Here is a 71,082-nt window from a genome sequence, read left to right on the forward strand (position 1 = left end):
CCATAAATTACGCCCCTGGCTCCATACATATTGTAGTAATATTGTTCAATTTGTACAACTGTTTGTAAGTCATAAATGTATTTCAATAGACACTAATGCTTATACAAAAAAAAATTTTTTTATTATAGTTATATCAATTCAGCCAGACAAACAATGTTTTACTTTTTACACACATGCACAAATATTGTAGTAACCGGTTTGCATCATTTGTCTGGTTGAATTGATTTGAACCTGCGTGATGACGTCACGCGGCGTCGCGCTCTCCCATAATGCAGCGGGCCTGAGGTTTTGATCCAGTGGAGTTCATGAGATCGTCGAGAGAGCTCGACGCAATGAGGCGGAGAGACACGACAGCCGTCGAACCTTCATCTCCTAACTGAACACACACATACACCATTTCTCAAGCCAACAATCACATCAGAAACATGTGGTTCCGCAACTTCTCAATCCTCCCGAGAGGTCTGTGAGTTCCTGCAATCCATTAAGCCCTTGAATCCGGAGGATTTTTCCCCCGTCGGCCGATTCGCACCGAGCAGGCAATGACAACGGCCTCCGCAACCCCGCAGCAGATGAGAGACCGGCTGCTGCAGGCCATCGATAGCCACAGCAATGTGAGTAACTCGCTCACTCTCCTGCCGACCAGAGCTCACTTTCCCCGACACGATACAGTTAGAGCCTTATCTGAAGCCGCCAAACGCCGTACCGAGCGCCTGAATGTGTGGCAGCGCAGATGTGGAGCTCCCAGCATTAGCTGTCCGCTAACTGACGGGAGGCACATTTACCCCGCGCGCTGCGCGAACAGAACAGTCGGACAGGCACCAATTTGCCCTGATTTCAAACATAAGCATGCAGTGAGAGATTTTTAAAAAAGCTGCCATCTCGATTTAAGGTGTATGATTCGATCAGTCACAGATGACATGTTGTGTGAAGCCTGTTAGCGGTATCATGCCAAGCTATCTGCTCTTGAGCTCTGGAGCAGATTTAAAGAATTCTCTGCTCGCTTAACGTTACCGTATCTCTAAACAATATCTCTAATGACCCCAGTGTACATCGTCTGTTGTTTCCTGCTTATAAATGGTACATCTTGGCTGAAATGAGCTAGGTGTACGTGGCTAGCTGACACAGTGGCATTAGCAAAGAGCTAGCAGGTGAATTCATGCTGAGAGCAGTGAGTTAGCTTGATTGATTCTGTATCACCAAGAGAGATTAAAGCTATTTTGGTGCCTTCAAACGGTCCTGGATGTTTCTCTCTCTCTCTGTGTGTGTATGTGTGTGTAGACTAACCTGAGCACACAGCTGGTTGGTGTTACGGCAACGTTGCGGTGCTATCTGGGCACTCAGACCATCTAGAGCTAACCTGCTGGCTGACTGGAAAATGTGACAGCCACATTGAATGTTTTGCTAAGCTAACACCTCGCCGTAAAATGATTAATGAAGAGCAGTATAGAAATAATCAGTGTAGAGGTTTAAGGAAATAAACAGTGTAATTGCCGTCGCAATAAATAATCCCTACTTTAAGGTTTCAGTGAGTCTGTCTTCACTGGAGCTTTCATGGTAAGTAAACACTGTTAAGATTTGATTAACCCCTAAAAGATGTTTAAATCCAAGTTCATTTCATACACACTTTGACTATTTATGTACACCTTTGGGTTTTGTTTGGCTATACATGTCCATACATCGTTTAGTGCATTGTTACTGGTCTCCTGGGGTTAAATTGGTAGGTTTGGGTCAGGAGGGTCAGTATGCTGCCCTGGAGTAAATGAAGGTTAAACCAGTTGTCTATTGATTGAAGAACAGGCTGAGCTTCTACTACCACAGATTAAAAGACTTTTCCACCCTCACTTTGAATGCGAGATGAGATGTCTCAGACATCATATAGTAAACTATAGGGCATCACTCTTGTTTAATAATATTTTACATGTGAAAGGTACAAGAGGGTGTAGAAACGATGTAATGTTTTTAGTTTTGTGTGCCAAGTTATGTCAATGTGTCTTGTAATTGGTTTCTTTATATTACACTTTGAGCAACTCCATGCTCTATTATTTATAGCTAAAGACTGGGATACGCTATGTCACTTGCAGACTTTGTAAATCGTTACTGAAGAATATTGGGCATCATACACTAAATGACTGAGGATCACACACTGTCAGACTTACAAGTCGTTCCAAACGCAACAAACTCATGCAGAAACATGGACCTCAATTCTAGAAGACGCATGGCGTATTAAAACGTGTTTTAAAATTGGCTCAAAATATCAAACATGTTTGATATTCTCCGACTGGACAGATTCATACTCTGAAGTTAAAAATCAAAGTCTGTGCCCATCATGCACTATGCTATTTTCTGTGAAATTTGTCTTCTCTAACTGGCCAAAACCTGGAGACTGACTCTGACTTTCAGCAACAAGTGTTGACTCCTAGACTACAAATCAGGGTCACAAAAGTTGTGTAGTGTATTCTAGTATTCATTTTGAACATTACCTATCTTTAGAACATGATTCCAAATTTCTTCTCTACCCGTTATTTGAGATATTTCATACTGTCATTGAGGTTTCATGTTAAATTGTCCCTCTTCCTGGACAGATCTGTAACATGGTTGCAGTTCTTGATGTTATCACCAATTTGGAGAAATACCCTATCACCAAAGAAGCACTTGAGGTTGGTACTTAATTATTCTCATCATCAATAATATATTTTTTGTTATAAATCTGCATAAGACAAGTCATGGCATATCGAATACTGTTTCTGGGTCCAAGTCTCTACTCAGATTCCAGTGAGAATACTATCTTAAAACCCATTTATGAGCACTGTGCGTTTATATAGCACACCTTTAAGCTAAGTTTTTAAAAACTCAGTGTAAACTACCATTTCTAGACTCACCGTGACCCAGACAGCAATATTTGAATGATTTAGAAAAGATAAATCACTGTCTGGAAGATAAAAGTTGAGGGTCGGGATTTAATTAAATTTTTTTGTTAGTAATACAGCACCATGAGTGTATTTTAGCACTGTTTGTTGTTTGCTTTTGATCTGATAGAGCATTTGTACCAGGAAACAGTGATGCGTGACGTCTGACTTAACACCCGACTAATATCTTATTTATCATTACTCTTCGTTATGTTTTCATGCAGTTTGAAATAAATAGTCATTGTTTATTTTATGTTCAACAGAAAAATACATTTGTGAAAGCTGTGTGATATGTAATATGCAATTTTGAGACTTTAATCTGTTTCATTTTCAATGCAGGAAACCCGCTTGGGAAAGCTGATTAATGATGTGAGAAAGAAAACAAAAGATGAGGACCTTGCCAAACGTGCCAAGAAACTCCTGCGGAACTGGCAGAAGCTGATCGAGCCTGGCCAAAGTGACACTCCGGCGAGAGGAGTGCCAAACGTCCCGGGCTCTGCCAACGGAGGTGCTCACCCCTGCCGGACAGACACACCTCCAGTGGTCCCCCCTCCAAGCAAGGTTGCTCCTGAGCTTAAAACCAGGAATGACATCCATAACACGTACTCCCCAAAGGCGGAGAAATCCAGCAGCCGAAAGCGGCGGGGGGAGCCAAGGGATAGTCCGCATCTGCCGGCCAAAATGACAAAAACGTCCCTTTACGAGCCAGTGTATTCCTCTTCCCCACCATCAAATGGAATTAGGGGAAGTCCCGAGCCACTTCCGGAGAAAGAGGATGATGCGGCGTCTGACAGGATCCGCCCGGAACACCTAGAGAATGACAGGCACAACAAAATCCCTGTCAATGCTGTGAAGCCTCATCCAAGCTCTCCGGGGCTTACCAAACTACCTAGCACTTCCTCCCTACTCAAAACATCAGTGTTACAGCAGCATGCGAGAATGGACGGAGGCGGGCAGAATCAACCCAAAAGCCCTCGGTACTCCTCGAGTCCACGCAGCATAACACACGAGGCGATGGCAAAGAGGTCTTCAACATATGCACCAAAAGGGACTCTCTCGAGCCCGTCTCAGAATTCTGCCCAAGTGCCCTCTCCTTTGCCCACACTGCAGCCTTTAACGTCACCGGCCCAGGTGTGCATCGGGGACGGTCCATCATCTGTGGGGCTGGAAGGCTCCATGCACTTGCACAGATTGTCGGATAGAGTCTCGCAGCCTCCGCACAGCACTGCAAAACTGGAGCCGCTCTCCAGCTCCCCACTCACCGCACACATCTTAGAGGGCGCTGAGACCAAGGGTGAGCGGGAGGGGGCGACCTCCAACTTGGAGGGCAAAAAGAGGAAGAAATACAGACCCAGAGACTACACAGTAAATCTTCAGGGGCAGTCCTCGGAGGACAGGACCAAACCTGTGCGGTTAAAAGAGCGCAGGTTGACGTTCGACCCCGTGACCGGACAGATTAAGCCCCTCACTCCGAAGGAATCCCACCATGAGGAAGAGTGCCAAGGACCGCCGATTGCAACGCCCTCGGTGAGGACTGAGGTGCCGCAGCAAAAGACCCCTACGTCGGTTCCCAACCCCTTTCAGCAGACGAACTGGAAAGAGCTGTCCAGAAATGAAATCATTCAATCGTACCTTAATCTTCAGAGCAATGTTCTTACATCCTCTGGAGCACAGACCCACGGGGCGCACTTTTTCATGACTGAATATTTGAAAAGAGAGGAACCCGATGTCAAAGAGCCCCGAAAAATGCACGTTTTAGCACAGAGCAGCTCCCCGAAAGAACTACCTGGGGTGACTCGGGACGTAACAAATGAGGACCTTCTCAGAATACACAAAGAACACTGGCCTGGGGTGAACGGTTGCTATGACACCGAGGGAGCCTGGTTCGATTGGACAGAGTGCATATCATTGGATCCTCATGGCGATGAGAGCAAATTGAACATCTTGCCATATGTTTGCCTAGACTGAGAGAACAGGGTTTGGAAAAGCTTTCAATGTTCCCACTGTGAGTCAAAGGGGATCGAACCGACTCTCCTTGTCGCTCTGTACAAGGTTCATCTTACAGGTGTAACGAACAAAACAACAGCAGTTGTTCCGAGTTCGGTTTTCCATAAGAAGGAGAGATGAAAAGATGTCCTGTTTGTAATGTGCTGCTACCAACAAGAATTTGCAAACAAGGGTTGTATATAATGGCTCGCAGGGATTTAACTGGGCCAATTCTTGCACAGTGTGTGAATAAGAGGGTCCGAGCAAGCATTGAGCAGTACAGATATGTTTGAAAGCAAGTCGAGAACATTTTTTGGCAGTTACAAAAAGCTTTATGTGACAAAGAATAAATTATAAAAGTTTCTTATGTATGCATCTATTTATTTGACCATGGTTTCCTTTCTTTTTTTTTTTCTAGAAGGTTATCCACTAAGATGTGCAGATATGTCTGAGGCTTTTCTGTTCGCATCACACACTTGTCCCCTTGTTTGTGATGTACACGAGGCATATATAAATACATTTTCCCCCACAGCGGCTCTCACGTACATGTACTGATCGCAGTAGATACCGACATTCCATTCTGAACTGAACATTTCTCGCTTCACATTTCTTTCTCGATTAATCTAAAATATGTGATTTTCATATGAGAGAAAAGCAATCTATTTTTTAGATGTGTTAAATAAAACATTATTTTAAACGAATCTGTTTGCCTAGATAATTGTAAAAAAGAAAAAAATATGGATAAATATGTCGAAAAAGAGAGAAGTATTCATGTGCTAGAAGAAAACGCAGTGAATGGCCACCGAGGGTGCTACTTTTCATCTTCATACTGTGAGGACAGAAAAGCAGGAAAATGTTAATATGCTGGAAATACACTTGTTACCATTCCTTTAGATATTGTTTGCCTTACTGAAACCATTCAACAATGACTTTATTTCAAGAGCCTTAGTGAATGTATGGCATTTAGACTTTTGTTTAGGTGGTACAGAAGGAAACACCTCTAGGCATCTGCCATATGGTCTTTTTTTTCTCAAATGGACGCATTGTGCTATAAATGTGTCAATAAATATGCGCGTTATCCTGCTTGTCTGTACATAGTTCTTGCTATCCATGTAAAACCTTTCTAAGTCTTCTCTTTTTTTTAGTGTGAATGTAATTATTTTGGGAGGAAATGAAGCATTTGGAATGAAAGACCCAATCGTTTGTGTTACTGTTCACAGGAATCTATAGACCTAGATGAATAGGTTGTGGTCCTATTATTCATTCAGTGTTTTCAGTTTGACATAATATTGATCGTGTTTTTTTTTTTTATTCTTTTTTTTTTTTTTTAATGCCTTGCCATTGTTTTGAAAAAAAAAAAGTCTTGTGAAGGGGGTGAAACCTATTTACTGCCGACTTGCAAACACTGTGTGCTCTGCTACCTTCGTCCTACCAATGTGCCTTTGATGTAAAAAGTTTGGAAAGGCTTCCGCTATCTTCACTTGGTTTCAAAAAGTACAGCATATGTTTTCTTCAAACCATGTCAGATATTCCAGGGATATACATCGTTTCTGAAGCAAAGGCCATCTAAGAGCTCAATACTTGGTTAGGGTATTGCAAATATAATTTGCAATTTAAAACTAGAGGAGAGACTTCTTTGATCATTTTTGATCAGTATATTTGTTCAGTGTTTAACATCACTCGTTTGTTCGAAAAAATAAAATAATCTAAACTCTTTGCATCATGGTACCCTTTCTTCCATCAAGGTTATCTGTCCCAAATCGACATGATTGACATGTTCATGAGAGCAAATCTATCATTTAATGTTTTCTGTACCTTTTCAGGAAACTATTTAGCTCTTAATGAATCAAATTGCTGTAGTCTGTTTGCTTGCTTGGTGTGTCATGGAAACCCCCTTTAACTGAAGTTGTCAAGGCTAACCAAAAGTGGTTGCAGTATATACACATAATCAACCTTGTCTTAAAGGGATAGTTCACCTTTTATTAACACCCACATGCTGTTCCAAACCTGTATGATTTTCTTTCTTCTGTTGGACCCAACAGAAAAACCACCCAACTTTAAAGAGATTGAGCATTTAAAGCAGCATACGTTATCAGCCCTTGGTGTGGACACCAAAATAATTATCGGTATAGTTACCGTTTTAGTTGTAATTCTTAGTGTAAACAGGCCTTTAGTCACCCGAGAACAGGAACAACATTAAGTAAATGATGGAATTTTCATTTTTGGCTGAGCCATCCTTTTAATAAGCTGTCTTACACTGTAAAGTCACATTTATCATGGTCTCTTTATAGTCTTAGAAAATTGTGCCTGCATATTTCATTATTTTTACTCAGCGGAAATTAGTACATTTATGGCCGGCGGTTTCACAGACAAGGCTTAATATAGTCCCAGACTAAAATGCATGTTTGAGCTGTTTTAAATGAAAGCAACTTGCATATCTTAAAATATGTCACTGCCATTATTTTGTCTCAAGATGCACACCATAATATTTTTTCTAAGGGATGTTTAAAAAAGCTATTGAAATGTCCTTTTTTTAACTAAGGCCTAATCCTGGCTTAATCTAAGCCTTGTCTGTGAAACCAGGCTTTAATGTTTTCCACTGGATTACTTTAAAGTGTCAGTGTGCGTCAGTACCTGTTCAAAATCATGTGACTGATTACATGTATCATGTATGACTTATCAGCATGACATCCTATCTTGCCTTGCTTCCTCAGCATTTCAGAGATATTTCATGAATGTTAGTGACATCATTCAGTAGCCTGCCGTATTCCCAGAGGTGATTCAATCCTCTTCTACCGCGAGTCTGGAATACCAGGATGGACACAGGGATACTCCCATTATAAAGGAATTTTGTACTTTAGTGCCATATATGGAGTTTTTGATATCAATCACGGCCAAGAAAGGGGGAAAGGGGCGTGACCCGCATTGAGCGTGTGTTCTGATTGGTCGCGAGGTAAACAAGGGGAAGTTCTGGATTTACATAGGCTAACATAGGAAAAGAAGACAAAACTGCCAAACTTTACCGAACTCTTTCTTTCAGTTCTCGACAATCTGTTTTGAAACTTATTCTGCTCTTGTTGCTGACAATGTCTTCGCAGTTCAACAGAGGCCCAGCATACGGGTTTTCAGCGGAAGTGAAGAGCAAGGTACGTGGAATAATTTATAAACTATTTCAAAAACTTCGTTAAAACGCACACATATTTTGTTTGGCATATTATATCTTATATGTAACGGAAATCTTTCTGTCTCATTCTGATGAATCCAAGTGTATCAACAAATGTTTCACAAACTTCTTGTTGTGTTAACATGTAACACGTGTAACACGTGTAACGAATCCGATACAAGGTCATATCAATTGTGCTTCATGTAATGCATATTTAATTATACTATTTAATGTTACTGGCAACCAGCTGTAAAGTGAAAGTAAGTAAAACGCAAAAGAAGTCACGGAAACGGTAAAGAAAGTTCTCAAGAAGCTCTTGGGGCGTTGCCTCCAGTCCTCAAATATGTCATTGTGATCTGGCCTGAAAGAAAACGCACAGCTTGCTAAAAAAAAAAAAAAAAAAAACTGCCGCTAGTTATTCACATTCCTCCTCAAAGGTGTTGTGTTTGTAGCACACTTAGTATCGGTTAGCAGCCCTGACATTACCCTGACAGCCAGATTTATGGTGATAAAGGTCTTTAACTTCCTATATTTAGGTAGCCTATTATATTGTCTTTAAACGGACAGCTGAAATATAAACGCAGCTGAGGGTTAGTTTAGGATATAGGATTTAGGATTTTAATATATATATTAAGACGATTAATGCGATTAACTGACTCGCCTACATATTGTTTATTTATGTAATGTAGGGCATTGGGTGATCATGTAGATCTTATTGAAATAATGAGCATATAGCCTGATTGTAGAATGATTATTGGCTGATGTCACATTAATCTTTCCTCTAGATTGCACAGAAGTATGACCCCCAAAAAGAAGAAGAATTACGAGTTTGGATTGAGGGGATCACTGGGCGGTCAATTGGAGATGACTTCCAGAAAGGGTTGAAAAATGGTGTAATACTCTGCGAGTAAGTTTTTATGTATGTTTATGTAACTCCCAATTAAGTCTTTTCAAAGGCTATTTTACAATATAACTTTGCATAACCGTGCGGTCTTGATCTTTCCTTAAAGGCTTGTAAACAAACTTCAGCCAGGGTCTGTGAAGAAGATTAACCAATCGTCCCAAAACTGGCATCAGGTGAGCTGACGTTTTACGCTCCTCTAAAATGTTTATTCCCAAATGTTTTAGGAAAGCTGGAGATAAAATGTTCTGACATTGAACTTTTTTTTTCTTTTCTTTCTGAGAACATTGTCTAATGTGTTCTCTTAAATTCCGGATAAGATTATCTTTTGTAGTAGAAATGAACGTCCAGCATGAAGGTTATGTTTCGTCTGTTCACATTCAGCTATTTTATTTTGTTGCAGCTAGAGAACCTGACCAACTTCATTAAAGCGATCACCACCTATGGACTCAAACCTCACGATAGTTTTGAGGCTAATGATCTGTTTGAGAATGGAAATATGACACAGGTTCAGACCACACTTCTGGCTCTTGCTGGCTTGGTAGGCCCCATTGAATGATATAATTTCACAGGACAACAGCCTAACTGATTTTATTTCAGTCTGTAATTATAGATTCTCACTGTTTACAGGCTAAAACCAAGGGCATCCACTTAAGTGTAGACATTGGAGTGAAATATGCAGAGAGACAGGAGAGGGCTTTTGATGAAGAGAAAATGAAAGCTGGGCAATGTGTCATTGGACTACAGGTATGGCTGAACTTTGTACAAGTTTCTGTCATTCTCTTCAACTATCTGAATATAATTTATTCACAATCTGTAATCCAAAACTAATATGGCTTGATCTGGAAAGTGCCATGAAAATAGCTCATGTATATAGCTTGTGTGTGTGTCTCTTTATAGATGGGAACAAATAAATGTGCAAGTCAAGCTGGAATGAATGCCTACGGTACCAGAAGACACCTGTATGATCCCAAGTCACATATTCTACCACCAATGGACCATTCAACCATCAGTCTTCAGATGGGCACTAACAAGGGTGCTAGCCAAGTGAGTACCACCTCCCATGATATTGCTCATTTTCTCTTATTACCATCTCATTCTGGGGGCTGTTCCATAAACCAAGATTAGAGTATAAGCCAGGTTTATTTCGGTTAGTCAGGCTTATTTTTGGTAGATTCGGTTTCATAAATCAAACTTAAAAAAGTTCAAACTTAGTTACCCTGCCAACTTATGCTGGGAAACTAGCCTGGTCCAGGGCAGGCTAACTGTCAGGCTAAGCCTCAGTTGTTACACAGATCCTCAACACTGACCGACAAGAACACAATGATATTACCACTGACAGTCTCTAATACCATTATTGGACATTATAAATACACAGTATACAGAAAATCAACTTAAATAAGGCTACAATATAGACACATATATAAGGCGCTTAAAGTTGTCCGTTTAGGACATGTCATTTTTGTAATAAAGACATTTTAATTAAGGAATGCCTCGGTTATCAGAGAATTCTTTCTCTACACTGACTCTTATTTATATATATATATATATATATATATATATATATATATATATATATATATATATATATATATATATATATATATATATATATATATATATATATATATATATATATTATTATGTCTTTCAATTCAAACACATTTAACACAATTATACAAATGGACAGTTCCTTTAAAGACATCATATTTTCCCCCAATAAATATTCCTTATTTTTCCTTCTACTTTTTTTTTCTTTTGCGATAATACCAACACATACATATAAATAAAACAATAAATAAATATTAATAAAAATATAACATTCACAAACTCTTATAATGAATGACACATAATTCCTAATAGTTATTCAAGTAATATTATTTAAATATCAAATATTCAATATTAAATAAGTAAATAAATAAAATAACAAATAACTAGAAATAAAAGGGATGGTTACATAAAAATGTAGTTAATGTAGGCCAATATATATTCCTTTATTTTATGGAATATTCTTTGATTTTAGAGTTGCACATATCTTTTCAAAATGTATACATTTGTTCTTAATTTAATGTTATCCTCTCCATAATGTACTTTAGAAACTAAATCTAACCACTCATTTAAAACTGGGGATTCTTGCTTTCTCAAAAAAAATGATTGCATTAAAAGCTGTAATTCTCAGCATTCTAAATAAGTATATATCATCTTTATAAAGTAGCATAGGTCCTATACCCAAAACTATATTTTGTATCTTTATATATTTAGTTTCTTTAAAAAAATCTTCCCTGAATTAGGCTACTTCTGTTCAATTTCTTTTTTTTATTAGAAGTATAAAATATATGAGTGTAATGAGCTAGAAGTTCACTGCAACTTATCCAACATCCTAAAGAGAAATTATTATAATTAGAAGATATTTCTAGTGTTTTATAAAACGGTTAGTTCCAATCCTTGATTCTGATTGGTCAATAGCTGTGCTTTATTCACGATAAAACACGGCTATGACCGCTTCACCCAACGGTTCTATGTATCACTACACAACACCCCTAGCAACCACTCTTAGCAACTTAAACAGATGTTTCATCTCATTGATATTGTTCATTTAAAGCTAGAGCAGAGCATTGTGAGAGATCGAGTAAGCGAGTGTACCTGCATTTACAGTAGACGTAGCATTTTCCTTCAGGTCAGTCCTATATTCATAATAAAAAAATGCGTTTGAATGTCCGCTGCATATTTTGTCCTTTTAACAGTCATGGGGTTTTCCGTGCATAACGTTAGTCATCTGTCAGTTGCGTCTGTCTTCTCCGTGATCACAAGTTCGAGTCCTTTCAAAAGCCTTCTCTACAGACTCACTCACTCACTCACTCATAAAGACAGTCTTTGCCGCCATCTATTGGCGAAATAATATATGTAACTTCTGTTGCTGTTCACGTTCCGGTGTTCCGGAAAATTCTGTTCCCCTGTTTCCCCGTCAGCGCGCATGCGCAACAGCAAGACGAAAATCATGATCTCACGTCATTATTCCGCGCAAGCTCCTAGCCATATATTGTGCAATGATTGTGCATCGCGGTGTTTTTACTTATTCTCCATCACAGTAATGTACATTTTACTCTGTTTGTTAGATAATCTGCAATTGCATACAGGTTTTAAAGCATAGAATGTATATTTTCAGATGTTTATGGCTCAATCGGATGTAGATTACGTTACACTTGCTAATTCTAGTTATACGTTCTTTTTATTATTATTTTTATTACTGCGTGTGTGTCGGTTTGCTGTAGACATAAATAAACTATATTGCACTGCACAAATAAGTAATCTGTGTTGTTATTCTCATTTACGTTATTTTATGATATTCGTCTACTTGAAGGCCCAGAAAAAGTGGTTCTGTATAGTACATTTTCAGTATTTATAACACACTGCAGTGATGCTGGTGATGTATTTAAGTGGCATCTTCATGTGTAAACACTGTCATCCATCGATCAGTCTCTTACACTGAACACACAGGGGGAACCGTTTTACCTGCTGGCCCAGAAAAAGTGGTTCCCCCACTGCAATATTACATTTTTAAGGAATTCATAACACACTGCAGTGATGCTGGTGATGTATTTAAGTGGCATCTTCATGTGTAAACACTGTCATCCATCGATCAGTCTCTTACACTGAACACACAGGGGGAACCGTTTTACCTGCTGGCCCAGAAAAAGTGGTTCCCCCACTGCAATATTACATTTTTAAGGAATTCATAACACACTGTAGTGATGCTGGTGATGTATTTAAGTGGCATCTTCATGTGTAAACACTGTCATCCATCGATCAGTCTCTTACACTGAACACACAGGGGGAACCGTTTTACCTGCTGGCCCAGAAAAAGTGGTTCACCCACTGCAATATTACATTTTGAGGATTCATAACACACTGCAGTGATCCTGGTGATCTATTTAAGTGTATAATAGGGGATGTATAACACTTCACTCAATCTGTTAAACTATAAACGTTTTTTATTAAACAAAAACACAAAACCTACACACTTTACATACTTTCAACAACATACACACTTTCGAAAACTCACAATTCAGCTTTGTCGCAATGTGGAGAAAGGACCAAAAAGCGAAAGCTGGTTACTGAGATTTACTGTTCAGTGACATAAGGCAGTCTGGCAGTCTGCTATTCAACGGCCATCTTGGCAGACGCAGAACTAGAGAAGGAAACTCAAAAATGGCCTGGCAGCAAACAAGCGGAGTGTAAGAGATATGCTTGTAGACAGGAGACACTTAGGGACATATGAGCGCAGACTCAGTAGCACAGAGAAGCAGTCTTGCAGGCAGCTTCACTGAGCAGAGCTCACGCTGGACACACAAGACAGGAAAGGACAGGACTAGGCTAGACTGGACAAGGTGGGAAAATCACAAAGTAGAGAGTCTATAAATAGCATGCACACCACAGTCAAACAATAAACTGACAAAGAGGTGGAAAAACAGAGAGTTAAATAGCGGAGAGATCATAGCAAAGGATCAACGGGTGTAATTTTCATGAGCGCAAATGCAGTGGATGAACACTGCGATAAATGATAGTTTACAGTTGTGTCAGAGAGCATGTGCAGGATAGAGAGCCTAAACAAGCTAAGGAAAAATCTTGGTCTATAATTTACCTTGGTCTATGTAGTGCAAGCTGGGCAATAATAATCTGCCTCTGCTGGTGGGTTGCCAACACATGACTGGTGGTACTGGTGGTACCACCTGTCACATCCATCACAGGCAATCTGAATGATCATAAAATATAATGTCACAAAATAATTTTATTTCAACATTAGATTAGATTAATCTGTTACAACTATTTAAAAAAAATAATAAACTAACAACTAATTTAAAAAAAGTCCCATTACCCAAGCAGGTGGCAAGACTGGGTCACTTAGATTTTCTTCTCCACAGAACCTACAGAGATCACTCAAATCTTCTACAAAAGTGTACAGAGTGTCAATAACATTTAGACACTGGATTAATCATAAAGCAATCAGCCATAGAATTAAAACCACTGGCAGGTGAAGTGAATAACATTATCTTGCTACAGTGGCACATGTCTATGGAGGACCAGCTCTACCATATTTGATGACATGACTGATGCAGTAAAATGCTAACCAACCAATGGGCAGAAGTTGACCCCTTAAGACACAGCCCCTCCTCATTTGCATAATGAGGCAGAAATGCATACAGAAATGTAAAAACGACAGGCATAAATAAATAGCATTGAAGAAATAAATAGGGTAAAAAAATACAAAGGAAGAATAAAACAGACAAAAATATTATAACATGCATATAAATAAATAAGGTAATTATTACAAATGTGAATAAATAAAGAAGCTAATTAAGAGATATATACATTTATGTCTCACTGTATAATTTAATTTCTACCTACATTTATTTGTTTATTGTGTTTTTGGGGCAATTAATTGTATGCTTATTTATTTATTGAGCATTTATTTATTTCTGTATTTATTTTTAAATATGGTAGAGCTGGTCCTCCATACATGTCAGTATATATAAGTTAGCAGGTGAACAGTCAGTTCTCAATGTTGACGTGTTGGAAGCAGAAAAGAATGAGCAAATTTAAGTATCACAATGCTAACATTATATTCAAAAATATACTTACTCATTATAATAGCATTAACTGTTTATGTCCAGTTTTGTCTGTGTTCCTTGGTTTTTAATTGAATGGCATACCTGTTACTGTTCTAGTTGATTTACTCTATCTGTGTATTTAAGCCCTTTGTTTCTTTGTGCAGTTGCTCTGTTGATTTGTCACCTGCATATTTCTCCTATTCTTACTAAAAAGACTTTTGGAATTTATTCTGATTTGTGCATGTTTTACTATACCGAAACACTAGAATTGCATAGGTTTCTGCATTAGTTGACCATTTCTTCTTTAATTAAATCATAATATTAAAAACACAATGTGGTTAAACATAAAGAACAAGAATATTTGTACTTGTCGATATGTAATGCACTGTTTAAATACTCATTGGAAACTGAACTTTTTTGCATTTTGTTAAAGTAATACCCCTTTACCAGCATTTACCTGATTCCTGCATAAGCTTCACTGCCAAGTTTTTTCTTAAAAGGTTTACTGCCTTTTCTGTGTTTGCGAAGACTATTGACTGGCCTGTCAGGATTTTTTCTGCAAACTAAAAAGTAGTATTTCAAATAAACATAACTAAACACACTTATTACAATCTAACAATCTATTTTATGCTTACCTTACATACAAAAACACCACAAGATGTGACGTCACGTTGCACAGGGTGATGAACTGTGTCACACGTCCACCTTGACACTTTGCAGCCTTTACTCCTCATAAAGGCTCTACAAAGAAAATTGATCAATTCATGTAACAATTCCATTGTACCTATAAGAAAGATACTAAATATTCTTTGCATTTGTTACTTAGTGGTTTCCAGGCACTTATGCAGTTTGTGTGATGATTCTCCCATAGGATCCAAAAAAATTGTTCTTTTTTGGGATGGATAAATGGCCTGAAAATTAAACAAATCACAACCTGTATATTAGTTGCTACATATTGAAAATAATTTTCAAAACTGTTGCTTTTATAGAAAGGATAGATTATCTGTTTTGCTTTATTGACTAAAATGTTTTGTTGTTTAGTACCTTGTTTGCCTTCATCATCATTGGACATTAAATGTTACACATATTTGCAAGACTTACATTTGATACAAGTTTAATCAGATTTGATTGCAACTTTCTATGGACTTCATTGTGAGGTGTATTCATGGATACTCACAGCAATAGTCCAGTGATCATGCTCATTTATCACACCCAGAAGAACTTTATACTGGCGTGGATCACACTAAAATAACAATAATAATAAAAACAGATTACTAAATCAAATTAATAAAGCAATACAGAAAATAACCAATAAAGAAAATGAATCATCATCATTAGAAAAGATTGTTAAATCAGATAAGGACATTGTTTTGTAAAATATTTATTACATAGTCTCAGTCCGATAAAGTTACCCTGCTTAAGGTGTGATATGACCCTTCCCATATTTTAGTCATTGCGTAGGAGTCTATCATGTATGCCTGGTCCTCGTTATCCTGGTTATGCTTCCTCACCAACATATAAATGTGTGCAATAAATGTATATAAATCATATGTTTGTTATTTGTGATAAGCAATAATGAGAATCAATAAAAGTGCGCGTTTGTGTTATAAAGTCAAATGTGCATAGGTGGGGGATGGGTAAAAAGAAATCTGGCGGGAATATAATATGGTGGGATCCACTCAGTGTAAGAGACTGATCGATGGATGACAGTGTTTACACATGATGACAATTAAAGACATCACCAGCATAACTGCAGTGTGTTATAAATACTAAAGGGGGGAACGAAAGGGGGTGGGAGACGGGAGGGGGGAACCACTTTTTCTGGGCCAGCAGGTAAAACGGTTCCCCCTGTGTGTTCAGTGTAAGAGACTGATCGATGGATGACAGTGTTTACACATGAAGATGCCACTTAAATACATCACCAGCATCACTGCAGTGTGTTATGAATCCTCAAAATGTAATATTGCAGTGGGGGAACCACTTTTTCTGGGCCAGCAGGTAAAACGGTTCCCCCTGTGTGTTCAGTGTAAGAGACTGATCGATGGATGACAGTGTTTACACATGAAGATGCCACTTAAATACATCACCAGCATCACTGCAGTGTGTTATGAATCCTCAAAATGTAATATTGCAGTGGGGGAACCACTTTTTCTGGGCCAGCAGGTAAAACGGTTCCCCCTGTGTGTTCAGTGTAAGAGACTGATCGATGGATGACAGTGTTTACACATGAAGATGCCACTTAAATACATCACCAGCATCACTACAGTGTGTTATAAATACTGAAAATGTACTATACAGAACCACTTTTTCTGGGCCTTCAAGTAGACGAATATCATAAAATAACGTAAATGAGAATAACAACACAGATTACTTATTTGTGCAGTGCAATATAGTTTATTTATGTCTACAGCAAACCGACACACACGCAGTAATAAAAATAATAATAAAAAGAACGTATAACTAGAATTAGCAAGTGTAACGTAATCTACATCCGATTGAGCCATAAACATCTGAAAATATACATTCTATGCTTTAAAACCTGTATGCAATTGCAGATTATCTAACAAACAGAGTAAAATGTACATTACTGTGATGGAGAATAAGTAAAAACACCGCGATGCACAATCATTGCACAATATATGGCTAGGAGCTTGCGCGGAATAATGACGTGAGATCATGATTTTCGTCTTGCTGTTGCGCATGCGCGCTGAAGGGGAAACAGGGGAACAGAATTTTCCGGAACACCGGGACTATTTTTTCCAGCGGAAGGCAGGCTTTTAGTGATTTTACTTCATGAAAGTTGCATAGATACATATTTTTCGGCTTTAATATTTTTATTGTGTGGCAACCGTTTTATAAAAGCAATAAGGTACTCGAGGCAAGTGCTGTATCGTGAATAAGTAACGGCTGAAGGTTCCATAAATGAAGCTTAGAAAAGCGGGGATTAAACTCCAAAACCGGACTTGAATGAGCCTAACAAATAAGTTGGGGCTAAAGTGGTTCCATAAAAGGTAATTGAAGTGTTCACGCAATCTCACTAATTTGATCCAGGTTTATCTAGTCTAGATAATTGCGTGTGCATGCGTTTCTGAAGCAGCCCTAGAGGTCGATCGTGGATCAAATCGATCCACCATCAAACAGCGTATATTTTTATGCGTTTGTGACATGTTTTTTTTCCCCCCTCAGTGCAAAAATTACATTTTACAGTTATATTCTCCATCTGTAAATGTTAGAAAGTCGTGCAAATGTATCCATTTTGCTGCTAATCTTCATATTGAACGAGCGATGTTGCGCGCATGCGCGCCAAAATAGGAGCGCAATAATTCTGACTAAAATATACATTTTGCTTGGAAAATTAATATGCGATATTTTATAACACTAGAAATATCTTCTAATTATAATAATTTCTGATCAGTTTTGTTATTGTTAACTAAAACTGTTATAAGTTTTTCGCTACTTAAATAACGCTTAAATAAAAAAAAAAAATACATGTATATAATATATATACATGTATATATTATAAAAAACATAAAAAATGCAAACAAATTAAAATGTTTTGACAAAATAACTGAATTGTTTTATTTAGTTTGAAGGACTAAAATGACTAACTAAAATGAAAATAAAGCTTAATATAAATTAAACTAATAAAAATGGCAAAAACATAAAATTACTAATACTTAGTGCCCCTATTGTGCTTTTTTGAATATTAGCTTTCATGCAGTGTGTAATATAGCTGTTTGTGATTCGTAAAGGTCTGCAAAGTTTTAAAGATCAAAGTGCACCACAAATACAATTATTGTCTCCTAGAACGGGTTCTTGCAAGATCTTACATCTGATTGAAAAATATGCTTTTAGGTTGTGTAGCGCCGGTTGCATAAACGTAGCCACTATGTTAAGACTTAAGAACACTATGTCTTAAGAATTAATTTGGCCAACTAGAAATTAGTCAAGAGGTAATCAGTCTTACTTTTCTGATTCAAATTAGACCGATCTACCTTTATGTAACTGACTTTTAAAAAGTTAGCACTAACCTTTAAGACTAGTCTAAGCAGTTTATGCAACCAGCCCCAGGTCTTTGGAAGTAGCCTACCCAGTTTGCAACTTAGTGTTACATATGTCTTTTTACGTAGTGCGTCACAGTGCGCGCTTCACCAGAGATGAGTCAGTGAGGGTTTGCAAAATTTATTTGCAAAAATTTATTTTGCAAATAAATTTTGCTTTTATTTGCAAAATAAATGCAAATTTAACTCTCAATAGCTCGAAGATTACTGGTTTCGGAGATGGTTGGCAACAACTAATGACCGCAATGAAGCCAAGCAAGTTATGCTGCAAGCAGGCTAGGCTCACGGAAAGGAGGGGTTTGGTTTTTCAGACTCTTTGAAAAATTAGGTGATGTCCCATGTACAGAATGAGAAAATTAAAGTTATTAATTTTTTTTTACCTTTCCATATAAACCTATTGTTGGAGACCTCCAAAACAAAATGAAGAACCTTTAAAATGTCATAATAGGGGCACTTTAAACTAAAGTTAAAATGAAAACTGAAAATAAAACTATAATAAAATGTAAAATGGTTCTGAATCTGATCTGTTCCTTCTAGTCTGGTATGACAGCTCCAGGGACCCGCCGTGCCATCTACGACCAGAAAATTGGCACCGACAAATGCGACAACTCCACAATGTCTCTACAAATGGGCTACACTCAAGGCGCCAACCAGAGCGGGCAAAATTTTGGGCTTGGCCGTCAGATCTACGATGCCAAATACTGCCCCAAAAGTGCACCCGATGCAACTGGAGAAGGAGCTGATGCTGTTGGCTACACGGATTACCAAGACGAGGGCTACCAGGGTTATCAGGATGACGGTCAAGATTACTGAATCGACCAATCGCAGGCTATGAGTCTGAATAAGAAGCTAAAGGGAAGTTGATACTTCCTTGTAAACAAAAGACCAAAAACATGAAAGTGACCCATATGAAACATATCACTTATTTTTTAACTATATCAATGTTCTTTTTATAAACGGTATGTTTGGTTCATTTGAAACGAGAGCCCAACAAAATATGTTAAGTGTTATGTGTTGATATTTCTTTTATTTTATATGGTTCATTTGACAGTCATTTAATTGCACAACCTCTATGATAATATTTAGTATTTGCTTAATTGTAGGTTTAGTTTAATGTACATTTTATTTTTTATTTGATCAAAACGCTGATCTTAAAATGCAAGTGTGACGGGGGTTATTGTAAAGTTACATTTACATAATCCCAAATAATGAATTTTCTTTTTTTTTAATCAAGCTTTCTTGTGAAGAAATTTGATATTAAGTATGGACGAGAAAGAGCGTTACGCGAGTGTTTCATTTATTGAAAATAGAACATGCTCCGGGGTTTAAAATCACTCTTCTTGTCAGTTGAGCATGTGAAGGATAATTTTTGCTGTTACAGTTGAAAGATGCAAAGTTAAAATGGTGAGGGTTTCGATATGGTGAACCTTTACTGGAGTTATGTGGTCCATTTAGTTAATTTAAGAGCTTACTTTCCCAGTAATATTTTGTTATTGTGTTTTTAGGCTGGACATTTAGAGCACATTCTTGACATGCACAAAAAGGAAGGGGTTATCTATCATTGCAGCAGCATTTGAGTCATTTTCTGCTTTTGACATTCTAAACATTCTACTTCCTCAGTTGATGTGAGGAGATGAATGTGGTTTTATGATACACTTTACTGTCTCACATACAATCTGTAATGTGTTTTAAATAGTTAATCTTTGTATTAGTGTTTCATTTTACATCAAATATTTTACTGTTTGTAGAGCCAGAACAACTGGAGCATGTCTTGTTTTCTTTGGATTATAGTATTGTAAATGGAAATTGAAGTATAACATTGTGAGCCTTGAACATTCCAAATTAGGAACTGGATTCACTATTTGTATTCCACAGTATTTGTTCTCATTCCAAATGGCTAAACCTTTTGTATTAGACATTGGAAAATTTTAGGTCTGCTTTTTTTTTTTTTACCTTTCTCGTGGAATATCATGGTTAGATGAATGCAGTAAGTGTTGGGTTTATAATAAAAGATGATGAACAAGAGATACTGTTGTCAGGATTCACTTAATTTGATACCCTTTTGCTCTCTGAAAAATGTGTATATAACAAAGCTAGTATTTAATTTTCAGTCTTATACAAGAGGAAGATAACATTTGAAATCATTTGCTTACTTCCCAATGGAAATCCTGGATCCATTAATCAATGATCCGATCAGAAAAATGATCAAGCAAGCAGTGTTGAGTCAGATAATGAAGCTGATGTACTACATCCTCAGACACTGGAGCAGGGCCCACTAATATCCTTAATGGTACATAATAAATCTGGGGTTCGAGGAAGAGGGGACTCGCCTTCAAAAATTGTTAAATTACCTAATACTGCCATCATCTGGCACTGAGTGAAAAAGACAGCATGAGATTATTAGCTACACATATATTATACGACTCCTAACGAAAAGAAATGTTATTTATTTTTTACCAAAGGTAAGTGAAAGGATGTACTTAACCCTGGGAAATTGCTGATTGTTAAACTAAATATTTTATTTAGTTTAAATTTTCAAGTTAGCCCTGATTTATGTAAAGTAATTGTTAGTTAATGCATTAACCGATCATGCTAACTAATGGAACGTTTTAGTGTTACCAATACATTCAAGAAAGATATACCGTAATTCCTCAAATAAAGGCCGGGGCCTTTATTTACCTGAACTGCAGATGGTAGCCGGCTTTTATTTGAAGCAGGCTTTTATTAGAGGCAGGCCTTTATTTCTAATTCGCGATCCCCGCCCGCCCGCCAGCCAAGTTTCCATGGTGACGCGTCATGCTTGGCACGTGTTCACCACAGCCAAAATAGCGCTATATGACAGATGTAGCGCTTTTATTTCTAAATATTAACAAACTTGCTTACCATGTCATCAACTATCTTCTATTCTGACTCTCAAATCCGTGTAAGTGAGTTTGTTTTGTCGTTTAAAACCCTTTATAAATGATCTTGATCTGTAACGTGAGATGGGCACCGCAGTTCGGAGATTCCTGTTGTATTTGTTAAGTTACAGCGCGTGAATTCTTCAGTTTCTCCCGAAATACATGAAAGTAAGTGGCCGGTGAACTGGGAGAAGAATAGAGTAAACTTTATAGTTACTTACACTGTGTATCTGATATGAATAAAACACGTCGCCAAATATATTTGAATGGATTGTTATTGCTGCTTCCATAGACACCATTGTGTATTTTACAAACTATAAATTTATTGTTTTGCTATAAATCATATCTATTTAAATGTCTGAAACCTAAAATAAACATGTGGTTAAAAACACTTAATAGTTGTGATATATGTCTGACAAGCGCTAAGCGCGTCCGTCTTTGAGTGTACATTCATTTAAAGTGTACATATTCACACTATTTTTTCCCCGGCCTTAATTTGAGACCGGCCTTTATTTGTCCGCGTTGACCACGCCCCCGGCCACTATCAGAGGCCCGGCGTTTATTTGAATACCGGTCTTTATTTGAGGAATTACGGTATTTACTGCGAGTCTTGAATGAAAATGACGTTTTTGTCGCTTGCACCAGGTGGCGCTGCTTAACAAGATCTCACCAGTTTCTCCGGTTCTCGCCAGTTTTTGCTGCCTGAGGTTGAGATTTTTTCTACAACCTCACTTTGTCGACACATGTGCAGATTTGTGCTTTTAAGGCCTTACTTTGCCTCTTCTCAAACAGCCCTGCTGTGAGCTTGTCAAAAGGCTCTCTTCTTGTTAATGAAATGCTACATTCCATGTTGACACGCCGCTCACCTCCCTCACGCTTCAGCCTGATTTACCTTCACGACTCCTGTTGAAGCAGGTAACCTCTCACACAGACAGCATTGTGCAAACATTATATTACACAGGTAATCTATAAATTTTTCTCCTTAAAGGGAGCGCTCACCCGAAAATGGAAATTCTGTCAACAATAATCCCCTCATCTCGTTCCATTTTTTTAACAGCAAAAATATGTCTCTCATTAAAATGAGTTTTATCCATTAAAACAAATCTACTTTTCTTATTAGTTAAAAATTAATAAATGTATTTGCAATGTATTCGGTTTTGCCTTCAGGTTGGAGGATGCAAAAAGTATTTGAGTGAAATGCAAAACAGATAAGATAGGCTAAAATTAAATAAAATTATAAAACAACTGAAAGGGTATACTGAGGGGTCCTCATCATGATTAATGACCATCAAATGTTATATAACGGAATAATATTTGTTCTTTGGTACGGTTCTGCTTCAGTGGCTCTAAACAAAGTAACAATACATTAATGGTATCAGGCAGGATGACTGTTGAATGAAGCTTTAAAAATCATAATGGCTAAACATAATGGCTGTTATATGACGAAACATGTCTTTATGTTTGTGCAATGGCCTCATTTTCTGTTGGTTCTGTAATGCTCTTAATAACTCCATGTATACTGTACTTATAGGAACTATGTACAGTGTCCTTTTCTTATAATATCACTCAGTTCCACTGACCCGTGGTAATTCAAAAGCTTTTGTCAATATGGAGTGCATAATCTTGTTGCCTTTAAACCTGTGAAGGTAAACAGCATCTTATTTATTGTAAACCAGAATTTAAAATGTAGCACATTACAATGTTTATATTTATCACAGCTAAAAAGATAACTTTATTTCAAAGGTGATAAGACAGTTGTTCTTTTCTTAAACCGTAAAGCACTTGAGTGTTAAATACACTAAACTCATCTAGAAGTAAGTAACTGAAAGCACATTAGTGACGACTTCTTTCAGGTGTGAAACATTGAGTGTGACACTCGGAAGCCAACACAACTTAGTTACTTATAGGCAAGTCAGAAGAATAAGCTGATTTCCGCTAAGTAAGGTTCACGTGTGTTTAAGACCATATGGCAACACTCCTGTAGGAACATTCAAGGACATAGTATTTTTTACTTTTTTTTTCTATGATAAAAGTTTATTTTTGGTTTAACAGAAATCACAGCATTTCATCTGTATGGATGTCTTACAGGTATATTTGCAGCCATCTGCTCAATTATATTTGTTGCCATGTTTCTTGTCTCTAGGGCTCTGTGCAAGCTTGAGCACCGCCAGGACATTCCAGCATCACCTGCCGTGTAGATAAACGTAACCCTCGGGTCTGATAAGAGCTGCGTACATCTGCTTAGCACTTCATACTGAACTGATCTAAACCAGCCCATTCACTTTGCATTGACAGGGTGTTTGTGTGTAGCGCAAGAACTTCAGTGACACAGAGTTTGTTTGTTTTTTAAATAAAATCTATTTTTATTGGTCCCTTCAAGACCAAACATTTTTTCATAAAAACAGTAACAAAAAGTAACATAAATTATAAGCAAAAAGATAAAGAAATACATAATGATTTTTTGTACAACACTTAAATATTATGGAAATCAGAGCATGACCGTTTTGTAGTTGGCAAGAATACAGCTGTAATGCTATGAAGAAAACGTACATTTCTGTTATTTACAGAAAAGTGACAGCTCTAGACATTTAAAAGCAGTCAATGTGACTGAGAAAATAAATCTCCACAGGAACTCCTCATTTGATTTCAAAACAGGAAAATACACAAGTAGTCTCAGATCATTTAAGCTTTTGAAAGACAGCGTGTGTACCAGAAAATAACTTCCACGTTTGGATACTTGAAATGACTTGATGGGCATCAAACCTTTCAATGTTCTGCAGATCTACTAATGCATGTCTTTGTCTGTGGATAATGCCTTAAGATAAATAGTGCCTTTACAATAAGGGTACTGGTACTGGCTCAAGCTTATGTAGCTTATTTGGTCCGTATTTTAGTGGTAAGGTTATTTAATTCCTTCCCCAAGCCTTTTAGTTATGGGAAGCACTTGCAATGGTGCCTAACCATCAGGTCTTGTGACGTCACCCTGCCAGATTTGTCTAAACATGTAGCAGATCCTTACAGTGGCCTGCACCATATAACACATGCTGCTGCTTGCAGAGTTCCAGGCACATTTAGTTCTTTCCAGTCTGATTAAATAAAAAAGCCTATTTTTGCACCGACTGGGATTTGAGTGACCACCACATGCATGATCCAGACATTGTCTGTTATAACAAACGGAATCGGAAGACACTCCTAAAAGTGCTTTAGACCTTTTCAGCACCAGTATGTTATTTTGGCAGGTTACGAATGGTGGTTTCTCCTCCCACGTCATTGGTTAAGGTCTCGTGCGTGATTGATTTGGACAGCGGACATCCTCTATGACTTGTTCTCGATCTCGGCGGGCGCAATCATCATGGTGGTGGTTTTCAGCGGGTAGTAGCGGCCACGCCAGGTTTTCCAGAACACTCCTTGTTTTCTCTGGTGCCTTTGCTTTGGCGCAGGAGTAACAAAATACCTGCCGTTTAGGTTCGAGCGACCACAGTTGCTAAACCACCAACCACCTGGAAAGCCAAAAAGGAAACTTATTAAAATGACAACATCACCCATAGAAAGATTTAATTTATGGCCAACGGCATCGTGATGTTACCTGATAGCTGTTTGGCACAGTTGAGGTCATTTTTCTGGTCGTTGTCTTTGTCGCGGGTGGAGAAGGGCACTCCGGATGTTTCCGTGGACAGAGAGCTCTCCAGGTTCCCAGCGCGCCTCTCCAGAATGCGCAAGGAATAGTTGCTCTCCTCACCGTTCAGATGGAAAGGGTAGTTGATGCTCTGAATCTCATCCCGCCAATCAGAGAACTGCACTTTGAGGATGTAGTTGCCACTTTTGGACACAGAATGAATCTTCTCCAGGCCAAGCCAGAACTCACCTGAAAGCAACATTTAAGAAGGATATTTAAAAGACTGGTCTAGGAATAGGCCAGGAGATTTAGTCACTCTGGAGTTAAATAATTTAAAGGCATTAGGGATACAGGATTTAACAATGTTTCCTCTCCAGCCAGGATTGATCTGATCCTCTATCCTTAATCTGCCACTCTACATCCATTATTAGTAGGTAATCACTTTGCCTTAATCAAGGTCTACTGACAGAAGTGGCTGTTTGCTCAGAGCCTGTTGCTCACATGAAAAACAGAGTTGGTTCACATTGGATTCTTACCATTCAGGCTCCCAAAGCCAGCTTGATATGCCTGCCACAGTTGATCGAAGTCTACAGATCCATCCTGGCGTCTCTGGATGACTGTCCATCCTCCTTCTGTGGATTCAAGCACAAAACAAAAGGATTAAAAGCTGTTCTCCTGAGTGATATTTTGGTGGTGGTGGTGGTGGTGGTGGGGAGGGGGGGGGGGGGGGGAGAAGCCTTGGATCAAATAAAAGTACCACCTACCGGGTGTCATTTCGCAGAAGACCTCAAAAGGCTGGGAGTCAGTTGGTTGGAGGGTGTACAGCCCGCTAGAGGTCTCACCCCTCAGGAACAGCTCATGACAGTCAGAAGCCATAGCTGAAAGACACAAAACACCACAAATATATTCACATGTCTACAAATGACCTTTATCCAAGCCTGTATCCAAACAGGGATTTTAAAGTTGGCACACAATGGATATTGCTCACACATACAGGATAAGTGTTTATCACATTGTTTAATGGTGAACTAAACCCTTATCTCAAACACAGAACCTTGAACGTGTCAACCCAAGCACACAGAAGCCAACATGGAGTTTGTTTTGAACTCCGGGGCAACAGTCCAAATAGACGTGTTATTAAACAAATGTCGTATTGGTACAAAGGAACGTTCAATGCTATACACATTGGCATTTATTTCTTAGACACTGAAGCTTAAAAGGTGCGCTATGTGGCTCACTTTACAAACATCTGCCAAACAAAGGCAGTTTCACATGAGAATTCGGACCTGGCTTGAACAATTGAGGGTGTAAACATGACCTTTCCCCCAGTTCCCAAGCAGACTTCCCCCAATTGCCTCAGACCTCTACAAGCATTCCTTCTTCCCTGCCCCCCTTTTAGTCCAGCCCTTCATGCCTCCTTCACGTGCACAGCACCCCTCTTCTGACATCACAATGCATGGACAGCGAGTGATCGGGGAATGCCGAGGCTGCTGCTGCTATTTGAGGAACAACTGCAAAGGCCCTCAAGGCGCTATATGTAAGATGAGTCAGATGCCCCCCCCCCCCCCCCAAAAAAGAAAAATGTTTGGTGCTGTCTATCCTGATAAAATTGGACTTTACTTTAACTGACTATATATATATATATATATATATATATATATACATACAACTATATATAATATAAAACTTTTTTGGAGTCATATATATGCAAAGATTTCTAAAACACAGTGGGTGTATATATATATATATATATATATATGTGTGTGTGTGTGTGTGTGTGTGTGTGTGTGTGTGTGTGTGTAGGGCTCAAAGCATATGGCATTAAGTGAAGTGGTCTTCTCTAGTCTGGCACACTTTTCATTCACGAGACTAAAAGGGGTTGTCTGTGTGGAGGCAGGGGGGTCTGAGGGGGATAGTCTGGCTCTGACAGATCTAGGGTAAAGGTTACATGTTTTCTGAGAGAAATTACGTGTTTTTGGAGTGCTCTACCCGACAGGGAAAGTCTGTACAAAGTTCACAGTCCAAAAATATGCACAATGTATTTTATGGTTTTCACTGGATTAAAGCCAGGGAATCTAATCTAAGGTACAGGATATACTATATCTGAAAAAAAAAAAAAAACTCCCTTTGGTCTTGGCCAGATTTGTAACAAATCTCTGCGTGCTTGTGACCCTGAGTTAACACAGTCCGAGACTGATGAACTTGCACACAATTGGAAGGAGTCCAGGGAAACTGTTTCTTTTACAGCATTCTTTGGATCCCACTGATGTCAGAACTCGCCATTAAAGGCTTTATTGTGTTGGTTTGGATGACTGTTCTGGCCCATGTGTTTCTGCTAGGTTCACCTTTCACCTACTTAGAGGCAGCCATTGCTCTGAACCGGAGTTTCTTACAAATTTACCATTTCCTACCCTTACACACCTACAGAATAATATATATATATATATATATAGAAATATTCAAGGTTAAATGTTTGAGATGTTGCCTTATTTCCATGAGTCATTTTCCAAATGTTTTCAAGATCATTCCCAACTGGACATGTTCAATCAACATTATGCAGTTCATAACATCACTATATGTGCAAAACAAGTCCCAGCATGCCTTTGACAAGGGCAAAACATCTCTTGTATGTTTTACTTCAGTATAGATGCAATTATAATATATTGTGTTAGAGACTGTTTAAGGCAGAGATGGGCCACTTAAATGTGAATGGGATAATTTGATACTTCTATTAGCAAGCATACATTTAGAGCACTCTTACTAACTTATAAATTAATGTAATTTTTGTGTTTACTGAAACACTGTTTTTTAAACACAATTATGTTTAAAAAAAAAAAAAAAAAAAAAAAAAAACTTACCAACAGGGGAATCTCGCTGTTCAGAGCTCGCGTTCAGATGAACTTCATCCTCCTTCCGTTTGAGAGAAGATCGTTCGTTTTTCATTTGAATCTAGTGCACATCACATAAATATTTGAATATGTTTGTAGTCTTAGATTTAATATTACTAACCACACTATTTTGTAGCCTACTTATATTTTGCATCATAGTATTTTTTTTACCTGGTTTTGGAGAGTTCGAATGCGAACATTTTGTTTATCCATTTTTTCTTGCTGTTGCTTGATGCGCTCGACTAGGTCATCAATGCGTTTATTTTGCGCCTCCAGCATCCACTGAAATCAGAAATGGTTTGAGATCAGTCTTTAATCAAACTCAAACGGGGGCTTTTCCAAACCTCAGCAGACCGAAACGATAGTTACAGACAGTGTTGAAAAATTCCTGTTTAACCGGTCCTGTATAATCTTTTCAAACGACACAGCTTTTCTTCTGCATCGTTATGTAACTCGCGTTATGAAGTTCGCGCAGACAATGAAGATCTAAACAGCTTGTTTATTGCTGAAACATGAATCAAGGGGCGAAGGTAAACTTTCCAGGAGGTCAGTGCCTCTGACATTTTTCTTTGTCCGGCCATGGATAACTGCTACCTTGCACGTACAGCACGGCTTTGAGTCCATGCAATGAAGCGGTGTTCACGCCCACAAACTTGTCGGTTATATGTTTGTGTGCGGGTCAGTAGTCTATTGGAAATGTAGGCTTTTCAAATTACTTAAACCAATCCATTTCATTCTTGTTTAGTTAATTTAAGTTAAATTTATGCAAATACACATCAAAACAAACATTACAATGCATGTCAGGCAGAGATGTGGTTAGCTAAAACGAAGACAAAATGCTTCACTTTCTTTTAGCCCTGAAATAAGGTTTTTGCACATACCTGAATGATCCGGGCATCACTGTAGTTGCCGCTGGCAACTTCCAAACCCTCTCCTTGCATCAAGCCATCTACTTTTTCTTCCAGCTTATTCATTCTCTCGTGGTCCTTCTGCTTGTCTTTGAGCAGCTCCTTAGTCTTCTCCCGCAGATCCGTGGACACGTTTAAGACCAGTCTCTCACTTTCTTCCAAACTCTGGGCTTTTGCTTTCAGCGCCATGCTGTCTTCTTGAAGCCGCTGAGTCAGCTTGCCAAGCTCGGATACGGTGACGTTGAACACCTTCATCTTAATGGTGATGTCTCTCACCTGGCCTTTGGTCTTGTCCACATGTTCTTTAAGACCCTGACCTAGCTGCAGCAACCCATGTGCAAGGACATTAACATCATCCCATGCTGCATACTGAACTCTCTTCTCTTTCCCAGCAGCAGCTCCTCTCCTCTCCAACGGGAAGCTTGACCCAGAGCTTGCCAAGACTGTGATGCATAGCAGATTTGCCAGTGGTACCTTCATCTTGCTTGTTTTGTCTTTGGTTGTCTGGTTATTCTAACTTGTAGTAGAGACCGGTTTGCTGTCGCAGTATTCTGAAGAGCACAAGCTCATGCTGTTGAAGGGCTAACTTGTTTTTATACCTTTCTGAGCTGTCTAGCATGGTCTGATTGGCTGGCAATCTGGAGGGAGTGTGTGTCTGCTCAGGTTTCAGCCTCCTCCCCCTTAACCGTATTTGCTTCTAATGTGGACCATGATGTAAGAATGGACACGGTTGCAACCAGAAAGCCTATCGAATTCTCATTATTTTTAAGATTTTGAAAATTGAGTGTAGGCGTACAACAATAATGAATATTGAGCAATTTATGTGATTCATATGTTTGTGTGTGTACCTAATCAGTTTGACTTTTGGTCAGCGGTTTCATTGATTATATTATGTTTAATTTTAAGTTTTTCTTGTTTTTGGACATTGTTTCACACAAACAATCCTACTGAGACAACTGAGGTGTGAAGTACAATCGTACAAACCAGTATTGATTTCAGTTTGGTACATCCTACCTACTGTTAATGTTCAATTAGTGGATTTTGATAAAAATATAGAAATATAGAAAACTACATAGTTTAGAGAGAAAATATTTTGCTTCTTTGGTCTGAATGGGAATCAGGGTTTTCCCAGTGTGAAGTCATTATTGGGGCAGAGGCATTGTGTGGAGCGACGAGGTGAACGTGCCGCAGCTGAGCGCTGTGGTCTGTTCCACTGTGAGCACAGAGCAGTGTGAGAATTAGGGGAAAGTTCATGCTCACAAAAAGCCAGCATTCACTAGAGCTTTCTGAAGACTATACATACCTCTTCAGGTGATGCCTTAGAATTTGCCTCGCCCATAGAAAAGCAATACTCCTATTTAGTTGTTGTTGTTGTTATTGTTGTTATTTTGTCTTGTGAAAGGATTAGGTGTGTATTCCAGTTAGGTGATATCAAGTACAAGTGTTACAGAGTTTATCCTTTAGTATTCGAAAGCTTTTCAGGTTTTCAGAGAGAGATTCGCTTGTTTTTACAGTGTACTTTGCTGACATGGTCAAAACAGAATTTGGAGTTAGGAAGTGGTAAGTGGAGCAGAAGCCAGGACTTGATTGTTGATGAAAATGAACTCGGTCATGACTGGAATTATATCTCTAATATAAATATAGGTTTTATATGAATGACACTTTTGCTCAAAAGTTTAGGGTCAGATTTTTTTATCTATTACTTTTTTATTTTATCAAATTAGGATTAGAGACTTCTTTCAAAAACTTTTTACAAATGTACTGACCCCAAACTTTTGAAAGGCAGTGTATGACTTGGGCATTACTCAAATGCAGAAAACCTGTGAAATGCCTTTAAATGCCTGAGTAACCTATAATGTGGTGCATCTAGGTAAACATTTCACTTCAATTTCAAGCCTGAAGGGTGCTTCATGGTTAATGCTGGATTGACAAAGAATTTTTTACTAGTTCCAGTGCTTGTAAACCAGCTCTCAGGGTGTGTTTGCTTCTCAATGCCAATGACGTGAAGCAAGCAATAAAACAAACACTTATTGAGTTGTTTATTACCATGCACGCCTTTGGTGGATCACTCTAATTGAATCACATAACATGTCATTGTTTTAACACTCTTTAACACTGTTTTGTTTGGTACTTGCATAGCTCCAAGACAGGGGGTGATATCTTAAATCAGCTGACCTACCGCTCTTCTTATGACGGGTCAGAACATTTTGGAATGGGATTTTAATGTACGCATCATCTGCGAAGCACAGTGCGTATCCATCTCTCCTAGCCAAAGTCTTTTCAGATGCTGAGTAGCCCTGAAGTCAATGATTAGCATATGAATGACAGGGATATTCAGTATCTGCCCTGTCTACGAGTTTCCCAGAAACACTGATGACAGCAGTTAGTCATCTGCCCGAATCACATGCCGGAACCAAAGGAACAGCTGCATTTTTGACTCTAATATGCTCCCGGCAGGACAACCTTTTACCCACATTCTAAATGTGTAACATCTGCATCACACTAGAACATCAAGATTTGTGAAAGAGGTGCTATAGGTGAATAAGCTATGGATGTCCACGGAAATTATAACAGCATCATTGTCGAAATAAATCATAGTTTAAACAAACTTAAGAAATCTTGAAGAAGTTTTGTTACACAATTATGTTTTGGTTTGTTAACAAAAGCATTACAGAGGTCACGCTTCAATAGACAACACATAAATCATGCCCTTGTTAGCTGTCACATGATTAACATGGGACTCTATTGCATTTATTCTCTTTCTTGGATATCTCCTGTTAAAAGATATTTGCCTTCATTTTCATTCAATCAGAAACATTTTGATTTACCATATGTGATGCTGAAATGTATTGACAGTACAGTATATTTACAGTAAGAGATCTAAATACTGTCTATTCTGTCTTTAACTAGAAGATATGGTTGTATTTTGGGTGATGATTGCATATGATTGCATAATAACAGTTGCCACCCTTCCATATACTACACGTATGACTCAGTTTTACCTGTTTTTCAATTTTGTATTCCTCTGTATATTGTTTACATTTCATATCCAGAGTGAGATGAACACTTGCATATGAGCATGTCTCTTATATGCTCTCCAAAGCTGTGTTTATTTAAAAAAAGAAGAAGAAGTAATATTGTGAGATATTATTAAATTGTTTAAAATAACTGTTTTCTATTTTATTTTAAAAAAGTCATTTAGTCCTGTGATGGCATAACTGAAGCTTCAGCATGATTACACCAGTCTTCAGTGTCACATGATCCTTCAGAAATCATTCTAATGTGCTAATTTGCTCAAGAAACATATTGTTATTAGTTGAAAACAGTTGTGTTGCTTAATCTTTTTTTTTCAGGATTCCTTGATTAATAGAAAGTGAAGGTAGAAGGTAGTGTATACTGGAGCTGAGGTATGATTAAATGTGACTTTAAATATCCTGAGCATGACTTCAGTCATAAGATTTGGTTGTCCTCTTCTGCATGTAGGGATTATAGTATTTCTGTGATTGTGATGTTGAGGACTGTGTAAAACCATGTCCGACGTGTAGCTACACCTGTTAATGTGGAAGGCAATCCTTTGAGACTTTTCCAGAACAAGGGCCAATTTGTTGTGGTCTATTTATCACACATAGATTACTACATGTTGCACGCTTGATAATAATGAAATGAAAGATAAAGAAACAATGAAAAGACAAACTGAAACATAACTGTTTGCTGAAACTTCTTTGCTCAGAGCAGAACTCAACTACTCCAGAACAGTTTGTTCTGAGTGTACACTAAACCACATCTGGGCATGCATTCAACCGCGTACGTGCTTGAAAGGAGTGCATTTTGGGACCGTCCAGAGAAAGTTCTTCTGCCTCCTTGTGGTCAAATATAGAGGTTATCTCCCCTCAGCCCAAATCCCACAGATCAGCGCATGGCCTTCATCACCACCTCAAGGTCTGTTATTCAAACACTCCTAAATCACTGGAAATAACACAACACATTTCCTCACTAACACATACAGGGTGAAAATGGCCTGCTGTGAATCTCTGATGTGCTTTCTGGACACATGATCGTCTTTATAGAATAATTGTGTTGTTTCCTCCTCATTTTGCCTATATACCTTTTTTTTTTTTTTTTTTTTTTTTTTTTTACTTTGTACTGTTTTTTTTCCCCTAGTGCGACTGTGCGACTTCTTTTGGACCCAATCTTAGGCCCATAAATGAATATTTTGCCTCAGGTATTTTAGTCCCAAAATTTGTAGCTTACATCTTAATGTTATGATTTATTTTTCACAAAACAACCTTGCAAAATATAGTCACCCAGAGCATGACAATAAAGTAATTTAATGCTCAAGATTCCATAAAGCATAAATCATTATAAATGTGGGTTTACATCTTCAATTCACATAAAAAACTTTTCAGTTATGATCATAACTTTGCAATTCCCATTTTGTAGAGGATCATCAAAACTTTAAAAAAGGATAATTTGGATATTTGAGATTATTTTTTTGTGTGGTATATGTCAAATTGCTTCTTTAGGGCAGCGCTAAATAAAGAAATCGGAGTGACTGTGCAAAGCTTTATCTCAATCAACAGTTAAAGACTGAATAATCAGCAGAGGACAGCAGCTTGTCACCATCAGGTTCATTTAATATGACACTCTGATATGACAATGCAGCAGCTGTTGCTTATTTACATTCTGAACTCTTGCAGGCATCTGATATTCTCTGTTTTAGTGGTGCATGGCATTGCACTAATTTGGTTGAGCATTCATTCAGATCCTGAAAAGATGATTGACAAACTGACTTAAAATGCAGTCTTATGCGCATTCAGACTGAAATATGCACGGTGCATAGCTGAATCTGTTAGTGTGTAACTCATGAGACTGGGAAAGGACAGGATGTACATACTTTGCAGATGCATAAATGTCTAATCAGTTTTCAGCTGCAGCTATGTTCAGTCATACTGAAGATCCAGACAAGTTTAAACACAGGACTTTCAAGCAATAAAATATATAAATATTTTTTTAACAACAAAGAAAAATATTGGCAGTATTGGGGGGGAAATATCATATGCTGTTTGTAGAAACTGAAACTAATTCATAATTTACACATTTGATGCATTTAGCTCTCATTATTTATTTTGTCATTCGGATGCTGGTGGCACAACTGGGTTTTATTAATGTTGATGTTCATTCACTCGCCCCAGACAAGCTTCACTTCTCTTTTCTTTTAAAATAAACCATATTCCTTTGTAATTTCTTGAGACACTTAAAGGATTACTTTTAAAGGAGTTTAGTGTTTAAAGAACCCGTTTTAACTGTGCAACACATAATACTTCTGCGTAAAGGGAAACGTATATTGTGTTAACTAAATCATTTGCTTTTTAGATGTAATGGTCCAAAGTTTAATAGACTCATTCAGTTAGCCATATTAATGAATATATGCTTTGAGTATCTGTAAACAATATTATTTTTCTTGCATATTCACCTCCGGATGCCCTGTCAGTTCTAGAATCAGGTTGCATCCCGTCATGTAACATTTCTGACAGTTAAGTTTGATCGGATTCCAACATGTTATAAAACACTTTTCTAGTTGGGACCTATTTAACTTTCAGAACATCTGCTATAGGCAACCCCCTGTGACTTTAAATATAAACAACATTAGGGAATTGTTAACCTTTCATCCCCTAAGGAGTCCTAGACAGCAAAACAAACTGAGAACTGGGAGCGTGCATGCAGTGCATTTTTCCATGATCTGCAAAGATGATATGCCACATGTCTATACATATTCCAGAAGCAGAAAGATATTTAACTCTGTGGGAACTGTTTCTAGAAGAGAATAATGACATGGGATATACAGAAAATGTAGCCTACATTAACCTATATCCTCACACATTGGCGCCTCTTTCAGATAACTATTTAGCCCAGCGTATCTCTGTCTTTTTGTTTACTGCTTTTACGTTCACTAAATTTAGATGCTATTGTTGTGATCAGGCAGGAATGAAGCAGAGAGTGAATCCAATCGCAAGCACTTTAATGTTCCAACAAATGAGTAATCCAGGGTAAATACAGAGAACAAGGTACACAGAACTAGGAACCTCGCAACATCAAACAATAACCGACAGCCAACAACTGAAACACAGGGGTTTAAATACACAGACAAACAAGCTAAACAAGATAACAAGGGGGCGTGGTTAATCAGAAACACATGGGGAGACTAATCAACAAAACGGGGAACAGCTGAACATGAAACAAGACACATGGCAGGATAACATGACAAACAGGGAATCACATGACAGACAAGAACAAGGAACAAAACACAAAACCCACACCGTGACATAGCCCCTCCCCTATGGGCGGCTCCCGACGCCCATAAAAACAAAAAACAATAGTTCAGGAGGGTGGTGAAGCGGAGGCGGTCTGGGGGAGGGATGGAGGGCCAGGCCCGCACAGGGGAACGGGACCAGGACATAGTCATGGTGGACCTGGGCCATGAAGCGTGGGCGGACCAGGTTGTGCAGGCGACCAGGGTGGAGCAGGCAGTTCAGGTGGCCACGGTGGAGAAGACCCTACGGGCGGCCATTGCGGAGAAGACCCTTCGGGCGGCCAGGGCGGAGAAGACCCTTCGGGCGGCCAGGGCGGAGAAGACCCTTCGGGCGGCCACGGCGGAGAAGACCCCTCGGGCGGCCAGGGCGGAGAAGACCCCTCGGGCGGCCAGGGTGGAGAAGACCCCTCGGGCGGCCAGGGCGGAGAAGACCCCTCGGGCGGCCAGGGCGGAGAAGACCCCTCGGGCGGCCAGGGCGGAGAAGACCCCTCGGGCGGCCAGGGCGGAGAAAACCCCTCGGGCGGCCAGGGCGGTGAAGACCCCTCGGGCGGCCAGGGCGGTGAAGACCCCTCGGGCGGCCAGGGCGGTGAAGACCCCTCGGGCGGCCACGGCGGTGAAGACCCCTCGGGCGGCCAGGGCGGTGAAGACCCCTCGGGCGGCCATGGCGGTGCGGCCTTCACAATCCCATCCAGGGTCCTACTGCCCCCCCCCAAAATTTTCTTAGGGGCAGCCATGGGGTCATCAGCAGGAACAGACACCGGCACAGGATCAGCGGGCTCCGGCGCAGGATCAGCGGGCTCCGGCGCAGGATCAGCGGGCTCCGACTCAAGTGTGTGCGTAGCCCACACACACACCACATGGCTGTGGCCATAATGGCCAGTGTTGCGGTCACTGAGGGTTCAGGCGGCGCATGCGTGGCGTGATCAGTCTCTGGCTGTGCAGACGTGACGTGAACGGTCTCTGGCTGTGCAGACGTGACGTGAACAGTCTCTGGCTGGGCCGACGTGACGTGAACAGTCTCTGGCTGGGCAGACGTGACGTGAACAGTCTCTGGCTGGGCAGACGTGACGTGAACAGTCTCTGGCTGGGCAGACGTGACGTGAACAGTCTCTGGCTGGGCAGACGTGACGTGAAGCTCAGTCTCTGGCTGGGCAGACGTGACGTGAAGCTCTGGCTGGACGTGGCTGACGTGAAGCTCTGGCTGGACGTGGCTGACGTGAAGCTCTGGCTGGACGTGGCTGACGTGAAGCTCTGGCTGGACGGTCTCTGGCTGGACGTGAAGCTCTGGCTGGACGGTCTCTGGCTGGATGTGGAGATCAGGTGATGACCTGGCGTACCACGGAAGGAAGCTCTCCTCACAAATGGAGAGGGCCTCTCTCCAGTTCAGACCGGCTAAATCGGGGAGTTCCCTCGGGCTGACCTCCTTAGCCCCCAGCCGGTAACAAAGTTTTATCTCCTCCTCCCCCAGGGAGCAAGAGGCAGCAACTGAAGCAAACCCCCAGGTGAACTGAAACAGGTCTTGGCTATCTAGGGCCAAGGCCGCGACCTGTCCAGCGAACTCACGGATCTGTGCTGCTGGGTTCATCTTTGGTCGGTTATTCTGTTGTGATCAGGCAGGAATGAAGCAGAGAGTGAATCCAATCGCAAGCACTTTAATGTTCCAACAAATGAGTAATCCAGGGTAAATACAGAGAACAAGGTACACAGAACTAGGAACCTCGCAACATCAAACAATAACCGACAGCCAACAACTGAAACACAGGGGTTTAAATACACAGACAAACAAGCTAAACAAGATAACAAGGGGGCGTGGTTAATCAGAAACACATGGGGAGACTAATCAACAAAACGGGGAACAGCTGAACATGAAACAAGACACATGGCAGGATAACATGACAAACAGGGAATCACATGACAGACAAGAACAAGGAACAAAACACAAAACCCACACCGTGACAGCTATGTTTATATATCTATATTTTCTTTATACCCTACACTGTGTACTTTCAAATTTTGCTCTGCCAGTCATAAATGTTCCAAACAAATCCAAAGCAGAATCAACCATCACGCCTCTGAGCAATGCACAGTAGTAGAGTTTCTTTCCTGAATGAATCAGTAAATCAGTTGATTCAACGACTCACTTACATAGGCTGTCACAGTGGTATTGTTTGATTCCGAAATGAATCAGCGTTTTGAACAAATCCATTGAATGAATGATTCACTCATAAACACTCATAAACTTGTTGTCACCTACTGGCGTAAAAATGTAACCTGCAGAAAGAGTCACTGAAAAATCTCCACTGCTAATGACTCTCTGAAACCTGCAGACAACCGAAATAATACACACAGTACACTTTTAAACATTCTTTATTTCCATCTATGGCTCCATGAAGAACCTTTAACATCCATGGAACCTTTTCAATGCACATAAGATTTTTTATAGTGGAAAATTCTGATTATTAAAAGGTTATTCACACTAAGAAGAAATGGTTCTTCTTATAACTGTCCACTGAAAGTTTTTTGGGTAACCAAAAATGTCTATTCTATTGCAATGCTGCAAACAAAACCTTTTTTGGAACCTTTATTTCTAAGAGTTTACCGGAAACAACTGCTGAATAAAACGTGATAAAGTACATGTATGGACATGCACATTCTTATACTCCAGCAAATTTCATACCGTAAGCATGAACTTGTACAGTCAAAATCATTGAGGCCACTTTCAAAAAACACCACAATGAAAAAAAAAGAAAAAAGGTCAAGAGCAACAATTGATTCATGCATGAGTTCATGCTGTCTGCTTTGTCTAACATGACAGCCAGTTCTATCAGAAAGACTCGGGAGGCAAAATACCGAAACAAGTATACATTCATTAACAGCCCAGCAAGCAAATATTATGACATAAAGTTATTTGGCGTAGGCCCGTCCGTAAATCGTAATCCGAGGGTACGGATTCTGCATTTCCTGCCTGAAAACGAAGCCGGGGCGCAGCCGACCCCCTGGGAGATATGGGAAGGGACCATGGTGGTGGTGGGGAGGATGGAGGTGAATGAAAGCGTCAGCATCTGCGAACTCAGACATGTGTAAGTACCGATATTTTATACTACAAGTATTAGAACACAATTGGATAGATGAGAAGGTAATAAGTGACGTAACAATTGAGTCTTCCCGGCAGAACTTATGCTATAAAGCTTTCATTTATTGAAACACTGTGGTTTTAGTTTCCAGTCATATGTTCCTTTTTTTGTGCCTACTGCCTAGTAACCTGTACTTGAAATCAAAACAAAGACTGAGCGCCAGCAAGCTAATGTGTCAAATAATAAAAGAGCTTGTGACTGACGTAGAGATGTATGATATTTTATTATGCATGTGCAGACACTGTTAAATAACTAAATTACAGCAACACTTTATTATTATTAAACACACAAAATATTATTTCATTATCATTCATTCCTTTATAACACACATTGCAGAGTTGTGCCTAAAGTTATAAACTCTAAGTGATCTAAAGCAATAACAGTAAAGTCTAGATAACAGACTTGTTTTCCAGAGATAAAACATGCATTGTCGATTATACTTTTTCTTTTTTGTAAGGCCATGTATTGTCTAATCTGGCTTGTTTTTTACTTCTCAACATTAGAATGCTCACCATAACATCAGAAGTGGCCTTGAACCTTGCCTTGTTTCAATTCTGTTGGCTTAGCTTGGTGAAAAACATTGTGTTGTCATCTTAAGAAAAATCAAGAACTTCAATTGAAGATCAGTGCATTTGGTTTCTCATCATAGTGAAAACAATACTATTCTAAGATTAAATAAATATTTTGCTGAAGTAACATGTTAATGTCCACAACTGGTCAAAAGTTTGGGGTTGGTAAGATTTTTTATGTTTTTGAAAGAAGTCTCTTATGCTCATCAAGGCTGCATTTATTTGATCACAAATACAGTAAAAACAGTAATATTGTAAAATATTAGTACAATTTAAAATTATTGTTTTCTATTTTAATATATTTTAAAAATGTAATTTAGGACAATTCCTGTGATGGTAAAGCTGAATTTTCAGCATACTCCAGTCTACAGTGTCACATGAATCATATTTGCTGTTTAATGATTTTTTGATGAATAGAAACTTCAAAAGAACAGGATTTCTTTGAAATAGAATTTCTTTGTAACAGTGTAAAAATCTGCTGTTGTCAGGTGGTGCATGTCATGTAAATCCTAACGATGATGCGTGACGCAGAATAAATTATGATAATAGACTTTAACACAAAGAGCAGTAACACTACACAAGAACTATAAACTTTAACATAAACCTGAAGTCCTGAACCTCTGGAAAGCGTGGCCTCACGCTACACACAAAGAGTTCAAATTGAAGAGGGAGGGAGGGGGCTTTTGGAGGAGGATGAAGAACAGGCAGAAAGAGACATTAAGAAGAAGATGACCGGAGGAACCAGGGAGGAGCCAGAATGGAGATGGAAGGAACCAGAGGATGACCCAGAGCCATGACAGGATGAAGGCTCATGGTGGAGCCTTGGTGGAGAGGCCGAGTGGAACCAGGGAGATGATAGACTGAGAAGGAACCCGTGGAGGTTGAGACCTACTGTAGGCAGAGACGAAGAGCCGAAGACCCAGCGTAACACTGAAGGCCTGGAGGGCAATGGTGGAGATGAAGGCGGGCATGGCTGAGGTGGAGGCATTGGCTTGTCAGATCAGGGCGGACAAGTGAGGACAATGATGGAACCAGAGGGAAGGAGCCAGAGCGGTAGAGGGTCGAGGTACAGCTGCTGACTCGGAAGTCCGATGTGGAGCCAGAGCGACAATGGACCAAGGTACAGCCAGAGGGACGGGGGGGGACGGGGGGACGGGGGGGGGGGGGGGGGTTGGGCCAAGGGCGGGCCAAGGTGGGGGGGGGGGGGGCTGGTGGAGCCTGAGGGATGGCAATCCAAGGTCGGCGGGCCAAGGTGGAGTCCAGGGCTTGCAAGCTTGAGGAGGAGTTAAGGGATACACTGGCCAAGGCGGAGCTGATGACTGGGAAGCCCCAGGTGGACTCGTGCAGCTGAGTGGAACCACTGGAGGAACCCAGGGGCTGAAAGGAGACAGCAGAGGCGAGGCAGAGGAACTGGATGGCTTTGGCAGCAGAGGTGGGAGAGGGAGTTGGACGGGACAATCCGCAATGAAGGAGACTTTGGGCAGGACGAGGAAGAATTGGTGCTGGATGATGAAAACTTGTTGCTGGGCTGAATCAGCGGAGACAAAAACGACTTGGAACTTGGCATGTCCAGCGATGACTGAGACTACTTAGAACTGGGCTTGAAATGTCCTCATCAGCAAAGCAGATGGTAAATGGTGAGTCATTTCGCACCAGCACCCACTCCACATAGTCAGCGAAGCTCCCTCGGGGACCATCCATGTGCAGGCCATCCCTTGTGTGATCCTTGAGGGAGCGATCCCCCTGCTCCAGCTAGAGGAAGCTAACTGCTGGAATATCCATAGTTAAAATCACTGTATAATCGTGTCTTTTGGGTTCTGCTTTGTTTTAGGGGGTGTGTGTAGTTAAAATCCCAAGGATGATGCGAGGATGATGACACAGAATGAACGATGATAATATAGGCTACATTTATTGACACAAAGAGCAAAAAACACTACACAAGAACTAAATGTTAACGCAGAACACTGAACAGAAGAAACAGAGGGCTTAAATCCACAGGGCTAGATGATTAACGGAACAAGGGACAGTTGTGAACTAATCAGAAACCATGACAACTAATGATAAACTCAAACACAGGGAAAACAAAGACAAAAAATCTGTGACTAGAAATTCTTTCCAACAAATTGTACTGTGCCCAAAGATTTACGGAAGTGTACTTGGAAGAGCCTTCATTTTTTTCCTTTTTTTCCCCAAAAAGTTTTATTCAAAGGTCTTTTTGTGCACTTTTTCTGAGGTCAAAGGTTGCTCCACATGTCCTACAGTAACCTCGGTCCTCTGTGAAAATGATTAAAACTGTCCTTGGGGCCTTCGATACTCAAAATGAACATCATAAACATGGGTCAGTCACAGAACCAGCAGCAGTAAATCAGGGTCAACCGTCTCCTCACTGACCCAAGTGAAACTCAATGCTCCAGTGACACAGTGTTATTCAACGGATGTGGAGGCGCAGCTGCTCTACTTACATTGAACAAAGGTTATGCGTCTTTGATGCAACAGGTCAGGGTCGATTCTCACAGTAGCACAGTAATCCAAAAAATAAATTAAAACTTCACATTTTCATCATCATTGGAAAAAATATATATTACATGAGCCTATTTAATAATCAGGAATAACAGTGCAAAATATTTTAATCTGTAAATATAATAGAAGCACTAAATAATACAAGATCAATTGCTTCCTGTATTTATTCATTATACCATCAGGGTGTTTACTGCAAATGACAAACACTGGTGGGTTTGTCCGACAGTCACCCCTGTTTTTTCCACCTGAGAGAAACATGAGACCTCAGGGACATCAAGGCGGGGGGATTTGTATCCGGGTAAACATGTATGCTATGCCATGCATGTATCTGCTGTGAAGACACCTTCATGTCAGATCACAGTGAATATGTAGAGTTACAAGAAATAATTTCTCTAGCCTGGGAAAACCCAGACAACTTCCGGCAAATTTAGATTTGCTCTGAAAGTTAGTCTGGCAAAGAGCTAATTCAAGCCCATTTCCAATCCGTCGAAATCGAGGCACCAATCAGAAACGTTGGGGTGGGCTTTACACATTGACGACAGCGCTGGGATTTTGAAGCAGATTTTGTAGCCTACATTACAAAGATGGATGCCGCCGTCGAACATCACTCGTTCGAATCAGCTATCGCGTCTGTTTTAAGCGATTTGAACTTTTCCTTTTAGTTAAATACCGAGCAAAGAACAACACTCGGAGATGTTTTTCTGCCGCTCTGCATACGTCATCTCCTTCATCGCTCTGATTGGGTATAGGTCTATCCGCGACGTCCGTTGGTGACGCCCCTCTGGAAATGATTTGTCTATGACGCTTTGCCAGACCATAACTCAGTTACAACTGAGAATGGTCTGGTTTTAACCAGGCTAAGCAAACACTGCTGTGCCAAACAAATCCTATAGTGTCTTCTTAAATCTCCAAATTAGGTTGAAATGACCTACTTTGGTCTAGTTAAACCACTATTGCCTTTGTGTAAATATTAGTAATTAATTTTACTATTAACAAAGATTTTGACCCAAGCAAAGAGACATTTTCAAATGATCTAACATTACACTATCTTACAGTTAACTGATGCAATAAGTTAGTATTGTTAGATCATTTGAAAATTCTGAGGATGGCTTGCCATACTTGGCCTTTACTTTATCAGTGTGAGTTTAATTCAATCAAACTAAGGGCCAGATTTACTAACAGCTTGCGCCAGTGCAAACCCTATTTTGGCGTTAAAAAAACTACCGTCAGGATTTACTAAAGACATGCAGACAAATTATGCTGAAAAGGCGTGGGCACAGTTATTTTTGCGGCTGAACTTATTGCATTTGTAGGAGTTTCCCTTTCAGATGCAAAATTTATGGGAGGAGAGTATTTAAATGAATCATGCAAGGTGATTTACTAAGGTTTGCGCTAGTCAATTTACTGGTATGTGTGCCATTATTTACCTCCCCATAAAGCATGTCTTAAACCAGATGCTAATTTGTGTTTGTGGCGAACAGGACGAGGCCGAGGGCCGTGAGAGAACGGGGCGAGGCCGGTGGCATGATTGATAATGAGCGCCACCTGCGCGACGCAACGGTCTCGTATCTCTCATGGAGGAGCGTAAGGATAAAGGAGGAGCGACGACAGTGAAGATGGAGAGAGGCCAGGCCTGATTTATGTTGTGTTTTGTTATATGTGACAGCAGTCGTCCGTGAGGGGCTGCTGTCTTTACTTTAATTTTGTATTTTTTTATTTCACGCTTATTAAAGTCTTTGAATGTTCGCTGGTTCCCGCCTCCTTCTTCCCAGGTTTTGGCACCAATGTAGCAAGGTTAGATGTTGTGGGAAGAAGGAGGCGGGAACCGGCGAACATTTTTAATCACGCCACCGGCCTCGCGGAGTTCTCTCACGCCCCCGGCCTCGTCCTGCTCGCCACAGCGTTGCTCTTGGTAGATTGCGTTGGTCATTATGGAAATTATCCTGTTGCATCTGTGCTCTTTAATGTGTGCGTCGTCAGTAGATCACGCGCAAAACTTTCCACTACACTTATTCCGACGGATGAGTTGTCCCTCTTTCTGACTCGGTTCTGTGAACTCCAGTCGACAAGAAAGGGAAGGTTGAACATACTCTCTCCGAGTTTCAAGATAACATTGTGATGCTTGTGGCTGAAAAAAGAAAAGAAAATGCGGAAAATCTTGCAAACTTAATAAAGAAAAATGCAGGCACTATCAAAGCCTTAAAGGAATCATCAGTTTCTCTTCAATGAAATTCAAGATATGAAAGCAGAAATAACAACGGTTAAGAAGGCAAGTGATGACCACCAGAAGAGAATGACAGGCTTGGAAGACAGATTGAATGAAATGGAATGCTATCACAGAAGATGGAACTCCACCTGGGGCTGAATGAGCTATTGTCTACCAGAGCAGGAAGGAGAAGAAGTTTGTGTGATTGACATATGTAAGGCAGTCATTCAAGACCCCAAAGAAGATCTACGGTCCCAAATTGACGTAAGCCATAGGATCGGGTGGAGAGAGGATGCCAAAACTCGACCTGTGATAACAAGATTAATATCCAGATTAACCAAAGAAATGGTATGGAAATGGGCCAAGAATTTGGAATTCCTCAAAACAAAGAATTTTGATGAAGAACTACAAAAGATAAAGAGACACGCACCAAATTGTGGCCACAGATTGAAGAGGCACGAAAGCAAGGGAAAAAATATTTCTTTGTCAGAACCAAAGCCACTATTGAGGGTAAAGAAATAAAAATGTAATGAAAGCCATGACGTAACATTAAAGGGATGTATGCTGGTTAATATGTGCTTTCTTTAAGTTTCATTCTAAAATCAAGAGTCAATTTACTCTAGCTATGTTATACATCGTAAAAGTTCAGAGATTTATAAACCCATGTTTGTTTGTTCTACTTAGTTAGGGACTCAAAAGGTGTAGAACATAATTGTGTTTCTTTGTTCTACATACGTTTTGAAGCATTTTGAGTTTTTTTTTATCAAGTTCTATTTTTAAATTTGTCATTTTATTCACTTAATGATGTTTTATTAACAAGGTTCGGGAGGAGCAGGTGCAGATAATTAACCCAATTAGCACAAGTGGAGTTCAATCTGTAATCAACTCAGAATAGGATAAATAACAGCAGGACCCACCGTTGTTCATTGACAGTTTATCAGCATCTTGGCTCGCCTTCTTGCTGCTATGTCAAAGCGTTTCATCTGACGACGAAGCAAACGTCCCTATGGATCCGCCGCAGTTTGCCGAACATGGGATAACTCCTCCTATGCCTGACATCACACCCGAGCCCCAGGCTTCGTCTCGTGGCCGCATGCCAGCCCGAACAACTCCACGCTCGCCAAGACGCCGAGGCCAGTCTTCACCGCCCCCAGCGAGACTTCCAACTTCCTCCCTAGCTTCCTCCTACCGTTCGGCCATTCCGACGATTCCACCTATCGGTAAATGGACTGTCGTAGGATTGAAGCAAGCACTGAGTAATTCTGACGTACAGTTCTCGTGGAAAATGAACAAAGCGGAACTGTTTGATCTCTACGTGTCTCTTCAATCAACTTACCTTTCTCCAAGGCCTTCACCAGCTTCAAAGATGGGGAACATGCAAAGCAGAGCCCGCAGGGCCCAGAATCCGCCTCAGACAACACCATCGTATTCCACCCACACAAGATCCGGTTCTCTTCGTCCATCAAGCCACCGCAATAGGCCTTCATCAAGCTTAGGCCGTGCCCCAGAGTTCACTGAGGCAAGACCACAACCACCTCCCAGCGCGGCTCAGCATGTCACCAGGGATTATGCCGCAGCCGACATCCGCAGCCCCGGCTCACACCCTTCCCAGCTCTTCCCTCCAAACTAAATCCCAACATTCTCTTTTTACAGCAACACCGATGCCCATCCCGCCTAATGCCGCCTCCATGGAACCGCCTCCAGTGTCCCACAGCATCCGTGCGCAGATCCTCTCAGAAATTCAGGACGCTGGCTCCAGAGGCGGACCAATTCCCAACTCCTGTTCCTCCATATTCAGAACTGATATTCCCATAACACACCCGTTAAAACCCCTCCTCGACGCATTACTCGACATCATCCTCCAGGCAGTCTCTCCCCTCCAATCTTACGTGACGGCTTGGAGATGTTTTAAAGCATTCCACTTATCTTATAATATACCATTTCCAGATTTTTCTCTCCTTTCAATCACTTCATTTATCTCCTACCTTAATAGTGTCAAGGGCCTCCAAGTTGGGTCCATCAAAGGTTACCTGAGCGGCATTCAGTTCTTCCACAAATTGATGTACGGCGCCCCCTCCTCGGAGATAAACAATTCACAAACCTCCCTCCTGATCAAAGGGATCCAACGATCTCAGCCAACCCGTCCCGACTCCAGACAACCTATAACACTAGATATTCTCACAAAATTATGTTTTATTAACAAAGTTCGGGAAGAGCACGTTCAGTTAATTAACACGAGTGGAGTGCACTCAGCAATCAATGATAAGAGGTGTATGCTTCTCACCTCACTCCATTGATAGTTTAGCAGCATCCCTACACCTCCCCTTCTCCACACTTCCAGTCCTAAACTAGCCCCTTACATGGGGGGGGAGTACTCTGGGTTCGGGCCAAACTCCGAGCTCGGAGCCCTCCCCCCGGACAGCACGCCAAAAACGCATTAAATCTTATCCACTCTAATTATATGTAAGTGTAAACTCGTGAAATGTATTTATACCCTCCGCACAGGCTATCAGTCCCTCAATACTGGCCGCACACTAGACGGCATGTTTATTTTAGCTTTTTTCGTTTTTCTTAGATGTTCGGAACTCGCTATCACTTCCAAATTCGACCCAAAAACCCACCCCACCATCTCAGACTTATCAGTTCTAGATAGCGAAACAATCTCATATTTGATTAAAAGCAAGACAGATCAAACCAGGAAAGGCCATTTCATTTACATTTTCAACCTCTCATCACCAATCCAACCATACCAGTCCGTTTTGGTGTATCTTCAATGGAGAACTTCTCAGGTTAAATCCCATCTTGAACCCCTATTCATAGATGACTCCAACAAACCTGTGACACGCTTCTGGTTCCAGAATCACCTCAAATCCGTTCTCCAACAATCAGCCAAAGCCAAAAATTTCTCAAGCCACTCTTTCCGTATCGGGGCAGCAACCTCAGAAGCTCAAAAAGGTCTCTCCCAGCAGCAGATCCAAGCTCTCGGAAGATGGTCCTCGGATGCTTTTCAAAACTTTAAGGACCAACCAGTTCCACATCAAAAAAAACCTCCAAACCCTCATTGATTAAACCCTGATTGATTAAAACATTTTCATCCAGCGAGCCTTAGTCTCTCAGCGGATGCAGCACATGTCTATCTGTCACCGGGGTTAAGGCCAAGGGTTTATTCACCACACTCCGGAGGAGCAGACACCAGAGGACACCAAGAGGCAGACAACCACAGTGACTTTAAAAGGTACGTTTTTATTCAGTTTAAACAGGGTAAAAGCAGGGACAGGGATGTTCGTGGCTCTTTGCGTCGTCAGACACGTCGAATAGGCTCGTGGGACAGACAGTGACTCCTCTCGTCGTCAGGCTCGTCGAATAGGCTCGTGGGACAGACAGTGTCTTAAAAGCTCACTTCACCAGCAATGCTGCATACTTCCAGACTCAGACCGTAAGTGGAAAGGTAAGGATTCTTCACGGTACAAAGTACTCTTCGTCGGTGCACACTAATGAGACAGTGGTTTAAAAGCTTACTTCACCAGCGTTGCTGCATACTTCCAGACTCGGACGGTAAGTAGGACAGGTAAGGATTCTTCACAGTACAAAGTACTCTTCGTCGGTGCAGGTCCAATCGATAACTCGGTCCAGCAGATTTCCCACAGACGATCACTCGGATCCAGCAGACTCCGAGGCAACCAGCGCACCTGCGCTGAGGCAACCAGCGCCTGCACTGAGACCACCACTTCTCTCCTGCCTGTACTTCAAGCCTCTCTCTTTATACTCCTTTTTCCCGGGCATGTAGTTCAATGAAGCACTACTCATTGGCTTCAGCTGGCGCTCATTATGGTCGGCGGCCATGATGTGCAAACCCAGAGCCGGCCCGGTGTTACACCGGCATTTCTTCCCCCCGGAAACGAGTCAACTAATTTTTTTTGGTTCCCGGTTTGTTCACCCGGTGACATCTCTTTTCCTCTTTTCCGCTTTCTGTCCAACGAGGATTGGTCTCTGTGGCGAGGGGGACGTGGTTCAGCGAAGTCTGTAGCGGGAGAGCGAGGGCGGAGCCGAGCGGTGAGTAAGTGGGTCAAGTTCAAATGACAAACACCTGTTTGTGATTTCAGTAATTGGCGTGAGGAGACCGCATGTAAGCGAGACGTGCTGACAACGCTTTGAGAGAGACTGGGAGCTCGTGCACGTCGCGTGAGAAGCTGTGACCAGTGAACGGAGTGTTGCTGAAACTCTGACATGTGAAGCTGTATCCAGCGGGAAGAGTATTACTGAAATTGTGTCCAGTGAAGCTGTATCCAGCGGGAAGAGAATTATTGTCTACTGTTTATTTTTCCTTTTGATATTCTGAGTTAACTTTGTTTGAGCGCGATTACGCGCCGGGAAGGGGAAAAACCCCCATTAATAAAAGTGCACGAGTCCCAGTATTCGCCAATCCCGTGTCTCTTTCCATCACCCATACACAAACGAACCTGTCTTTCATCACAGTCTCCCAGCGGACGCAGCATGCATCTATCTCTTCCCGGTTTTTCCGTCCAGCGAGCTTGATCTCCCAGCGGACTTGGCATGTATCTATCTCTACTCTTTTCCGTCCAGCGAGCATTGGTCTCCCAGCGGACGTATCATGTACTTATCTCTACTCTCTCCCATCCAGTGAGCATGGGTCTCCCAGCAGACGTAATATGTACTTATCTCTACTCTCTCCCGTCCAGCGAGCATTGGTCTCCCAGCGGACGTACCATGTACTTATCTCTACTCTCTCCCGTCCAGCGAGCACTGGTCTCCCAACGGACATACTATATACCTATCTCTACTCTCTCCCGTCCAGCGAGCATTGGTCTGCCAGCGGACGTACCATGTACTTATCTATACTCTCTCCTGTCCAGCGAGCATTGGTCTCCCAGTGGACATACTATGTACCCATCTGTACTCTCTCCCATCCAGCGAGCACTGGTCTCCCAGCGGCAACAGCATGTATCTATCTTTCCATTACCTCTGTCCAGCGAGCATTGGTCTCTCAGCGGACAGCACGTATATACCTTTTTCTGTCCAGCGAGCATTGGTCTCTCAGCAGACTCGACACGTATCTATCTTTTCTGCCCAGCCGGCATTTTTTTATTTCATTCCACCTCGCAGGCGGCCGGTAAAGCCTAATATCCCGACGCCGTTGAACACGTCAGAAGCTACACGGGCCCTCTCGGTCAGCCATTTTTTCGAGTCCCGCCGCTCTCCGTCCATCGGTCGGCAGGACTTACCCGTTAAACGCCATGGAGATATCCCGGTGCAGCGATCAAGCTTATTGAAACGCCAGCCCGCCAAATTCGCTGCGTCTTTGGGGAGTTTATAGTCTGGCGGCTGTCCTTTTGCTCTTTTGCTTTTTTGGGGAAGTACTCTGGATTCGGGCAGAAATTCTGAGCTCGGAGCCCTCCACCCAGACAGCACGCCAAGAACGCATAACCTTAACCATAATAATTATATGTAGATGTGAACTCATGAAATTATGTTTTATTAACAAGGTTCGGGAGGAGCAGGTGCAGATAATTAACCTAATTATCACAAGTGGAGTTAAATCTGTAATCAACTCAGAATAGGATAAATAACAGCAGAACCCACCATTGTTCCGTGACAGTTTATCAGCATCCCACCTTTCTGGTTTGAGAGGGAGTCACCTCAGCTGCTCCTCGCGCTGATCCTTCTGGAATCCACAAGGCCGCGACGGCTAGCACTGAGTTCGATATGAGGTCAACAACGAGAGTGTTTCGGCCGGGTCAATCCCCACAGGCCTTTCATTCCTTGCCACACACTTTGACCTTCCAGATGAGTTTGACGTTGCGTCACATGATTCACCTGATTTCTCATTTGGGGCTCTGGGTGAGGAGGAGCTGTTGACAGCAGCTTCGGAGGGTGGGCCAGTGCCTTCCGATACAGAGGACTCGAATGGGCTCCCACCCTAAGGTGCAGTGGCCCTGAACCACTTTGCAACCACATGCAAAACAAAGGATACACAGCGAAAAAGAAAACACTGTAGCAGAAATGGAAGAGGAACCGTTTCAAGAAATCCTAAGAAATGGGGAGGGCATACAAGAAAAACAACTGTTCGCAACCATGCTGATAGGTGAAAGGGCCAGTGCCTTCCGACACGGAGGACTCGAATGGGCTCCCACCCTAAGGTGCAGTGGCCCTGAGCATGGCCTGAATGGTCTGAGTAGGACGCAGAGTTGGCAGCCATGCTTGCCCAGGCGACCGAGAGCATTAGACTGGAATGGAATCCTCCTCCCTTTCCCGAGTGCTCTCCGTTGGATGATTGGTATCTGGGACTCAGAGCTCGACTTACAGCTGCACCTGCACCAGTGCCCTTCTTCCCGGAAGTACATGAGGAGCTCACAAAGTTGTAAAAGGCAACTTTTAGTGCCAGATCACACTTCACAGGCTCTTCCACCCTCACAACCCTCAACGCTGGGGCGGCCAGGGGGTATATGAAGGTTCCTCAGGTGGACCTTGCGGTTGTGGTGCATTTATGCCTGCAAAACGCCACCACCTTGTAGAATCTTCCTAGGCTCACGTCCAGGGCATGTAAGTTCACTTTGTCTTACAGTGCCGCTGGGCAGGCCACCTCCGCCCTGCATGTCATGGTAAAGTGGAAGCGTTGAGAAGCATGCATTTCTAACATTTATTGTTAGAAACAAGAGTGATTAACAGAACCAAGCGTATAACGTGGTGGGAGCGGTATATTACTGGATAAAAGTAAAAGATTGAGTTAAGTTTGCTATTGAGAAAGCATCTTAGAGAGACAAGTGCAGATCATGGAGGGTGCATTCGGATTGAAACCGTCGGCGAATTTTGACTGGAATGCAACATGCATTCCCAAAGCATGGAAAGCGTGGTAAGAGGAGTTTACCGTGAGCACGGATTTATTGCTTATAGATGTGGACAACAAAACGTAGGTAAAAGTTTTCCAATATCTAATCAGAGAAACTGGGAGAGAACTAAGACGCTGAGCGCTGCTCTGACAGCAAACTGACACTGGAATGGTTGTTAACCACGTTCATAAACCATTGCACTCTGGCACCGAATGGAACTGTGGAAAAGTAGAAATGTTTCTCCAGTAATCAGAACTCAGGCAAAACGATTGACAAAAATATTACTGATTTGAAAATGCTGGCTGACATGTGCAATTTTGGATCGGCTCGAGACTCTGACTAGAGACAGAATAGTATGTGGCATACTGAACTCGCAAGTGAGAGAAAGCCTGACAGGACCTGACACTTGAGAAATGTGTGAGGATATGAAGAGCATCAGAACGATCAAAAGAGAATGTGATGACCATTGAGGGACAGAAAGCTGAAGTGCAAGCAGTTCAGAGAATTAGACAGGCCCAGAGTGCCAAACATTTTCAATCCATTAAGTGTATATTCTGTGGAAAACAGCATGAGTGAAAGAAAACAGTTGCCAAGCTTATGGAAAGCAGTGCAGAAAATGTGACAAGCTGAACCACTTTGCAACCACATGCAAAACAAAGGATACACAGCGAAAAAGAAAACACTGTAGCAGAAATGGAAGAGGAACCGTTTCAAGAAATCCTAAGAAATGGGGAGGACATACAAGAAAAACAACTGTTCGCAACCATGCTGATAGGTGAAAGGCCAGTAAAATTTCAACTAGACTGCGGAGCCAGTTGCAATGCCATACCCATTCAACTGTTAAATCACATTAATGGAAAAGACTGAACAGATCCTGGTCATGTATAATAAGAGCACCCTGAAACCCATAGGGAAATGCGGAATAAAAATAAGAAACCTCCGAAACAGAAAACTCTATTGTCTGGAATTCATTGTAGAAGCTCGTCGGTGCCCCTGCTAGGAAACAAGGCTGTGCAATGGATCTGGTAAGAATACAGGATGAAAACATTATGGCGATTGATGATATTGTTACCACAGAGACGCAGAGAAAAAAGAACCGTAGGACAAGAGAGACATACAATGAGATTATGCTGATGTATTTGAAGAAAATGGATGCCCGGAAGCGAAATACAACCTTGAGGTGAATCCTGAAGTTTAACAGGTGAGGCTTCCAAAGCGGAGAGTTCCAGTGGCACTAATGAAACACTTAAAAGATGAGCTGGGAAACCTGGATTAGCAGCATGGTGGTGGTGAATAAAACGTCGAAAATTCAGGAAAATACATCGGACACAGACTGGATTCAGAAAGTCTAAAGATTGACCCAGACAAGGTGTCATAGTGGAGATGCCCAGACCGTCAGATGTGAAGGGGCTACAGAGATTATTAGGTATGGTGATCTGTCCAAATTTTGTGCACACTTATCAGACAGCTGCAACACATTAGATAACTGACAAACAGACATGTGGTTTGGGAGTGGACTGATGTACAGGAAGAAGCTTTCAATATATTGAAACACATGATTGCCTCTGCACCTGTTTGAAGTACTACAATCCAGAAGAAGACCTGGTTCTTCTGTGCAACTCCTCTGAGACAGGACTGGGTGTAGCACTTCCACAAGGAGTTGCTTCAGGGAGTTACAACCAAATGCTTTTTGCAGCAGAGCACTTACACCCACGGAAAAGGGGTGTATGCTCAAATAGAAAAAGAATACCTGGCAATCCTGTTTGGGATGGAGAAATTCCAGCAGTACACCTATGGCAGGCAGGAACGTAGAAGTTTGTTCTGACCACAAACCCCTAAAAACAATCACAAGAAAGCCACTTCTTGATGTGTCTAATAGGTTGCTGAGAATGCTTTTGAGACTTCAGCAATATGACATTAACAATGTCTATGTTCCAGGTCGACTAATGCACCTAGCAGACTTACTGGAGTGTGCTGCAGAAGGTTCTGTAGAGACACTAATTGAGACGATTAAATGTTGCAGTAGCTGGCCATATCAGAAGGAAGTCTACAAAAGATACAGACAGAAACTGCTAAGGATGGGACATTTCAGATGTTACAGCAAGTGATAGTCCAGGGATGGCCAGAAGAGAAAACTCAGCTAAGTAGAGGTGAGACAATTATTTTCTGTGAGAGAAGAGCTTGGTGTGATTTTCAGAGGATAGAGAGCTGTAATACCAGCAAAGCTGAGAACAGAAATCATGTAGAGAATTCATGCATCACACTTAGGCATTGAAAGCTACTTCCACAGAGCAAGAGACTGTGTATACTGGCCTGGGATGAGTGGAGCCATAAGAGCATCCAGGGGCGTAGAATTTAGTAGGGACGCTAGGGACGTGTCCCTACCAATATCCAGTGACACTGATATATCCCTAGCAATATTTTCGATCAAAACTTTAAATATATTAAATATTGATGTCCCCGTCCCCACCAATTTCAAAATCAAACCTACGCCACTGGAGCATACATAGGAAAATGTGCGGTTTGCAGAGTGGTGGATGCACAACAGCAGAATAAGACAATGTGCCCACATGACCATGGGTAAAAGTGGGAACAGATTTGTTTTCATTCAACAACATATCTCATCAAAGCTGACTACTTCTCCAACTTCTGGGAAGTAGATTGTCTCACAGACACCAGGTCAACCACAGAGATACTAGTTAAGTTAAAGGCCCATTTTGCATGACACGGGATCCCAGGCACAGTGATCACAAGTACAGCTCAGAAGAATTCAAACCTTTCAGCACAGCTTGGTAATTCAGGCACGAAACATCATCTCCAGAATATCCACAAAGCAACGGCAAAGCTGAGTCTGCGGTAAAGATGGACAAACAGCTAATGGAAAAGGCAAATAGAGCAAAGACTGGTCCATATCTAGCTATTCTAGAAGACAGGGATACACCATCACAGGAATTCAATGTCAGTCCTGCACAAAGACTCATAAGCAGAAAAACTAAAACATTACTGCCAAAACATGATAGCCTCCTACTGTCAGGTGTTGTAAACAGAACATGCGGTAAAAGGCAACCAACACAAACAGGCCTACTACAATAGAGGAGCAAAAGATCTTAGACCTCTTCAGGAAGGAGAACAAGTAGTACAGAACATACTGGAAACCAGCTAATGTGATAAGAATGCCCAGTAACAGATCATACACTGTCAAACTGGAAAATGGAACTGTTGTAAGGAGAAATCGGAAACATGTCAGGACTGTCTGAGAGCAGACACACAAAACACGAATGTCAAGACTGAACAGACTAATCAGAAGATTCATCTGAATGAGGGACATTCAAAGACAGTACCATGAGACATGTACAACACACACATAAACAATGCACACAACATTCAGATAACAGCAACAGGGTTGTTGTGACAACCAGATGTGTCAGAATTGTCAAGAGACCAACACACTTGAAAGATTTTGTTTAAATCTGTTTAATTCTTCTAATGACACCTAAGAGCAACAGTATACAGATATACGATGTATAGTTGTTGCATACTGTGCCTAATAGAACTGTTTTTAAAAAGGAGGATGTTACAATATGTTATGGTCAGCAGGATGGGACAGACCGTGTATGGTTGAACTGAGAGTTCCGTGTGTGACGTCATTGAGTTGCGCAAGCACGTGAAGTAAAGTGGAAGCATGCGGTTGAGATTCCTTATTGTCAGAAACAAGAAGGATTGACAGAGTGAACCAAGCATATGATATCCTGCGTGCGGAAATGTGGTGGCGATGGACGCAATAGAGCCTGTCCCTCTAGCCGAGATGAAGAAGGGTTTCTACAACCAAAGAAAGGCAGTGGGCCATGACCAATTCTAGATCTGCGAGTTCTTGAATCGGGCCCTGCAGAGCCTGTAAAAATCAGTCAGATAGAGTACAATCCAATTCCCCAACCCCTTATGTTGAAAATGAAAATAGAAATTTGATATGGATCATGAGGGATCAATCTCTCAAAGGTGGGATTCTTTTGTCAAAAACCAAGGAACTATCTTATTTAGTAGGCTTAGCTATATCCTCCTAAAGTTCCACTGGAATTGATTGGATCGTTGTGGTAAATTGCTGCTGTAGCTGTGTTCTCATATGAGTGACAAGTTGTCCCAACCTATCATCAGTTATTTTAATTGATGATTACGAGGGCACGTGACTTTAACAAAATAATGATGTGAACGCATAAATCAGTCATAATAAATACTGCAATATTCCATGAAAAATAAGAATTTTCCATTTTGATTTTACTTTGCAGCATTCAAAGTAAAAGGTGAAAACAGCGAGTGCAGAATCTGCAGATGCTCTTCTTTTGCAAGAGAACCAGAGGGTGGCCAAAAACTGTTATCAAAATAAACCATGAGCTTCTGACCTAAACATCTGCAAATGCGTTCAGAGTTTATCGCAGGATCACACAGTTCGACAGCTGGTTTGTGGTTTCCACCCACCAATAGCTCAAGACTACACTGGCAAATCTCTGGGACAGGGCATACTGAGGAGGACCGATAGTGCCCTCTCGTGGACATCCAACGAACAGTGAATCAAACACTTCGTGTTGAATGAACAGAAAATGTACTAAAACATTTCAAGATAAATTCTAGACGAAATTATAGTTTTTTAACAAGGACATCAGTAAAATAAGGCAGTTAGCCAAGTCTTCACTCACCACTTATATTGCTTTGGAAAACAAGCATCATGTCCTCGCTTGAATGTTAAGTGTTACATGTTAAATTGTTAAGTTACACCTATGCCCATAACTGCATATCACATAGCAACAACTTAGAACCATGAAACATACCCATATACAAGATTTCCCAGCAACCACACATTTTTTCCAGACTGTTATCACAGTATTGAGTCACGTTGAATTTTAGTGTTGTTTCTAAGCTAAATACATTAGAAATATATGCCTATAATGTATTCAGATACATAATAATGCTAACGTGTCAGACAAGATTTTTTTTTTTTATTGACAATCTAAAATGTCTTGCCAACTCGCCAGTAGTCCCCTAGAGCAGGGGTATTCAAGTTCCAAGAGGTCCTGTCTCTATATTACCTTCCCAGCAGAGGTCTGGACAATACTTTTTTAAACAATTGAACAGCCGTAGTACTTTTTAAAAGAAAAAATCCTAAACTCAAAAATAGTCATCAAAGATGAGAATATTGGGCCAAAGCAGTGATGTCTAAGAATTATTTACCAAAAAAAGTTAAATATTTCTCTCAACTGGATATTAATATAAAAAGTTTAGATCAGATGTTTCATCAGGTTTTTTCTTTTTTTACACTTAAGACACCTACATGAATGGAAGGTCTTGGGACTGAGAAAACACACTGGGAGTGGTTCAGAAGTATGGGCCATTTTTATATTTTACTCAAAGTAATAAACTACTAAAAACAAACAATATACATAATTTATAATCAAAACTCTCATAGAGCTTTTGGAAGTTTTTGGTCTTTCTTTCCCATCTCTAGATAATTTGTACAAATGATAACATTTATGAAATGCTCTTAATATGCTTAGTAATGCAAAATGTATATGGGGGGAAAACTAAAGGTGCCACACTTTAACTTGGCAAATGGTCAGAGTCATCTGTACGACAGATCAAAATAAATGTATTTGCTGCATTCTCGTTTTCTGCCGTTTTAGCAAAACTATCTATTTTGCTGCTGACCGTGTTTCTGCTACTGTTGTCAAAATAACCACATCATCTGCATCTCTTAATGTGGCGCTTTACGTCTTTAGCGACAGAGAGAAGCAACGAGCAGGGAACGGAAAGGGCTTGAATGAAGCACATTTGGCTCCAGATAAAAATATAAGAGGATGTTGCATAAATGACCCTGAGCGCTTGTGGCATGTACCGCTCTGTTGTTTTGATGCACGGCTCACTTTAAACTGTAAAATGGCGCAATTATGTCCCACGGTCCAGATGGAACCAAGACCACCACTTGAATTCCACTGCTTTAGAGTAATTGTTAAAACTCAAGGTAACACCTTAAACAATCATTAGGATGAAACGGAGGAGATCAACTTATTCACAAAGACATTTTATTTCAAACTGCGCACAAATGATATTGTACTGCCAACTGTAGAGCTGGTGTTGATGTGCTCCACAAGTACCGGTATGGCCATGGCAGGTCTTCACACGTGCACTGCTGAGGGAAACAGACAAATGGTTATTACATACATCAAGTAGCAACTGACTGGAAACCTGTGATAAGTCTGCTGCATTTTAATATGCAAGATACTGCCTTAATTTACATATGATGTGAGAAATAGGAGTCATCTAGCACACAAAAGACAGTCAAAAAATATTTAAAATAATTTGAACACTGGGAAAGAACTAAGATTAATGCATTTAAATATTCAGAGACTTTTCAGTCAGATACGTTAAATATTATAACTTGACATTGTCTTCCCACAAAAAACCTAAGCACACAATATATATTTTTTATACATTAGTTATGTTGAAAGCGTTTTTCTTTCCTTCTAAAAATAATACAACAAATAAATCTTAGGTGATCAATGCATTTACAGCAGTGAATGAAGTATGCTACCTAGCGAAGCCTCCTGGCCTCTCTTTCAGACTCCAGAAGTGTCAGAACATCTCCTTCTCTTACTGGGCCCTTCACGTTCCTGATAATGGATCTGTTGCTGTCATCCATGAACTCAACGCGCACCTATGGAAGCACAATATTTTAAGTCTTCTGAGTGAGGATCAAAACGTGTACTTTAAAAATAACTCAATTACATAATTTTGACAGCCACAATTTGTTTTTATCCAACTACAATATACATGTATCTAGATCTTATAAGAAATGACCAACAACGAGAATTTTCACAAAATTAAAAAGCATTCTCGCATAACGTGTCATAATGATTACAACGATTTCAATATTTACTAAATTGATCACGCACAAGAGCTGTGGCTACAAGCAGTGAAATTTGCCTCCAGCAAAATTCACTTTAGAATACAAGGCAACGCAACTCAGTTCATGCACATCACAAATTTAAATGTTTTTCTAATGAAGTCGCTAATCATATACCACACGTTACGTTACGTTAACTGACCATGAGTTAAGTTAATTCTGAACTCACCTGGGTACACTGTCCCTGGGAGCCGGTTCTTCCCAGCACTTTTGTAACCTGTAATGAAGATACACAATTAAAGGTAAATATTTTTGTACCTTTTAACATTTTTAAACGGCACATGTGGTGGAAACGACAATCGATATCCAAACTGCTGGATTGCAGGATGCTAATGCTAACTAAAGGCCTAACACCGCTATTGTGTTGTGAGAGGATTATAAGATTATTAAAGGCTACCGTTTCCCAAAAGGAATTGAAACTGTATACTTTTCATCTTACAAGTATTAAATTGCAGAATTCAAAGAGAAATATTCAATAAAATGTTTTTTTCTTACTCTAGCGAGCTTGATGGGCTGCACGCGGCTGGCATCCATGATTTCAGCTTCGTTCGGAAAGGAAGTCACGTGGTCTCGACGGGTTTTATGTACCCACAATAAAATGCATATTTTCAATTTATCAGGTTTTATTACATGTTACATTTTGATATTATTGTTAAAAATGGAAACAGACCAAATTTTTAAATATTTTTTACATTTATATGAATAAAAGATGGTTTTGCAGTTATAACGACTCTGTTTCCGGTTCCGGGATCATAAGGGGGAACTTTTATACTGCAGATCCAAGACCAGCTGTATGTAGGCTACAATTGCATAAATCACATATAATAAGAAGACTTCTGAAGATACTGTGGTCTTTGATTATGTCAGTACAATTATTTTTCAAACGTTAATTCGACCATAAAATAAAAAATAGATATTGGTCTATAAGATTTTTTAAAGTAAGGGGATATGTAAAATATGTTTTATAAACTAATGATAAACTGACCAAAGCTTTGTGTAGAGGTGTCACCCCCCCCCCCCCATAATTTTAGATAAGTTTAATTCCTTTTCTTTCCTGAAAGTTATTTGCATGTCAAATATGAGTATATATATAGCTTTTATTTATGTTATGTTATATTTTAAGTTTTGTTATATTATAATCACATTGGTGGTAAAATCTGCATAAGAGCACATGTGGAGAGGATATGAAAGTAGAGAAAAGGGTACAGAACAAAATAAGGAAATTATGGGATTAAAGGATTTTCACATTGGATTTGCACTGAATTGTTTAAATATCAGACTGAGCACAATATTGTTGATTAAAAGCAACACAATTGAACTTTTCTGTGAGCATTTAATAACCTTAGTATCCTTGCAACTGCTATTTATCCTTTGCCATTCCTCCTCCAAGGGCTCAATCCTTAAATCACTACACTAATCCTCATGACTGTATTTTTAACTCTGTTGAGGACAGAAAGAACAGCAATGGGATTATGGCATCAGTGAGGTGGGGCAAATCCCAACTCTTGATCTTCAGTTGAGCCGAAACAAATACAGTTGCTTTTCCTTTCTGTCTTTTTAGCTATATTGCAAACTCTAAAAAGCTAGAAGCAGTGGAATATGTTTTCTCCATCTGTCTGAACATTTATTTGAAGCTTCAAACAAATGCGCATTTTAAAGGAAAGTGGGACGTGTTGGAATGTAGAATCTGCCTTTTTCTGTTTTTATTTCTAAAAAGAAGTTCGTTTTTTTAGTTACATTTATTTCTACATCTTTCCGTTCTATAACATTTTTCCACATTCGTCATCATTTAAGTTACCGTAATGGATCAACCAAGAAGACATCTTAAAATTCTGAAAAAGAGACGTTCAAGTCTATTTGCAAGTGTCAAACTTAATGCCAGCTTTTCACAGAGTATAGAGGAAGAAGACAGTGCCTTTCCTTTTTCACAAGACAGCTCTGTGAAACCTTGGACGTCGATGGACAACCTTGATACTCCATCACCTCAGGCAAGTGACAAAAGAGATCAAGAAAAGAGGAAAAGCAGTGAGACAGAAGCAGCAAAGATGCCACACCGCCATTCAACTGTGATCAATGTAAATATAGGTGGGAAAGTCTTTACCATTCCAAAGCACCTGGCTATCAAATACCCTAAAACCAGAATAGGCCGCTTAGCCCTGTGTAAAGATCCCGTCAAGCAGCTAACACTCTGCGATGACTATTGTGTGCTCACTAACGAGTTTTTCTTTGACCGAGATCCTACTTTCTTCCACTACATCTTTCACTTTTATTGTAGCAATGTGCTATGGGTAATGGAGAGTCTTTGCCCTATCAATTTTGAGGAGGAAATGCAGTTTTGGGGCCTGCACTTGAGGGACAGTCCCCGCTGTTGCCGCATTCTCTACGAGGAGAAAATAGACGAGATAAGAGACCAGCTGAAAGTGAACAGGGAGCTTATGGCAGAAATTGAGCCTCAGCACAGTGAGGAGGGTTTCAAGTCAATGTGTTTGGGTGGTGTTCGTAAGATGCTATGGGACCTAATGGAGAACCCATACTCCTCGATAACTGCTAAGGCTTTTGCTGTGTTCTCCAGCCTCTTTGTGCTCATCTCCATAGTAGCGATGACTCTAAATACTGTTAGCGAACTGAAAGATTATAAAATCTATGGAAGAACCTATATGGAGTGTGTGGAGATCACCTCAATTCTGTTCTTCACCTTTGAGTACTTCCTTCGCCTGCTGACAACTTGTGACGTCAAGCATTTTTTGAAGAGTGCACTTAATTTAGTAGACTTAGTGGCTGTCATGCCTTACTTTATCCAGCTGGTATTTGAGGCTTTTGCTAACCAGGAAGATCTCAGCGTTCAAGATGACCTGAAAACCATGGCGAGGGTTAGCAAAATTAGCAAAGTGCTTAAAGTTGTTAAACTCATGCGCATCTTTCGCATTCTGAAACTGGCGAGGCACTCGACAGGGATGCGGGCATTTGGCTTCACTCTCCGCCAGTGTTTTGAACAGGTCTGCTGTCTGTTTCTGTTCATTATCATGGGGATCTTCACCTTCTCCGCCCTAATGCACTCAGTGGAGCAGGATGCTGTAGGAACACCTTTTAGCAGTATACCAGATGCCTGGTGGTGGGCAGCGGTGAGTATGTCTCAAAACATTCACCACAATTAGCACAACTGATTCATGTATTAATACAAATGGCCAAAAGTATGTGGACATCCAAACGGCACACCTATAGGGGCGAAATCAGGTTGATTGGGACACTTTTTCCAAGTCATCTCAATGGCAAAAAGTGTCCCAATCACCCTGAATTGACCCATGTGTTAACTAAGCAAATAGTATTAAAACCATGGCTATTATTAGGATGTTGCTGCTATATTAGCTTCATCTGTTCTGGGAATGCTTTCAACTCAATGTTAGAACATGGATGTGGGGATTTACCCTCATCCAGAGACAAGAGCATCAGTGAAGATGGAGTGGGCTCACAGGGGACCAATGGTGATTAGGTTTGGGATTTGTACTGGTCAGTCTTTCACACCAGACCAGTGCTGTTATTGTTATCTAAAACTACAACAATAAACATTAGTTTTTGGCAATTGAAATAAAAGTAAAAATACAATATAGGCCTAAATATTTTGAAAAACGAAAATTAGAAATGTTGCCTTGCCAACAAACTGAAATAAGTTTCAGTACTAGTTAAGAAAACAATAAAAATGGCAAAAACACATATCAAAATTACTAAAATTAAACTAAAAATAAAATGACAACAGAAAATGTAAAATATAAAATAAAAGCTAATTCAGAATATTATTAAATAGGCCTAATAATGCTAAATCAACACTGCACTAGACTCAATAAACAGTTTCATTTGTTTCTGAAGTTCTTTGGTATGCCCCATTTTACAAAAATAAATAAATAATAATTCTCTTAGGAGACTGTATTCTTGATTTACTGAAAATATCAAAACCTAATTTGATTGGGTTGTCCACGTTTAGATTCAAAATATGCAAAGCTTACATAGACTATTTACATAACTTTGATGCTCAAATATTAAACCAGTGGGCATCATTATGTGTGTTTTTTAGTAGTACCACTTGCGTGTGAATGTTTGTTTTTAAAATGATTATCATTATCATCATTTGCTGTGGCTGCCTGTTGTATCCCTCTATCCTCTTTAAATTGTTAGTCCTTATCCTCTGGCAGCTGTGTTTAATCTTATATAATACCTTGTAATGCCGCTCAATTGGAGGCATCCATGCTGATTGGAAAAGTTAGATTAGTTCAGAACTTCCTGGAGGCTTACTAAGTATTATACTAAGTTGACTTGCATGCACAATTTTGACTTTAATCACCAAACTGATAAACTGACATGGAAACATAACTCTCTTTTGCTTCTTTCCTTTTCATTTTGAAAAAGCTGCATGGCCTTTGTTGTGTATATTTTGCAGTGTCCTGGTCCTCATTTGCAATTTATAAATAGACATTGTTTTTTGATGCTGTTACAGGTGAGCATCTCTACGGTGGGCTATGGAGATGTGGTGCCCATATCGTACTCCGGTCGAGTGGTGGCCTTCGGGTGCATATCTTTCGGCATTATTTTGAATGGAATGCCAATCTCCATCCTATTTAACAAATTTTCTGACTATTACGCCAAGCTGAAGGCCCAGGAGTGCACTAACACAAAAGTCCTGCGTGGATTGAACCTCAAGAAAAGATTTCAAAAGAAATTTGAGAACTGCTTTGAGCCTCAAGCTGAGGAGACTGATGGGGACAATAGACATCACATTGGCCAGTGTCATCACTGAATGTCCTTGTCATCCACCCTGCCTTCACTGCCCTTGAACAGACAGCTCAGGTTCCCAGCCTGCCTTGAATTAAACAGGGATTTAAAAGATGGGTGAACGCCAGGTTAAAGAAAATTAAGCCATTAGCTTTAAGATGGCTTACAAATGGGATGTCACTGAGGATCTTTGGTGAACTACTTTGTGCTAGTTTTTTAGCAGTATCTATTCAGTTATCAAATAATTTCAGGCATCAAGTGGATTCAAGTGGATAAAATGTTATTACAGACTGCAAACTATTATTTGTATCATCAACACAATCTGTGTTAAAAAGATTTAAAGAAATAGTTCACTTCAAAATGAAAATTGTGTCATCATTTACTCACCCTCAAGTTGTTTCAAACCTGTATGAATGTCTGTCTTCTGCTGAACACAAAGGAATATATTTTGTAAAATATACAAACTCCCACTGACTTCCATAGTATTTTTTTTCCAACTATGGAAGTCAATGGGGTAAATCAACTGTCTGGTTAACGACATTCTTCAAAATCTTCCTTTGTGTTCAGCAGAAAAAAGAAAGGAAGTGGAAAGCACTGTACATACAAATACAGACAAGAATCCTGAGATTCTGCATATTTTTCTTCCTCAATTAAAACATAAATGATTTCAGAGGATCAAGTGAGACTTATGTGGCCTTCAGACACCTTTGGTATATTTAGTGTTGCTTTCACAATGTTTCTGAATAGGTGAGGTGCATTTGGATACCATGACATTTCTCAACAAAATTAAGTTATGAAAATTGTATTTGGATATCCAGTAAGCACTTTGTCACCCTTTCAGATTAGCCCAACTCACATTTGAACTGTTTTTGGCCTAGGTCTGAAGGGTGATTTCCTCTTTTGTTTCATTATTTGTAATGATTGTTGTTTATAAGACTGTATCTGCAGAGCCATAAGATTACAATAATTCCCCCCTCCCCCAGTATAATCTTATATCCATAATATACATCATATTTTCATCATCATGCATGTCAAACTTCTATTCTGAAACTTTTACATTATTCACCTTTGATCTGCATTACATAACATACTCCTGCAACTTAAAAACGAATAATGCGTATGAAAACGGTTTCTTTAAGAGAGAACTAGTTCACTGTATGTATGTCGCTACATAAATAATTTAATACAATTATTAGTACAATCTTTAGGCTCCCTAGCTGATGCAAAAGAGACCAATAGGCCTAACATCTTTTGTATTTAGCCCATGCAGAATGAAAATCTCAGAGGAGTTGCTTTCCTTTGGCTTATTATAAAAGGCTTTGTTTGTATTGTTTTCAGAGTTTTCCCATGAACATCTTTTTTTTTTTTTGTCGTCTCTGAAAACAATGTATGTGCGAAGCGAGCACGTAAGCTACCGTCAGTGAGAAGTCAAGTCATCTGACTTCATGTCTAACAGGATTTTAAGATCAAGAGGACTCATGATGCCAATGTTTTGAGAGAAATGTTCAACTTCAATTAAGGGAATGTAAAGACAAGAGCCCTTGACAGCTGCATGTTTGTGGCTTTTGTTGTACGGGAAAGACCAGCCTTTGCCACGTACAGCAGGGATTTACTGCATAACGGTCAATTATGGGATCATCTACAGTGAATTCAGACTGGAATAACTAATGTAGGCCTATTTGTTTGTTATTTATGTTCAACCCAACTGAGCTTATCCCACCTGCAACATTTAAACAAATAAATGATCAGTGTCTAAATGTCATTCAATAAACTGACTTGTAGCCTAACCATATTAATTTGCAAAATGTTGTAAAAGTTGTTGTAACAGTGCGGATGAGGGAAGATGCCCACAGTGGGAATGTCCTGTTGTATTGAAACATTTAAAGATACAAGTCCCTTTGTGGACATCTTCCCTCATCTTCCCACTGTTACAAAATAAATAATAAATAACGTTTTAAATGTGTCTAATTCACAACATTATAAAATGATTAAATCTTGTTAATTTTTTCTCTAATATAATTCGTTGTCCCATAGTGAATATGTTTGGAAATGTGTGCCTAATTCACGAAATTATTAAATAATAATTACATTCTTAATAATAATTATTTAAAAAAACAAGAAGAAACACATGCAACAACATTCCACTAGGGGGCTTCCGTCCCATTCACTTTTCACTTCAAAATAAAAACAACATACTTTTTTACCCTAGCAATCTAAATGAATAAATGTGTCCACAAATCCTCTATCAACAAATAGACATTAAAACATTTAATGTCCAGCATATATTAAATTCATAAATGACTATTATCCAAGAACAGAAAATTAGATTAGAATATGTGTTTAGATGGAATAAATCTCACAAATGTAGTGTTCAGATAAATAGCATTAAATAAATGTGTTTAGATGACATTTAGTGATATTCATGGCGGAGGCATCTTACCCATCTTCCCCTAATATAAAATAGTACGTTCATTGACGTATTTCTGTAAACTCATAAAAGAGATATTATATAAAAATACGAAAAATGTGACCAGCTATCACAATTTTCCTTGACCCCAGGCAATACCATATATCACAGCTGACATGTTTTATCTGAAATACGTTCCAGCTTTGAAGGCCTCAAAGATCAGAACATGTTTTTCTTCATTCAAGGCCAGATAGATTCTTGTAAAACCATGCATGCCAAAGGTCTGATAGGAAGTATAAAAACCCCCAAATGTGGTATTGGTAGGTAGCCTGAAGTACCTGAACACACTTGAATATTGTGTATTCTAATTTGATCACCCCAAGAAACACCATGAACATTAAGTGGTTTGCTTCTTTAGCTTTATTAAGCCTCCTCGAGACTTCCAAGACTGAGAGTCAAGATGTACGAGTGAAACTCTGTGGTCGTGAGTTCATTCGGATGGTGGTCACATCATGTGGGAGCTCCCGACTCAAACGGAATGTGCTTGATTCAGACCTTCACTTTGCAAACCACCATAGTAGGTTTGCTTTCTTCAGACATTGGTGTTATCCATTCATTTACCTACTTTATATGTATATTAATACATCTCATTTTGATACACCATCTGCCCTTTTTCAGGCAACCTACAAAACTGGCTGGACAGAGATCTCTTTGCACACCAGAAAGGGACCCTGACTGCTGAGGACGAGCAGTCCCCTGAGAGCGTGACAGAGCATCCAGCCCCCGACCAGCACACAAGCCCACCAGCAGAGCTTCCGGAACACTCCACCACTGTGCAGGATCGCAGCATGTCCACCAGGACCCGTCGAGATATCGGGCCAGCGGGCGTCTGCTGTACTTCTGGATGTACCTTGAGTGAACTGATTCAGTACTGCTAAGCTCACACCAGATCCCCTAGAACAGATTTAAATATACCGTAGATACATAATTAACACCTTACAAGTTACAACAAGGGTCCATTTGTTAACATTAATTAGTTAACATGATCTGACATTTTATTAACCAAGTTATTGTTAATTTCAACATTACTAGGGGAGAGCGGGGCACAACCTAACACTTTTTGACTTTCTCAGTTTTTGTAAACCTACTCAGGGTTCAGAGTATTTATTTTTTCTCGCATTAGTTTCACACATGTCTTTGTCTAGTACAATTATGTGCTGTTGCTTCATTAATACAGTGTATACTTTTTTCTTGAAAGAATGGAAGTGAAATGTGACAACATGCCCCACGTGAGGGGCACATTGTAACATGACCATATGACAGCTTAAAATGTTATCTGATCTAATAAAAAAATTATCCAAGAAATAACTAAAATATGTTCTCAATAAAATACAGTTATTAACTTTTTCATAGAAAATAATGGCATTTTTTAATAATTAAAAATAAACTAATTTTTGAGTTTGACAACAAACACAACCATTCAACATAGTACAAAACATAATAATAATTAATCATTTCTGAACATTGATTCACAGTCTTTATTCACCTCTTCCTCAACACAAGTGTGAATTATATCGCTAAACATCAAAGAATAGCATAGTTCTAATAGGGGCACATTGTAAGGCAGTGTTACAACGTGCCCCACCTGCACAACTGGGATTTAAACCCAGCTAGTGTCTTCTGCTACTTAGTTAAGCATTAAAGAACTATTTCAACTGTTAAATAACAGATTGGAGATTAAAATAATATCAGATTTGTCTAATTTGAAATAAACACAAAAAACAGAGATGAAAAATTAACATAAGAAATTTACCTTTGCAATGGTTAAAAAAATGTTCAATGATATCTTCCAAAGATTTCTGAATTTTGGAGACATTTTTTCTTTATATAGTATTGATATGGCAACTAGTAAATACACTAAGTTTCGTCATGCAAGCTTGTGTGGAAGTATTTAAAACAAATGTGTTACAACTAGCCCCGCGTTATTTGTGCCCCCCTCACCCCTAATATTAAAGGTACAATATGTAAGATTTTTTGTAATAAAAATAAAATATTTAAAAAATCACTTGCACAGTGTGATATATTTCCTTCAGTTGTGTACTTACAATATCCCAAAGATTCCCAAAGATGATTAATTTCAGAGAAATTCCAATTTTAAATAATGGCTCGTCCCTGTTCACTTGTCGCCTGTCAATGACATAATATCCGCGTTATCCCTGGTTTCCGCTTGTACTGCCATAGTGACCATGGACAGACGTGGACAACTGCGTAACGTCTAGTGGCACGCTCACTCTGTTGTTGTTTCGTTCAAACATTATGGACCATGGCAAGCAGACTTTGGGACAAAAGGAGAACTAAAACGAGGATCAATATCAGCGTGGCGTTTTCGAGATGCCGAGAGCTCCACATCCGCGACTATCTTCGACTTCACTTGACAGGGACGTCTCTCTTGCATGTACTTTAGCCTATTAGACAGGTGAGCAAATGTACATAAAAACTAATCAATGTTATATAGCTCAACATGATGAAATGTTAGAATATGATCAGTATGTTATTCTAATGTTGATCTAGCTTACTGCTAGTCAGCCAACAAACTAACACATAGAATAACATTATAACTTTCAACACACTCAAATGGAGTTTAGTGTAACTGTTAGAGGAAGTGAAACAGCGCTGTATTGCCTCACAAGTTTCATTCGTCTAATAAACTGACCTGTGTGAGTAGTAATTCAGCACTTGCGGGTAGTTCGGTAGAATGAAATGTCCTTATTCCTTTATATCCGTGGGACTCGCGTGTGGCGCTGATATCTGTCTCTTATTAGCAATCGTGACCTGCTTCATACCACAGTCATGTTAAAAAACATCAATGTATTCACTCATCCATAAACATTATTATATCCATCAGCATGATGACTAGGGTTGGGTATCGTTTGGGTTTTATCCGATTCCAGTACCTACTCGGTATTTTTTAAACGGTTACGGTGCTTAAGAAAATGAAACCGCACACACTTTATCAAAAAATAATACCCTTTAATTTACAGGGCCAAACTGGACACAATATTAACTTAAATCTTTAAACCATATAAATACAAGTAGCATATGGTAATAATAAAACCAATATAAAATAAAAATTAATATTTACATAATATCAAATGAAATGAAACAATATTGTATCAAACAATGTAATAATACTGGAGATTAATAGAGATTACTAGCAGGCAGAGCTGCCAACTCTCACGCATTGACCGTGAGACTCACGCAAATGACCCTTTTCACACAGAGAAATCGCGGACAAAGAGTACACTGACACCGACAGACAAGACAGAGAAGGTTACTTATTTTGATATGGAACAAATCCACAGCTGTCAGATTCTGTCAATATTTTTACGAGATTCACACAATAAATAACGTTTTGGCTCTTTGAAATGTGACAGATCGCTGTGGCGCGTCAGTTCAAACGGCACGTGATACAGCAGCCTACAAATACAAATCCACTGCTTCTTAGGCAGCGTTGAGTGAACCTATGAAAGAGAACATCTCTGGTTACTGGTGTAACATATCTCTCAAAAGGGAACGGGACGCTGCCAAGCTCCTCGCGCTGCCGACCAGCTTCCTTTTTCGGCAGAGAAATCAGAGGAGCAGATGGCGCGCGCGCGCCAACATATGACGACGTTGCGTCGATGCGGTGCCCGCGCCATCAGCCAATGAATTGGCTTGATTCTATATGGGATTCAGACTATCAGCACACCCAGAGGGCGTTCTGACACGTAATTTTACACGTGAAATGCAGCCAAACCTTGCGAGAAAGAGCGCGCATGCGAGACAGAAGAAACTAGTGATGGGCGATACTGCAAATTTCTGTATCGATCCGATACCAAGTAAATACAAGGCCAGTATCGCCGATATCGATACCGATACTTTTTCATTTTAAAAGCATGCATTTGAACTTGTATGCACTTTCCTGTGCTAGAGCAGTGTGTCATGATTTATGAGGTGAATGCATCATTAATATGCTAAATCTGAACATGTTTTCATGACTACTAGTCCTAAATATTTTGTGATTTGTGCTCTCAATTCCCCTTTAATTAGTCAGTGACTTTTACAAAACTACCCTAATTATAGTACTAGCCTACTAGTACTAGCCTACTGTTCAAAAGTTTGGGGTCTGTAAGATTTTTATTTCTCTTAGTAAAAACTGTAATATAACAATTTAACATAGGCTATCTGTTTTCTATGCCATAGTAAACTATAATTTATTCATGTGATCAAGGCTGAATTTTCGGCATCATTACTCCAGTCATGATGATAATTCGTTTTAATATGCTGATTTGCTGCTCAGGAAACATTTCTTATTATTATCAATGTTGAAAACAGTTTCATATTTTGTTGGAAACCATGAAACATTTTATGCAGAATTATTTGATGAACAAAGTTGAAAGAACAGCATTTATATGAAGTAGATTTTTTTTAACAGTGTAAAACCCTTGACTGTCACTTTTGATCAATTTAATGCATCGATCCTTGTTGAATAAAAATATTAATTTCATAAAAAAGATCTTACTAACGTCAACATTTTAAACCGTTATGTACAGTTTTGGTTTGTTTATTGCGAAATAACTCCCGATTGTTTCTCTGTCATCTAAGCAAGGCTTCGTTTCCCAAACGCACTGGGCCTGTGAGCTCAGCGAAGCACCAGCATCGAACGCTCTCTGTGATTGATTGGTTTCGTCTTGTATACAGATGACTAGGAGAAAAGGTTCTATCCTACACAATTACCCGCTAACATTCGCTTATTTTTCCACTTAGAAGCTTATTTTACGCACTGAATTGCGTGCTACATTAATAAAAAATTAAAGGTAAAAAAATACACATTTGGATCGATATTTTTATGTGAGGATCGATCCTTTTCGATACCACGTCAGTATCAAAGTATCGATACTTCAGGATCGATCCGCCCATCACTAGAAGAAACTGTGCTCCAAACTGTGTAGCACACGCACGGCGGAGAGGGAGAGAGCGAGAGACCTTGTGTGTGTGTGTGTGTGTGTGCGTGTGTGCATAATGAAGTTAGGCACCGAAATCAGGCACCGAAATTTTCTTTCTTATTCGGTCTGGTTACTACCGTTTACGTCGGAACCGGTTCCCTTTTGGCACCGAGTTTCGGTACCCAACCCTAATGATGACAAGTTCCATAATTCCGCTTATGCGTCATCAACCTACGCCTTTGTTATTGTAAGAGGTAAAAATTACATATTGTAGCTTTAAAATCAAAGGTTGTCTGTTATTTATTGTAATTATGTTATTTAATAGAACTGAGCTAACATGTACTAGCAATGAACAGTTATATTTTGTATTAAAGCTGCAGTCTGCAGTTTTTCCTCTTTGTCGCCATCTCTGTTCGAAATCTGCAATTGCAGTCATTCACAGAATTATCAACTTTACGTGAGTTGTACTTCGACGCGGCACAGACCGGATGAACACAATGTTTGAGGAGAATGTGCAGCTGTCAGCCACCGCGCCGGTGTGGATACTGGCATTCAGAATCACAGATTATTCTTATTGGAAGTATGACCAACATAATAATTTTCACCGGAAAATATCATCTGAACTAGTAAGTAACATCCACTTTTGTTCTGGTTCTGACATTGCAGTAATCGCGCTGATTAAATCTAAAAATCGCTTATATCACGCAAAACCGTGCAAATTACACTTTGTTCTCAAATTGTTAATGTTAACAACGTCAGCATTGCGTGACTACATGTAATGTCCTTCAGATATTTATCCTTGTTTTCGCATGGGTCCGGTTGCAGTCTCTTTTTTTCTGTAAGTTAGCCACTCCGAAGTCCGAACAAAGTCTTTTGCATTTTACAGCGGGTGAATCTCTAGTTGTCACTGGTGATTGTCGTTTAAACCTTTCTGGATCCACCATCAAATTGATAAGTTTAATTATATCAAGTGCCGTGAGAAAAGGCTATAAATAAAATCTCCACCTCCAACATCCTCACACGCAATATAGGCCCTGTCCCAAATGGCGCACTTCATGCAGACTTTCGGTCTCGTGGACTTAAATTGCGCGTGCTCGCCAAGTCTACGAGTCCGTAGGCCGTCCCATTTAGCATTTTAACGCTCTGAAGTGTGCTCAGCAGCACCCCCTTTGTACCCTTGAAGCGGTCTTCCACGAAGCCCGCATAGATGCAGGCTCCACGCACTTTAACTACCCAGGAATCCTTGCGAAAGGCCAATCATTATCAGACAACGGATGGGAGGAGATTTCGCTCACGGACAATTGTTAACATGACTGAGAAGAAAATATTTAAGTGTTATTATCATTACGGTTTTTATGACAAGTTTATACAAACATTAGGATCATCGACCAGTGGTTGATGTCTCAAACATAGGCTAATAAAAGCGAGCTGAATAATACGATCGCATTA

At 40.1% G+C, this 71,082-nt stretch overlaps 6 protein-coding genes across 7 annotated transcripts; 4 read left to right on the plus strand and 2 right to left on the minus strand.

The window, feature by feature from the left end:
• The first annotated feature begins 273 nt into the window (after nucleotides 1-273).
• Nucleotides 274-6,606, plus strand: crsp7 (cofactor required for Sp1 transcriptional activation, subunit 7). The gene is made up of 3 exons (XM_056235429.1): nucleotides 274-611; nucleotides 2,583-2,657; nucleotides 3,246-6,606. The coding sequence occupies exons 1-3, from the start codon at nucleotides 540-542 to the stop codon at nucleotides 4,872-4,874; spliced, it is 1,776 nt and encodes a 591-aa protein (XP_056091404.1). The 5' UTR covers nucleotides 274-539; the 3' UTR covers nucleotides 4,875-6,606.
• Nucleotides 6,607-7,865: 1,259 nt separating this feature from the next.
• Nucleotides 7,866-19,663, plus strand: cnn2 (calponin 2). Its single transcript, XM_056235442.1, has 7 exons — nucleotides 7,866-8,038; nucleotides 8,841-8,962; nucleotides 9,066-9,132; nucleotides 9,360-9,497; nucleotides 9,587-9,703; nucleotides 9,857-10,003; nucleotides 19,164-19,663. Exons 1-7 carry the CDS (start codon nucleotides 7,979-7,981, stop codon nucleotides 19,437-19,439), a joined length of 927 nt encoding a protein of 308 aa, XP_056091417.1. The 5' UTR covers nucleotides 7,866-7,978; the 3' UTR covers nucleotides 19,440-19,663.
• A 4,780-nt stretch (nucleotides 19,664-24,443) lies between these two features.
• On the minus strand, nucleotides 24,444-29,514 carry angptl4 (angiopoietin-like 4). Its single transcript, XM_056235436.1, has 7 exons — nucleotides 28,912-29,514; nucleotides 28,202-28,312; nucleotides 28,001-28,091; nucleotides 25,907-26,020; nucleotides 25,679-25,774; nucleotides 25,113-25,391; nucleotides 24,444-25,026 (listed from the first exon to the last, which is right to left on the minus strand). The coding sequence occupies exons 1-7, from the start codon at nucleotides 29,416-29,418 to the stop codon at nucleotides 24,842-24,844; spliced, it is 1,383 nt and encodes a 460-aa protein (XP_056091411.1). The 5' UTR covers nucleotides 29,419-29,514; the 3' UTR covers nucleotides 24,444-24,841.
• Nucleotides 29,515-56,579: 27,065 nt separating this feature from the next.
• rps28 (ribosomal protein S28) lies at nucleotides 56,580-58,078 on the minus strand. Of its 2 annotated transcripts, none has more exons than XM_056235446.1 (4): nucleotides 57,973-58,078; nucleotides 57,647-57,694; nucleotides 57,106-57,228; nucleotides 56,580-56,700 (listed from the first exon to the last, which is right to left on the minus strand). In XM_056235446.1, the coding sequence occupies exons 1-3, from the start codon at nucleotides 58,009-58,011 to the stop codon at nucleotides 57,106-57,108; spliced, it is 210 nt and encodes a 69-aa protein (XP_056091421.1). In that variant the 5' UTR covers nucleotides 58,012-58,078; the 3' UTR covers nucleotides 56,580-56,700. The 2 variants fall into 2 exon arrangements, with proteins under 2 accessions (XP_056091421.1, XP_056091422.1); XM_056235447.1 differs by having other exon boundaries at nucleotides 56,580-56,703.
• Nucleotides 58,079-59,113: 1,035 nt separating this feature from the next.
• si:rp71-39b20.4 (potassium voltage-gated channel subfamily V member 2) lies at nucleotides 59,114-62,467 on the plus strand. The gene is made up of 2 exons (XM_056235435.1): nucleotides 59,114-60,599; nucleotides 61,967-62,467. Exons 1-2 carry the CDS (start codon nucleotides 59,280-59,282, stop codon nucleotides 62,264-62,266), a joined length of 1,620 nt encoding a protein of 539 aa, XP_056091410.1. The 5' UTR covers nucleotides 59,114-59,279; the 3' UTR covers nucleotides 62,267-62,467.
• Nucleotides 62,468-64,759: 2,292 nt separating this feature from the next.
• Nucleotides 64,760-65,616, plus strand: insl3 (insulin-like 3 (Leydig cell)). Its single transcript, XM_056235444.1, has 2 exons — nucleotides 64,760-65,225; nucleotides 65,327-65,616. Exons 1-2 carry the CDS (start codon nucleotides 65,039-65,041, stop codon nucleotides 65,584-65,586), a joined length of 447 nt encoding a protein of 148 aa, XP_056091419.1. The 5' UTR covers nucleotides 64,760-65,038; the 3' UTR covers nucleotides 65,587-65,616.
• Nucleotides 65,617-71,082: the final 5,466 nt, after the last annotated feature.

This window comes from Rhinichthys klamathensis, unplaced genomic scaffold (assembly GCF_029890125.1).
Source record: "Rhinichthys klamathensis goyatoka isolate OS25496 unplaced genomic scaffold, OSU_Roscu_1.1 h1tg000422l_1, whole genome shotgun sequence".
Taxonomy (NCBI): domain Eukaryota; kingdom Metazoa; phylum Chordata; class Actinopteri; order Cypriniformes; family Leuciscidae; genus Rhinichthys; species Rhinichthys klamathensis.

Excerpts from the sequence above, each read along its gene's own strand:
- crsp7 (XM_056235429.1), top strand. The coding sequence starts at position 540 with ATGACAACGGCCTCCGCAACCCCGCAGCAGATGAGAGACCGGCTGCTG. Across the intron at positions 612-2,582 it reads CCATCGATAGCCACAGCAAT|ATCTGTAACATGGTTGCAGT; the intron begins GTGAGTAACTCG and ends CTTCCTGGACAG. Across the intron at positions 2,658-3,245 it reads TCACCAAAGAAGCACTTGAG|GAAACCCGCTTGGGAAAGCT; the intron begins GTTGGTACTTAA and ends TTTTCAATGCAG.
- cnn2 (XM_056235442.1), top strand. The coding sequence starts at position 7,979 with ATGTCTTCGCAGTTCAACAGAGGCCCAGCATACGGGTTTTCAGCGGAA. Across the intron at positions 8,039-8,840 it reads CAGCGGAAGTGAAGAGCAAG|ATTGCACAGAAGTATGACCC; the intron begins GTACGTGGAATA and ends TCTTTCCTCTAG. Across the intron at positions 10,004-19,163 it reads CTAACAAGGGTGCTAGCCAA|TCTGGTATGACAGCTCCAGG; the intron begins GTGAGTACCACC and ends TGTTCCTTCTAG.
- angptl4 (XM_056235436.1), bottom strand. The coding sequence starts at position 29,418 with ATGAAGGTACCACTGGCAAATCTGCTATGCATCACAGTCTTGGCAAGC. Across the intron at positions 26,021-28,000 it reads ACAGCGAGATTCCCCTGTTG|CTATGGCTTCTGACTGTCAT; the intron begins GTAAGTTTTTTT and ends TGTGTCTTTCAG. Across the intron at positions 25,027-25,112 it reads CTGTGCCAAACAGCTATCAG|GTGGTTGGTGGTTTAGCAAC; the intron begins GTAACATCACGA and ends TTGGCTTTCCAG.
- rps28 (XM_056235446.1), bottom strand. The coding sequence starts at position 58,011 with ATGGATGCCAGCCGCGTGCAGCCCATCAAGCTCGCTAGA. Across the intron at positions 57,695-57,972 it reads AGCCCATCAAGCTCGCTAGA|GTTACAAAAGTGCTGGGAAG; the intron begins GTAAGAAAAAAA and ends TCTTCATTACAG. Across the intron at positions 57,229-57,646 it reads CCCAGGGACAGTGTACCCAG|GTGCGCGTTGAGTTCATGGA; the intron begins GTGAGTTCAGAA and ends GTGCTTCCATAG.
- si:rp71-39b20.4 (XM_056235435.1), top strand. The coding sequence starts at position 59,280 with ATGGATCAACCAAGAAGACATCTTAAAATTCTGAAAAAGAGACGTTCA. Across the intron at positions 60,600-61,966 it reads ATGCCTGGTGGTGGGCAGCG|GTGAGCATCTCTACGGTGGG; the intron begins GTGAGTATGTCT and ends ATGCTGTTACAG.
- insl3 (XM_056235444.1), top strand. The coding sequence starts at position 65,039 with ATGAACATTAAGTGGTTTGCTTCTTTAGCTTTATTAAGCCTCCTCGAG. Across the intron at positions 65,226-65,326 it reads TCACTTTGCAAACCACCATA|GCAACCTACAAAACTGGCTG; the intron begins GTAGGTTTGCTT and ends GCCCTTTTTCAG.